This window comes from Triticum urartu, chromosome 5A (assembly GCF_056163025.1).
Source record: "Triticum urartu cultivar PI428250 chromosome 5A, HENAU_Tu73, whole genome shotgun sequence".
NCBI classification, from domain to species: domain Eukaryota; kingdom Viridiplantae; phylum Streptophyta; class Magnoliopsida; order Poales; family Poaceae; genus Triticum; species Triticum urartu.
In genome coordinates, this window is record NC_141877.1 from 612,425,114 (window position 1) to 612,497,202 (window position 72,089).

At 44.8% G+C, this 72,089-nt stretch overlaps 1 protein-coding gene, 1 long non-coding RNA gene, 4 other non-coding genes and 1 pseudogene across 7 annotated transcripts; all 7 read left to right on the forward strand.

Moving 5' to 3' along the window:
• The first annotated feature begins 1,004 nt into the window (after positions 1–1,004).
• Positions 1,005–4,662, forward strand: LOC125527168 (uncharacterized). Its single transcript, XR_015602907.1, has 6 exons — positions 1,005–1,184; positions 2,819–2,911; positions 3,082–3,133; positions 3,207–3,368; positions 3,435–3,485; positions 3,607–4,662. It is a non-coding gene; the product is annotated as an uncharacterized LOC125527168 (long non-coding RNA).
• On the forward strand, positions 1,576–1,797 carry LOC125511896 (small nucleolar RNA U3). The gene has a single exon (XR_007285167.2). It is a non-coding gene; the product is annotated as a small nucleolar RNA U3 (small nucleolar RNA).
• Positions 4,663–5,338: 676 nt separating the features above from the next.
• Positions 5,339–5,557, forward strand: LOC125511903 (small nucleolar RNA U3). The gene has a single exon (XR_007285173.2). It is a non-coding gene; the product is annotated as a small nucleolar RNA U3 (small nucleolar RNA).
• Positions 5,558–9,947: 4,390 nt separating this feature from the next.
• LOC125527189 (small nucleolar RNA U3) lies at positions 9,948–10,167 on the forward strand. The gene has a single exon (XR_007291838.2). It is a non-coding gene; the product is annotated as a small nucleolar RNA U3 (small nucleolar RNA).
• A 3,722-nt stretch (positions 10,168–13,889) lies between these two features.
• Positions 13,890–14,109, forward strand: LOC125527187 (small nucleolar RNA U3). The gene has a single exon (XR_007291993.1). It is a non-coding gene; the product is annotated as a small nucleolar RNA U3 (small nucleolar RNA).
• Positions 14,110–15,907: 1,798 nt separating this feature from the next.
• Positions 15,908–21,297, forward strand: LOC125526658 (D-cysteine desulfhydrase 1, mitochondrial pseudogene; annotated as a pseudogene). Its single transcript, XR_015603592.1, has 3 exons — positions 15,908–16,140; positions 16,325–20,641; positions 20,801–21,297. The product of XR_015603592.1 is annotated as a D-cysteine desulfhydrase 1, mitochondrial pseudogene (transcript).
• Positions 21,298–50,108: 28,811 nt separating this feature from the next.
• Positions 50,109–52,876, forward strand: LOC125511051 (Cytochrome bd ubiquinol oxidase, 14kDa subunit). The gene is made up of 4 exons (XM_048676332.2): positions 50,109–50,361; positions 50,467–50,624; positions 51,738–51,785; positions 52,612–52,876. The coding sequence occupies exons 1-4, from the start codon at positions 50,256–50,258 to the stop codon at positions 52,678–52,680; spliced, it is 381 nt and encodes a 126-aa protein (XP_048532289.1). The 5' UTR covers positions 50,109–50,255; the 3' UTR covers positions 52,681–52,876.
• Positions 52,877–72,089: the final 19,213 nt, after the last annotated feature.

Here is a 72,089-nt window from a genome sequence, read left to right on the forward strand (position 1 = left end):
TGTTCAAGTAAGAAATATAATGCCCCGGAATTGTTCCTTCAGTTTTCTTTTGATACTGAGTATTAGCACAAGATGTGATTGTTATAAGTCGTCTAATCATTGTTCCTGTAACCTCGTAACTTTGCAGATATGCCGAGCACTTGCTTATATACATAATTGTGTTGTCATCTGCCACCATGATATCAAACCACAGAACATTCTAGTGAGATTTTTAACCTCCTTTTCTATGCTTAATATGTTGTGCTGTTGTGTTTTACATATCTTCCATCAAATCCTGCAGAATTGTTTGGCTAGTTGGGCTTTCTTTACATCTGGAAGAACATTTACTAATCAAATTTGAATAACCACTACTCCAAGGAGTAATACATTTTTGCTAACCTAGTAAGCTTTCCACTGTAGGTTAACCCACATAACACGAGCTCAAAATCTAAATCTGCGATTTTGGCAGTGCAAAAGTCTTGGTAAGTTATCTTCTATAATAAGGTAGAAATTTAAATGTTCGAGTACTGCTGATTTCGAAAAGAACATGCTAAACTTTCTTGATAAGAACAAAAAAAAGGGTGTGCACTTATGCCAGTAACCTACCCAGAAATGATGATTTCTAATTTGTTTTCAAAGTAATGCTTTGCATATATCTCCTACATTTACTCAAGATATTACCGAGCACCAGAACTATATTTGGTGCAACTGAATGTACTACTGCCATTATTTTGTTGTGGTTTTGTTCACTGCAGACTGAATATCTGCTCTGTCATGGCAGAACTGCTTCCCCCATAGATTTTTTCATTCATGCATATAGTCTTTTACTCCCTGCGTCTCAAAATAAGTGTTGCTGATTTAGTAGAACATTAGTACAAAGTTGTACTAAATCAACGACATTTATTTTGGGATGGAAGGAGTATTTTACTCTCTAGCTTGTTCTCATAGTATTCATCCATCCATGCAGCCTCTTTTTCCTGGGGGAAAGTGGAGTTGATCAACCGGTTGTGATTACCAAGGTGAAATCTTGCAGTATGACATTTGGTAACTGTTTTCTCCTGCGACCTGCATTCTTTACAATGATATGTTCGGTCATAATGCGTCGCAGGTCTTGGGGTACTCCAACCAGGGAAGAGATCAAGTGCATGAATCCAACCCACACGGAGTTCAAGTTCCCACAGATTAAGGCTCGCCCGTGTCACAAGGTAATGTGTGCATATTTTACCTGTCATGCAAAATTGCCCGGTCTGCACAATTGCTGTTCTAGTTGGCGTGTACTTTCGGGACAGGGAGAGTTTTAACATTGGCACCAAAATAAGCATTCCTCAGATACTTAACAAAAAAGAAAATAAATTACAACGGACAAAAATGGAAAGCTGATGCAATGAGAAAAAGGGGCCAGGCGAGAAAGATGTTTCTCAGATGGGCCGGGCTCTGCCTGTGTTTCCAGCAGGCAGCAGCCCAACCTCACGGGCCAGCACCCAAAAAGCTCCCACCGAGGGGGAGCTGCGTGGCTGCACTCCTAACATTAGTCCCACCTCGCCAGTTTAAGGGGAGCGGAACCAGCTTATAAGCCGAGGCGCGGTAGGAGGTAGCACGACCTTACTTGAACAGGATCTGTTCTATAGGCTCGTACCGTTGCATCCTTTACCAATAAGGAGGCAAGCACTTCAGTCTGGCTGATGTATTCTGACCTCTGGGCCAGAGCGTGATTAACGGCCAGGATTACCCTGATGGGCCAATCTGATGGCTGTAGAGGATCGTTCCTGCCTGGCTCTCACGCCTGTGCAGGGTGGCCCAGAGGTTGTCTGACAGACTACAACATCTTTTTTTGTTCAGATTTCACTCTCCTTTTTTAGCCACATCACTTTTTTTTCCTTAATTCATTGTTCTCTCTTTGTTCATTACCTTAGTTATCATCAGTCAGTCTTTCCATCAGTATTCTTATTATTCTTCATTTTTGGTCTTCTTTATCTATAAAAGTGAACGGGGGGAGAATGTAGAATGAGTGATTGCAAATAGATAATTTGAGATGTGTGATTGCAAATAGAAATACATACTGAATGTAGAATGAGTGACTGAAAAAGAGACTTAAAAAACGAGCACATCTTTTTTTGCACATATGCTAACTCCATTTTATCAAGAATTTTCGTAAAGTATGACATGTTTTTTTTGGTGGTTGGTTCGCTTCTTTTGGACACAATGTGCTGTTTGTTAGTCCCTGTCCATTCATTTGGGGATTTATTGTAGCTACAATTTCGTCAGTTGCAAATATATTTGAAGCTTTATAAAAGCTTGCATTTGTAGTGAATGCAGACAGGGTATATGCCCTCCCTGAATAGTGAATATGGCTCTGCTTGATTTTGCGTGTGTGTGTAATGAATCATTATTTCGTTGCAAGCATATGTGCTTCGCAAAAAGAAAGTATGCGACTCACTCTGCCGCAGATTTGCAGTGTATTTTATGCTCTGGCTTCGCCCTGTTTGGACACAATGTGCTGTTTGTTAGTCCCTGTCCATTCATTTGGGGATTTATTGTAGCTACAATTTCGTCAGTTGCAAATATATTTGAAGCTTTATAAAAGCTTGCATTTGTAGTGAATGCAGACAGGGTATATGCCCTCCCTGAATAGTGAATATGGCTCTGCTTGATTTTGCGTGTGTGTGTAATGAATCATTATTTCGTTGCAAGCATATGTGCTTCGCAAAAAGAAAGTATGCGACTCACTCTGCCGCAGATTTGCAGTGTATTTTATGCTCTGGCTTCGCCCTGTTTGACATCATGACGTCTATAAGCACCCTGTTTTACTAGATGAAGTGACTCAATTCTTCATTTGCAGGAGACCGAGCCAGATGTGGTTGCAGATTCTGGTGCTGAATATGGTCACATATTTGCAAGCACAATCCGTGGCCAAAATGGTCTGCCTAAACAGGTAAAGGCAACTGGCAAAGACAGAGTTATTGTTTCTGCCGGTGCTGCTGGCCTTCTGTGGACTACTTGGAAAACAAGAAATAGATCTTGTTTCCAAGGTGTATTCCATGGAGATCCTACTTATGTTTTTTTGTGCTCTCTGCTGGATTTGTGGCCTGTCCTGTAAAAAAGAGGGGTGCAGGTGCCAAACATGCCGCGTCAGGTGTCTAGGAAGCTTAACCAAGTAACACGCGAAATCCTCAGTCGTGAGTGAGATTTCCAAATTGTTTTGAAAGTAATGTTTTGCATATATGCAGGTCAAGTGAGAGCTGAATATCTCCTACATTTTCTCAAGATATTACATAGCACCAGAACAAATTTGGTGCAACTGAATATACCGCTGCCATTTGATTTGTTGTGGTTTTCTTCACGGCAGACTGAATATCTGCTGTGTCATGGCAGAGCTGCTTCTCGGACAGGTTCTGTTCATGCATGTAGTCTTTTATTTTATTCTCTAGCTTCATAATATTCATTCATCAATGCAGCCTCTTTTTCCTGGAGAAAGTGGAGTTGATCAGCCGGTTGAGCTTATCAAGGTGAAATCTTGTATGACATTTGAAACTGTTTTCTCCCTCGACCTGCATCCTTTACAATGACATTTGTTCAGTCATAAGTTTAAAAAGAAGACATTTGTTCAGTCATAATAGTGGGTCGCAGGTCTTGGGTACTCCAACAAGGGAAGAGATCAAGTGCATGAATACAAACTACACGAAGTTCAAGTTCTCCCGAACTAAGACTCGTCCGTGGCACAAGGTAATGTGCATGTATTGTGTTTGTCATGCAAAATTGCCTGGTCTGCACAATTGCTGTTCTAGTTGGCGCATACTTTCGGAACAGGGAGAGCTTTACCGTTGACTAGGGTGCTGATAAACTGCGAGAAAATTCTCGAAACAGGCTTTCGCCCCACTTTATATATAAAACAACAACACGGTACAATACATGGCCGAACGATACAATGTGGTGAGAAGGCCCTCTTACAAAGCAGATAGAAAGATATAACAAGAAGCCTATAGCTAGCCTAACGCCTCACCTAGGACCGACCGACGACATCAAAACTCCATGGCAACACCCCCAGGAGGGTGACGGCGCAATGCGTTGGCGCTGCCGAGTCTGAGTACAAACAAGGGTTTTCACCCGGAGCCCTGGCACATGAACAAGACCCACGACTACGTCTTCAAGAAGATAACGACACCCGCGGGCGCCGCCGGTGCTGGCGCCAAGTGCGAAGCTTTCGTTCAGGAACTCGCCAATCTCACTAGGAGGTGCCCTGGTCACCACCACAACGAGAGTCAGGCCAACCCCACCAGATTTGGGCACCAACAGAGGAGGCTAGAGCCTTCTGCCACCCTTGCCGCCCACACGGCCAAGAGGTGAAGGCACCACTGCCACCATGGAGCCTGCCGGAAAGCCCACCGTGGATCCCGCCAACCGGGGCCGCTGCCCCGACATCCTCAGACAACTCAACACCGACGCCAAAACACGTGTCCGCCACCCCAACCAAGCCACGAGCCTCCACCTCGACATGGACAGAGAGGGCCCGGAGCACGCGCAGGAGAGCAACCAGCCCTAGCAGAAGGACCAAGTTCAACCGCTGCTCCGGCGGCCAACCGCGTCACTTGCCAATTGCCAACTACTCCCTCCGTTTCAAATTACTCGTCACAGAAATGAATGTATCTAAAACTAAAATACATCTAGATACATCCATTTCTGCGACAAGTAATTCGAAACGGAGGGAGTAGTACTACCGGGAGAGGAGGGCGTCTTCCCATTAGAAATGGACACTCTAGATCCAGACAGGGGGGGGGGGGGGCATGGCAACCGGCACCTCCGGCTGCCAAGCACCCAATTCCATCGGATCCCCGTGACTCGCTCCGCCCCCTTTGCACCACCGCTCCAATCTACAACAACCTGTCGCCACGCGCCTGCAGTCGAAGATTGTCACCGCTACCCGATGTCACCGGGCAGGCACCCCCACCCCCACCCCCACCCTGGAGGGAGCATGGAGGAGGCCGCCGACCTTGAGAAAATCAAGGCTCATCAATTTAGAGTTTCTCAGTTTTTTTAGTAGACGAGTTTCTCAGATAATCCGGCCAAAAAAAGCATTCCTCAAATACTTTTGACAAAAAGGAAAATAAGTTACAACGAATGATGCAACGAAAAGGAAACGAAAAAGCCACACGAGATAGATGTTTCTCAGATGGGCCAGACTCTGTGTATCCAGCAGGCAGGAGCCCAACCTCACGGGCCAGCAGCCCAGCACCCACGAGTCAGCCCTTCTAAGCTCCCATCGAGGGCGTTGCTGCGCAGCTGCACGCCTAACATTAGTCCCACCTCGCCAGTTTACAGGTAGCGGAACCAGGTTATAAGGCGAGGCGCTGCAGAAGGTAGCACGACCTTACTTGAACAGGATCTGTTCTATAGGCTCGTACCGCTGCATCCTTTACCAATAAGGAGGCAAGCACTTCAGTCTGGTTGATGCATTCTGCCCTCTGGGCCAGAGCGTGATTAACGGCCAGGATTCCCTGATGGGGCAATCCGACGGCTGTAGAGGATCGTTCCTGCCTGGCTCACACCTGTGCAGGGTGGCCCAGAGGTTGTCTGACAGACTACAAATCTTTTTTTTTTTTCACTTCTTTTTTTAGACTGCAGTTGTCTCTGTAATAATCTGCAGAACGAGCTGCACTTGACTTCCTGGAACACGACGTCTGCCGGGACGAGCTGCAGCTGCAGCTTGAGCGCGCATCTGACCTGGAACTTGCACCTCGAACAACCCCCATCGCGTTCTCCTTCCTGAACTCGGCCACACTGGCGTCGCCTATCAAAAAATGAACACGGATGGAACTGAAGAGTAACCAAATATATACAGAGGGAACGATAACTGAAGATTGAGGGATGAAACTCATGAAAGACAAACATAACTGGCAAGTTTTTTCCTTTTCGGTTTGTCATCTTCATAAACGATGTGTTTGAATTGTCTGGCAAGTTCCAGTGATATTCCAGTCTGTTTTTGTCATCTCTTCCCCTCCCCTGTGTTTGTGCCTTAAGTGAGATCGGTTCTAATGCTCCAAGTAGTTGAACTATGGCAATGCTCTAAGAAAGAATGCTGTCTGGTATTTGTTTATGGTAACAGTATTGTCTAATGATGGCTCTTCCCCTTTGTTCCATTATGATCAGTAACAAATATTATCACAATGTAACTTTGGTCCATGTGCGAAAGTGGAGGTTTTAAGGTCTGTTACATTGATGACAATCCTTTTGTGCTTACCTCTAGTTATCTGAATAGGCCCATCTTTTGCAGGAGACAGATGATCCATCTGAGGATCATGGAGTTCAAATGCTAAAACCTAAGTTAGTGCAAAGTTGAGTCATCTATTTTGGAACGGAGGGAACTGAAGATTACCGTATTGTGTGCAATTTGGTTGGTACCATTTTTATAGATCTCCGAAAATGATCATCTTGTGACTTCCTTTGTGTGGTTTCTTGGTGCTCTCCTGCAGTATTTTTCTTATTCTTTTAGTCATCTGCATTGTGTTACTAGCCAGTAAGGTGGGTGCAGCTCTACTTTTCCTTTTCTAATTAAGGAGGTTGCATTGACATCGCCACATCGGTGATGATGATCGATGGTATCAAGCAGCCTTTCCGCTTGCTGGACCACTTCAGCTGTAATGTTTGACATGTTAAATAGCATATTATCCTGAATCATACACAGTACATTCAAATCAGAGAGCCTGATTTCTCTCTCTCTCTCGCTGATAAGGACACCACTTTATATCTTCTTTTCCTGTTTGCATTTTGTAATTATCCTTATTGCATTTAATTCACTTGATGCTTCCATTCCAACAGAAAATTTTAGGTTCATCAATCGCTTGATACAGGATATTTTTTTGAAACTTCAGTCAAAATCATGGGCCTCTGAAACAGGCCGAGTACTATTAAACCAGACTAGACTAGACATGAATTAACTATACTGTAGGTTGGCATTTGCTTATCATTGATTTGTTGTATATGGATATTATAAAGAGAAAAAAACTCTTTGGGGTTTTCTGTGTTGCTCTCTACTCTGTGTGCAGTCAAGAACCTAGACAAACTTGAGTGGAGCATTGTGTGGGTTAACATAAATTGGGCTGCAAAACTGCCTTCTTTTTGGCTACCTTGCTTCATCTGTCTGAATCAAGCTTAAGCTTATCGATTTCAGTCTTTTAAATTAAAATAGAGCCTTCATTACCAGATCTACTTAACCTGCACTGGACCATTCCACATTGACAATTTTTGGTGGTCAAGTAACTTGCTGTTGGTTCGCTTCTTTTGGGCCCAACGTGCTGTTTGTCAGTCCCTGTCGATTCATTTGGGCATTTATTGTAGCTAAGATTTGGTTAGTTGCAAAAATATTTGAAGCTTTATAGAAGCTTTCATTTGTAGTGAATGCAGACAGTATATGCCTCCCTGGATATGGCCCTGCTTGAATTTTAATATTTGTAATGAATCATTATTTCGTTGCAAGCATATGTGATTCGCAAAAAAACAAAAACTAGGTTTGCAGCGAGTTTTACATCTTGGGAATGCATGGTTTTATGCTCTGGCTTCGCGCTGTTATGGCTCATATATATTCACAGAAAGCCTAGGGGAAATTGTTGATCAACTTTGCACCTCGTTTCTAGATGAAGTAACTCAATTCTTCATTTGCTGGACATTGAGGCAGATGTGGTTGCAGATTCTGGTGCCGAAGCTGCTACCACAATCTGTCGCCGAAATGGTCTGCCCAAACAAGTATAGGCTGTGAAGCAAAATTTGCTGATATCGTGGTAATGAAATAGTCAGTCAGTTACATCGCTGAACATGTGGTTGGAACTGGTTCTTCTGGGTTGTTTTTCAGGTAGACTTCTGAGTTCTGACATTTGCGTTGTCTGAACTGGTCTATGCTCAACTGATTGTCGAAGGCATATAACCTGTTATTGTCAACTCTTCAGGCCAAATGTCGAGAAACGGGTTCCCATAAAAAAAGGTTCTTCAAAACAAGCGATACAAAAACAGGGAATTGGAAATTAGGCATATGCTTGATCATCCTAATATTGTTGGTCTTAAGCATTACTTCCTTTTAACCACCGAAAGGGATGAGTTTTATCACATTCTTGTCCTTGAGTTTGTTCCAGAGACAGTAAACCGGATGCTAGACAGTACAACAGAAGGAATCACTCAAAGAGTGCCCCTCACTTATGTCAAACTATACACGTATTATGTCTGACATGACTTGGCAGTTATTTTTTTGAGCGATGTTATGCTTTGCACAATTGTCCTCCATCTTTAATGTTTTACAAAAACTTTTTAATAATCTTTGCACTAGGCATACTTGTTACCAAAATTATCTACATGCTGTCATGTGGAGATCGTGGTACATAATTTTCTTGGTTACTAAATACGGAGTACATTTGTATATGATATATTCCCTGCTTAGTTGCATCACATTTTTGTCCTCATTCCCGCTCTACTCTAAACTTATGTTCCAATAGTTGAATACTGTATTGGGACCTATCTACAAGTCTCAGATTAGTTATTCACATTGATGCTTTCACTAAAAATCTAAAATAAATTCTGAGAAATTCAAACATACAACTGATCCAGCCTGTACGTTCTACTTTGTTTGGATATATGTTCTATAGTACTCCCTCCGATCCAAGCGTCAATTAATTTGGATCGGAGGGAGTACAACTTTCTTCTTGTATGTTTAGTTAATCATAAGGTCCCATTTTCTTACTACCTCCGTCCCTAAATAGATGGCATATAAATTCAATCAAAAAGTCAATACTTTCTAAGTTAGACCAAGTATATATACAAAAATATGACGATAGACAATACCTAATCAATATGAACATATCCACCATTAGATATATCTTCATAATCTATTTATTCAGTATTGTAATAGTTGACATTTTCTTCTATATATTTGGTCAACTTAGAAAGAATTGACTTTTTGACTGAATTTATATGCCATCATTTGGGGACAGAGGGAGTAGTATATATTCACACAGGTAAATCATTTTTTTCCGAGATAAGTATTTGCACATTTTTGTGGTAGTGCGGACAACGATAGACCATCTGCTGTATGCTTCAGCTAATTCTTAATTCTGCTGATTTTGTTCTTACTACAGATAAAAATTTAGTTAATGAGTTGTGCCATACATCTGTAATCTGTTTGGTCTTTGTAGTTGTTTAAGTCAGAAATATAAGGCCTCGACCATGCAACAGAATTCTTCCTTCAGTTATTTTTTGATATGATTGTTATAAGTCGTCGTCTAATCCTTGTTCCTGTAATCTCGTAACTTTGCAGATATGCCAAGCATCTGCTTATATATACATAATTGTGCTGGCATTTGCTTATATTTTCTTCCTGGGGAAAGTGGAGTTGATCAGCTGGTTGAGATTATCAAGGTGAAATCTTGTACTCCGGTACTATGACATTCGGAACTGTTTTCTCCTGCGAACTGCATTCTTTAGAATGACATGTTCAGTCATAGTGCCTTGCAGGTCTTGGGGTACTCCAACAAGGGAAGAGATCAAGTGCATGAATCCAAACTACACGGAGTTCAAGTTCCCGTAAATTAAGGCTCGTGGTACAAGGTAATGTGTCATGCACAATTGCTGTTCTAATTTATTTTTATTTTTTGAAAGCAATTGCTTTCTAGTTGGCACATACTTTTGGAACAGCGAGAGCTTTAACACTGAGAAGTGTGCTGATAAACTGTGAGAAGTTAAGGCTCGTCAAACAATTTAGAATTTCTCAGATATCCCCACCAAGAAAATCATTCCTCAGATGGGCCGGGCTTGTGTACTCAGCAGGCATCGGCCCAACCTCACGGGCCAGCACAGCACACCCACCCACGAGACCTTCTAAAAGCTCCCAGGGGGTGCTGTTGCGCAGCTGCACGCCTAACATTAGTCCCACCTCGCCAGTTTACAGGTAGCTGAACCAGGTTATAAGGCGAGGCGCTGCAGAAGGTAGCACGACCTTACTTGAACAGGATCTGTTCTATAGGCTCGTACCGCTGCATCCTTTACCAATAAGGAGGCAAGCACTTCAGTCTGGTTGATGCATTCTGCCCTCTGGGCCAGAGCGTGATTAACGGCCAGGATTCCCTGATGGGGCAAATCCGACGGCTGTAGAGGATCGTTCCTGCCTGGCTCACACCTGTGCAGGGTGGCCCAGAGGTTGTCTGACAGACTACACAGTCTTTTTTTTTGCCTTGTGCTCGTTTTAGCCAGTATCTTTTTTCAGTATCTCATTCAATAACATTCAGTCTCCTATACATTGTCTACGTTTCCATTTTCGGACAGTTTTAACCACATATTCTATTTGCAATCACACATCTCAAAATATCTATGACATGAGTATATAGCTCATAATATAACGGTGGCAAGAAAAACTGAAGAACTAATGGCTGGATGACAAGAAAATCTGAAGAACTAATTTTGTGTGTGTGTGTCTGTGTGGTGTGTGTCTGTGTGTAATGATTCATTATTTCGTTGCAAGCATGTCTGATTTGCCAAAAGAAAAGAAAAACTATTGGTTCACTCTACCATAGATTTGCAGTGACTTTTACATCCTGGGAATGGATGGTTTTCTGATCTGGCTTCGCCCTGTTATGGCTCATTATTCACACAAAAGCCTAGGCAAAATTGTTGATCAAGTTTGTACCTTGTTTCTAGATGAAGTGACTCAATTCTTCATTTCCTGGACACTGAGCCAGATAAGGTTGCAGATTCTGGTGCTGAAGCTGGTCACATAATTGCAACCACAATCCTTGGCCGAAATGGTCTGCCTAAACACTAAACAGGTAAACGCAATGCTACATTAATCTCTAAAATCTACATTGTGGCTGTGAAGCAAAATTTGCTGATATGGCGGTTAATGAAATAGTCTGTCAGGGAAACTTCTGATGATAACTTCTGTCAGGGAAACTTCTTTTGGGGTTGTATTTCAGGGAACTGGTTCTTTTGGGGTTGCATTTCAGGGAAACTTCTGGCCTTTGTGTTTTCTAAACTGGCCTCTATGCTCAACTGATTGTCGAAGGCATATAACCTGTTATTGTCAACTCTTCAGGCCAAACGTCAGGAAACGGGAGAAGTTGTTGCCATAAAAAAGATTCTTCAAGATAACTGGTACAAAAACAGGGAATTGTAAATTATGTATATGCTTGACCATCCTGACATTGTCGGTCTTAAGCAGTACCTTTTTTAACCACTAAAGGGGATGGGCTTTATCTTAATCTTGTCCTTGAGTTAGTTCCAGAGCCAGTAAACCGGATGAAAAGACAGTACAACAGAATGAATCAAAGAGTGCCCCTCATTTATGTCAAACTATAGACTTATCAGGTCTGATATGACTTGGCAGTCCTTTTTCTGAACGAGATGTTATGCTTTACAGTTACACAATTGTCCTCCATCTCCACTTTTTTACAAAAAACTATTCTACTGTTAATCTTTGCACTAGGCATACATGTTACCAAAATTATCTACATGCTGTCATGTGGAGCTCATGCTACAGAATTTCCTTGGTTACTAAATACATCAGTATATGATATGTTCCCTATTTAGTTGCAGCACTTTTTTGTCCTCAGGCCTGCTCTAAACTTATGTTCCAATAGTTGAGTACTGTATTGGGACCTTTCTACAAGTTTCAGATTAGTGGCTTCACTAACAATCTAAAATGAATTCTGAGACATTCAAGCATACAGCTGAGCTAGTCTGTCAGTTCTACTGTCTTTGGATTTATTTTCTAGTACAACTTTCTTCTTGTATGTTTAGTTAATTGTAAGGTTCTCTTTTCTTAGTATATATCAGTATATCACGCAGGCGATGAGATGCTATCATTTTTTTCTGAGATAAGTATGTGCACATTTTTGTGGAAGTATGAAGGTTTATCTCTAGGGACTACGATAATATAACTGATGAATTGCACATTAGTGCATCCTTATTATTTGTATGCTTCAACTAATGCGTGATTCTGCTGATTTTTTTCTTGCTACAGATGAAATTTTAGTTAGGGAATTCTCCATACATTTGTAATCTGTCTGCTCTTTGTAGTTGTTCAAGTCAGAAATGTAATGTCCTGGCCATGCAGCAGAGTTGTTCGTTCAGTTTCCTTTTGATACCGAGTATTAGCACAATATGTGATTGTTATAAGTCGTCTAACCATTGTTCCTGTAATATAATAATTGTGTTGGCATCTGCCACCGTGATATTTTTGAGGGAAACAGCAGGACTCTGGACTCTGCTGCATATTTTTATTAATTTTCAAATAAATGGTACAAATAGGAATTCTTAAAAAGAAAATAAAGAGCTATACAGGGAAAAAATCGAAGGAAACTACAAGAAATAAACAAGAGATACAACAAAATACAGCAGGTACAAGGTGTGTAGATCATCTGAATGCTGCCACCCAGTGAGCCACGCCACTGTACTCCTTCCTCTGAGCTCTGTAAGTAGGCCATTTCATCTCCTCCTTGAAACACCGTCTGCAATTATACATATTTGGAGGAATTTGGTTGAAGATGAAATCATTTCTGGTAGTCCAGATTGCTCAGGAAATCAATAAAATAAAAACCCGCAAAAAATAAAAGGTAGGTTGATCAAATGCTTGAGTTGCTCAACTTCCTCCTGAACATCTGACTGGGCTGATGTCCAAGAAGGACAAATATATTGCCAGCACATTTTAGCAAATGGGCATAGGAAAAACAAGTGATCTCTTGTTTCCAGCATTTGCCTGTTACACATAACACAGGTATAATCCTGTAAAAAGAAGCTCTTTCTCTGTAGCATGGCCCTAGTATTCTGTCTGAGTGTCTGTTATTCACCAGAAGCCGCCACCGTGATATTAAACCATAGAACGTTGTCGTGAGATTTTTAACCTCCTTTTCTATGCTTAGTATGTTGTCCCAAACATATGTTTCCTCAAATTCCGCTTGGTTGTTTGGCTAATTGAGCTTTCTTTAGATCAGGAAAAACATTCTCAAATCAAATTTGAATAACCACTAGTACATTCTGTACTAACCTAGTAAGCTTTCCACTGTTGGTTAACCCACATATCAAAATCTGTGATTTTGGCAGTGCAAAAGCCTTGGTAAGTTATCTTCTATAATTAGGTAGAAATTTAAATGCACGAGTCCTGCTGATTGCGAAAATAACATGCGAAACATTCTTGGTAAGAACAAAAAGAAAAGGTGCGCACTAATGCTAGTGAGAATTCAGTTGATCAGCTGGTTGAGATTATCAAGGTGAAATCTTGTACAGTACGTACGACATTTGGAACTGTTTTCTCCTGCGACCTGCATTCTTTACAATGACATGTTCAGTCATAGTGCGATCGCAGGTCTTGGGGGTACTCCAACAAGGGAAGAGACCAAGTGCATGAATCCAAACCACACGGAGTTCAAGTTCCCACAGATTAAGGCTCGTCCGTGTCACAAGGTAATGTGTGCATATTATATTTACCTGTCATGCAAAATTGCCTGGTCTGCACAATTGTTGTTCTAGTTGGCGCGTACTTTCGGGACATGGAGAGTTTTAACATTGACTAGCGTGCTGATAATTTGTGAGAAATAATAAGTGACAAGTGGATACTGTAACATTTGAGAACAACTTCTGAACTGTTACTAGTAACAAAAATGGAAAGCTGATGCAACGAAAAAGGAAACAAAAAAGCCATACTTTTTTTTGAGGTAGGAAAGAAAAGCCATACGAGACTGATGTTTCTCAGATGGGCCGGGCTCTGTCTATCTAACAGGCAGCAGCCCACCAACCTCACGGGCCAGCACTTACCAGTCCTAAAAGCTCCCACCGAGGGGGCGTTGGCGCTGCTGTGCAGCAGCATGCCTAACATTAGTCCCACCTCGCCAGTTTACAGGGAGCAGAACCAGCTTATAAGCCGAGGCGCAGCAGCAGGTAGCACGACCTTACTTGAACAGGATCTGTTCTATAGGCTCGTACCGCTGCATCCTTTACCAATAAGGAGGCAAGCACTTCAGTCTGGTTGATGCATTCTGACCTCTGGGCCAGAGCGTGATTAACGGCCAGGATTTCCCTGATGGGGCAATCCGACGGCTGTAGAGGATCGTCCCTGCCTGGCTCACACCTGTGCAGGGTGGCCCAGAGGTTGTCTGACAGACTACAAATATTTTTTCCCTTCTGTTTTTTAAGCCAGACTCTTTTTTTCAAAATAACTGAAGAAGTGATAGTTAAGTACTCTAAGTTACTGAACAAAGAGAGAACAATGAATTAAGGAAAAAAGTGATGGCTAAAAAAGGAGAGTGAAATCTGAACAAAAGACCGGGGACTAAACAGTTACCAACTTTATGCACATACGCTAACTCGGTTTTATCAAGAATTCTTGTAAAGTATGACAAGCTTTTTAAACTAAAATTTCTAAAAACTGATCCTAAAACTGAGAAAAATGTCTGAAGATTAGCACATAGCTAAACTCTCATGACTGAACACTGACAAGACTAATGACTAGTAATTAAAACTCAGAAGCTCTGGCTACAGTTGGTGGGTGACTGACCTCGCCCGACAGCGCCACCTCCACTTCAAACTTCTATTTTTTCTCTTAGAAAAACAGTATGTAAGTTCTCCATGTAGGGTGCTGCCGTATTGATACTCGACCTAGCGCTTAGTATAGCTGAAGAAGAATACACTGAAATCTGATATGAGCCTTCATGTTCCTAGAAAATTATAACTGGCAGAAAAGCAAATGGATATTAGTAATGAAAAGCAAATGAAATTACAAGAGTCTGAAACCTGAGCTGAGACTTCATGTTTCTAAATAAGTTATAACTGGCAGAAGAAGAACAAGAAAATGCAATGTCTGGTGACCAAAAGGCCAAAGAGACCAAAAACCGCCTACTGACTACTGATTTTTTAACGGAAGATTACTCACTATTGGTGCAAAACAAAACTCCCCTTGTAATGAACTAGCAATAGGCAAATGAAGAAAGCTGCACAAAAACTACTAGTAGCACAGATGGTTGCACTAGGCCATCAAAAAGAAAAACAGGAAGCAAAAGCTAGCAGCAAGCACCAAGCACCACTTGAAAGATTGTGCATTAATCCATACAGATGTATAGTTCTTCACAGAAAAAGGACAGTAACGTGTTAAAAAACAAGTCTATATTCCGTTAACAGAGTTTAGTACTAGAAACTATGTAAGCAAAAAAAAATGATTTGCGAGTAAAATTGGTGAAATTATCCTAAAAATGATTAACACTAGTTAGTCGCTCCAGAAAACAAAATGAACCCCACGCAACTAGTTGGTAAGATGAAAGAAATAGCCTCACGAGCATTACACTTTCACATTGCTATAGCAGCATCAACAAGATAAAAATGATCTACGGTCCACGCGATGAACAAGATGAAATGGGCCGGCAAAAACCACCACTAGTCACAATATGTTACTGTAGCTTGCTTCTAGCTGGCTTTCTACCAATTTTTTTTACTTGATAATCAGGGGCTCTCCCACCGGCTCCATTTTATATAAAAATGATCCCAGTTCAGTTTTTTTTGTAGCAGCAGAAAGTAAAACAGGAAACTTTCACTCAACTCTGGTCTAAGAAGTAAGAACAGCACTGTCCAGATACTGCACTCGTACAGCCCATATTTTCAGCAGTTATGACTGTACTAAGCAGCAGGAATCAAACACACGGAGGGAACAGATTACAACACTCAGGCCTGATCACATCACATGAATGCTATCATCGAGCTCTGGATGCAGCTTTAGGAACTGTACCAAAAATTCATGTCTGCCTCAATTAAAATGGACCCATCTTAGGCAAAGGCAGGAGCAGGGTACATGGCGAACCTTGCAAGAATCTGGAACTGAGTCACAAAGCCGAACAGAGGAGCAAGGTTCTGAAACAAAGCTCCCTGAACCGAACGGAGGGCCAAGCACACGGCTGACTGGGGAAACCAAGCCATGGTGCCCGTCGACTGGGTGGCGCGCATCGGCGCCTCCAGCCGCGGCGACTACCGGCGGATGAGACGAGGCGCTGAGCGAATGGGGGCAAAGGCGGGGCTCGCCGTACCTGCCTCGCCGGCGACTCACCACTCGCTCTTGGCAGGGCCAATGGGGGAGCCCCCGCCGTGCTCCTCTCCATCCCCTCCATTTCCTGCCTCGTTCCCTCGCCGGCAGCTCGCCTCCCCGCCCTCGTCCCGCTGCGCTGTGACAATGATGAACTGACACGTGCCTCCGCATATAGGAAAAAAAAAGCGTGGGCGCCCTGGAAACTGGGCGGGCCGGGCTTCAAACCCGGTAAAAAACGTCGCCCAAAGCCCACATGAGCGACAGGCCCGACGGACAAACCCACGAGAACATCGCTCTTTGACTCAAAAGAAAAAAAAAACGAGAACATCGGTCTGAGATTTCAATCCGCCGCCGCCGGAGCAATGGCGCTCGGCACCTGCGTCCTCCCTTCGTTCTCTCCCCAGGCTGCCGTCCTCCGCCGTACGTCCACCGTAGCCAGCGCAGCTGCAGCCTCCCGGATCGGCGGCTTCCTCTCCAGCAAGCCCTACGCGCTGCCGCCCTGGGCGTCGGGCCTTTCCCACGCCCCGTCCCACACCTTCTCCCTCGGCCACTTCCCGACCCCGATCCACCGGTGGAACCTGCCCGACCTGCCCAAGGGCACGGAGGTGTAGATCAAGCGGGACGACCTCGCCGGCATGCAGCTGAGCGGCAACAAGGCGCGGAAGCCGCCGCGCGGGGCGCCGACTGCGTCGTCACCGCCGGCGGCATCCAGAGCAACCACTGCCGGGCCACCGCCGTGGCCGCCAAGTACGCCGGCCTCGACTCCTATCTGATACTCTGCACCCCCAAGCTCCTCGTGGACCGGGACCCCGGCCTGGTCGGCAACCTGCTCGTCGAGAGGCTGCTGGGCGCGCACATCGACCTGGTCTCGCAGAGAGAATTTTTGAAGTTTGGGAGCGTGGCTCTCACCGAACTGCTGAAGAAGAGGCTCCTGGAAGAGGGGCGGCGGCCGTACGTGATCCCTGCCGGCGGATCGAACGCACTGGGGAATTGGGGATACATCGAAGCAGTAAGGGAGATTGAGGAACAAATTCAGTCATCTGATGGTGGTCTTCAGTTTGATGACATTGTTGTCGCGTGCGGCAGCGGCGGAACCGTCGCCGGCCTCGCTTTGGGATCGCAGCTGAGTAGCCTGAAGGCCAAAGTCCACGCCTTCTCTGTCTGCTATGGCCCTAAATACTTCTATGACTGTGTTCAAGGTCTGATCGATGGGCTTCAGTCTGGTCTGGACTCACATGATATAGTCAGCATTGAAGATGCCAAGGGCTTGGGTTATGCCAAGAGCACGGGTGATGAACTTAGATTTGTGAAGGATGTCGCTGCGGCGACAGGCATCGTGCTCGATCCGGTCTACACCGGGAAGGCGGCTTACGATATGCTGAAGGACATGTCAGATAATCAAGCCAAGTGGGAAGGGCGAAAGGTCCTGTTTGTTCACACCGGTGGTCTCCTTGGGTTGTATGATAAGGTGGATCAGTTGTCGTCTTTGGCCGGTGGCTGGCGCAGAATGGACCTTGAAGAACCTGTGCTCCATGCAAATCTCAACTAGGACTGGCTGTTTATCTTTTTTGACTAGTGTTCCTGATTTTGTGCACCCACGACCACGAGGCCACGGCCATAGCATTTGAATACTACTCCCACCGTTCCAAATTACTCGTCGTGGTTTTAGTTCAAATTTGAACTAAAACCACGACGAGTAATTTGGAACGGAGGGGATACTTTACGGGAATTCATTTGTGTGTTTTTCTGCCAGGATGACTTGATCTGCAGTGCTAGCGGTTAACAAATCAATACTGAGGTTGAGTTTCGTGGTATTAAAAGTTTCTCTAATTCTTAGAGAATATGGAATAGTACCTTTAATAATAGACTTTCAAATAATTTGTTCTGTTCCTTTGTGTCATGCATTTGAAAATTTTGTCTTATCATTTATGGCAAAGCTTATCATCAATTGTAAAATTATGATTCTAAAACTTGTCTATTCTGGGGTTATCTTAAAGGAAATTGATTAAATCTATTCATATATCTTAAAGGAAATTGATTAAATGTATTCATATAACACTGGACGAGCACTTGGAACATGGGCAAGATGTTTGCTGGAGACCCTCCAAATCAGGTAACTGTACATCTCAAAGTGCCTACAGAATCTTCTTACATTAACCAAAAATAAATGATACTATCACTGAGATGAACTTTAATCAGATTAGCCTCGGCTTTGTTAAACAAGTTTGGAAAAATGAAAATGTTCTTGCTAGTGTTCAGACTTTTGTTTGGAGACCACTTACTAAATCTTTGGCTGTTGCATGGGAGAATTTTAAAAAGTTTCTCCCAACTGCGATAGATTTGGAGATCTTGAAACAGACGAACACTAATTCTTCAACTGCCCTTACTCCAGAGCTATTTGGTTTCACTCTATCCATCCTTTTGAACTGAGGCCCACTCTGATGATAATTTCACATGTGCTAGTTTTATTCATACTATCTTTTCTCAAGCACCTGAGTCTTCTGTAATTGATTATGACCTCTATCTTCTCTGGCACATTTGGAAAGCTAGAAATGATCCAAGTTTTAAGGGGGAAAACACCACTATCCATTCTGTTCTGCACACTGCTAATGCGCATGTCGCTCTCACGCTCTAGCCCTTTGTGCAGAGACCTCCCTCCCCTGCCAGTCTAATGTTTTGCTGGTACCATCTATATTTAATGGAGCAGATCGACTGACAGACGGTGAACATCATCCGGCAGCAACTTGCTTCTATTTCTCAATCTCATGCTGCAGGTCTTGAAATTTACATTTGTGCCAACACGCCATGCATCTCTGCATGTATCAAAGTGCAAGCTCTGCTTCTCTGTAGCTGATGCAGAAGCTCATGCTTTACTTGTAGCCACACATATGTTCGATCAGCTTCAAATCAATAACTGCACCCTGTTATCTGATAATATAGCTGTTGTTCAAGCAATCGATGCGACATATTCCTAATGCCATCGGTTGAATGGAAACTCAGGCCAACCATCTCTTCGATCAGACAAGTGGGTCATGCCATTAGTGCAGGATTCCTTCACATATCTAGAGATTGAAATAATCAAGGATGTAACATGTTTATCTAATCAATGAATACCCCTGAGGTGTCTTCCTTAAAAAAACATGTGTGCTTAGAAACATGCTAATTTTACACATATAATTTGCTGTCCCAAATAAAGATACTTTGTACTGAATGTTGGGTCGAGCTCGTGAGCGTAACACATCATTAAGAGGGATTTACTGCATTTTAGTATTGATTAAGCGAATTTTATATTAAATTCTCACATAAGGAGAGGCTTGCAGTAGCGAAAAGGTTTGGTGACTAGACATAATATATCTATCTAAAAATAAAATGTTAGTTTAAGCTTAGCACATAGTTAATTAATCTTAAGTGACTTCCATACTATGCTAAACAATACTATGTGTGAATCGTGATACTCCTAAAAGTAGGCAAGATAATGTTTCATACTTGTAATCTTGCGCCACCCAAAAGCAGCAACCATTTACTTGTACTGAAAGCTAAGAATATTGAACCACCATGATATACCAAGACCAGCCACCAGTTTTCTAGTGTATTCAGGTGAACTCTTGCACTACAAGTTTAACAGATTTAGTTCATGGGCTACTATTCTAGAAGAAAAATTAAAAAGTCCATGTGCAGTCCTCATCAGTATATAATATAGTACTACGATGGTGATGGCGCTGAAATGCAGTTATCGCCGCGGGGATTTCAGAATTGGCAGCACTCACTCACATTATTCTTTTTCATGTTTCATACTTGTAAAGTGTGTGTATGTGTGTGAACTGCAATTCTCCTAGAAGTAGGTGAAATCATGTTTCATACTTGTAAAATTGCACCGCCCAAAATCAGCAACCGTATATATACTTGTACTAAAAGCTATGAATATTGAACTGCCATGCTATTCCAAAACCAGCTACCATTATTCAAGTGCGCTCTTGCACTGCAAGTGTAGCTGCCGTTACTAAAAACTAAGAATAGTTGATTCAGCTACTATTCCAGGAGAAAAAGAAGGTTCATCTGCAGTCCTCCACCAGTATAGATTATGTAATGATAGCGATGATGCCGAAATGCAGATTTTTGTTTTGTTTTTTGCTGTGGAGATTTCAGAATTGGCAGCACTCACTCACATGATTCTTTTTCATGGTTAGGTTTGGGGCCGGCCACGGCCTTGTCGAAAGGGGGAGGAGGTAGGAAGAGTAAGAAGAGGAAAGGGACAAGATACCAGAACAAAATGGCTGAAAAGCACCATGATTGGGTTGCAAGGAAGGAAGCCCAAGACATGTGGCAGGGGTGGAGGGGAAGAAGGGTACAGTGCACTGAACTTCACCTCGTGCCAAAAAGCAGGGCCTGATTGATGGTTACTTCCTCTCTAACCTAGACCCCTTTTTGTTTCCTCTCCCCTGCATACATACATCCCTGCCTTGCAGCCTCTGCTCTGCTCCCTCATTTCACCCCACCCCACCCCATGAGGCCATAACCCTCGGGCTCTATCATCAAGGCTTCCTGCCTTCCTCATGGGGTGGCTCCGCTCCCTCTTCTCCCCCCTGAGGAAGATCATTGTCCGCGCACATTCGGCGCGCAAATACCGTAAGATCGACCGACTTCTCGTCTTGTTTGCTTTGTTGTGGAAATCTTGATTTCTTCTGTTGTAGCATTGTGGAGGGTTGGGGGGAATGGGGCTCTGTTTTTCTCTTCCTTGTGCCATTGTTGTTTGCTAGGCACTGACATTGTTGTGCTTGTTGGCAGGGAGGGGGATGAGGATCCTGTACAAGGACGTCAAGTCCTGCGAGGACGAAGATGTGCACGTCCTGTGGTCCATCCTGGTCGACTCGCACCGCCACCCGGCCATGGTGAAGCTGAAGCTCTAGGACGGCCATGGCGGCGGCACGCGGTTTTCGCCGTCGAGCCGGCGGCCATCATCTTTCGTGTGGAACTGCACAGTTTCAATGGCAATGCCGTCCGGGAAAAGACGAGCAGATACTTTCCTTGTGTGTGTGCGTGTGTGACACCGGTCTGATGTGTGCATCTTGTGACTTTGTGGGTGAGGTTGAGACGTCGCCTTTGCTTTGATGTGAGTGTGAGGTTGAGCTGATGTATCTGTATATAGAAAGCTCTGGGTGCCTTACCTAATGGTATTGAGTTTGGTTTCTTTTCCATTGTTTTTTGCTCAGTCATAATTTCTCGGTTGACTTGTGTGCTTGTTGTGTGTTTGCGCTTTCAATTGTTTGTGGATATTTGTATTATATTGCTGTGTATGGGTTTGTATAGCAGAGACATTGATGTCAAGATTGTAAAATAATGCGGTGGTTCTACCCATTTTTATAATTTATTTAATAGCTACCAAACTAATCGACCGACACATCTTGCATAATCTAAGAACAGAATAAAAGCGTTAAAGGATTTTAAAAGCTGGTTCATGGCAAAAAGAAAGTAATTTAAAAGACAAGTTTGAGAACTTCCATGGCACATCGGAATTTATCTCCTTTTAGAGCTAAAATCATATACATTGTTGTAAAGGACACCAATACGGCTCGATGCACACTAACGGCCTATCACGCGCTATGATCAGCTCACTCACGTTTGCACTTTACCTACGCCTCGTTATAAATTCATCAATCTATGATGAATACTAAGAGCATAAATCTTTTTTTTAAAGAGCATAATCCATCCTCTCTTCACCCGCAAAAAAAATCCATCATTTCTTAAAAAAGAGCATATTTTACATAAATGAACCTTCTATAATCCAAAGAGGCCTTAAAGAAAAACAACAACTTCTTTAGTCAAAAGAATTATTATTTTTAGAGCAACCATAATGTTCACAGGGACACAAGCTATGTTCTGTGGGAAGGCGAGCCACATATTTCGTTCACACTCTAAGCTACAAGCAACTTTGACTAAATTATAAGCCTCGAAATTACATGACCTAGGGGGCGGAGCCAATGACATTCATATCAACATTTGTAAAGTAATGCACTGAATCTTAACCATTTTTTAATTTAACACTGTAGCTAGCTAACAAATCGACCTACACATCCTGCATAATCTGAGAAGTAACATAATAAAAGTGTTAAAAGGAATTTAAAAGCCAGTTTGCAAAAACAAAAAATGCAATTTGAGCAGACATGAGAACCTCCACGTCACATCTGATTTTCCACCCCGTTAGAGCCCAAATCATGTACATTATTATAAATGACACCAACACGTCGCGACCCACACGCACATTAGCACACACACCATCTACATGGTGCACGCGCAGTTTTGCACGGCAGACCAACGACCCGTCACGCACTATGACCAGCTCACTCACTTGCGCTTTGCCTTTACCGTGTTGTAAATTCATTAACCTATGATAAAAACTAAGAGCATAAACCCGTTCTTCAAAAAATAGCATAAATCCATTCTTTTGAAGAAAAGAGCATATCTCACGCAAATGGGTTTTCTATAATCTAAAGAGGCATTAAAGGGAAAAACAACAACTCTTTTTAGCTGAAAAAACAATTATTATAGCAACCGAGAAGCTTTATTGCACAGAGGGATACAAGCGATGTTCGGAGGGGAGGCTAGCCAGATATTTCGCCCACACTCGGAAGCTACAAGCAGCTCTGCCTGAATCATGAGTTTCAAAGTTAAGCGATGTGGATGCCAACACTAGTAAAACAATGCAGTGGTTCTTACCCATTTTTTTTCAATTTAATAGCTGGCTAACTAATTGACCTACACGTCCCGCATAATATGAGGAGTATAACAGAACAAAAGTGTTAAAGGATTTTAAAAGCCAGTCCGCAAACAAGAAAAGAAGTGATTTAGAAAAATAAGATTGAGAACTTCCAAGACACGTTGGAATTTTGCGCCGAGATCATATATATTACTGTAAAGAACAACACCAACGCGGTGCGGCGCGATCTGTGTTGAGTAAATAGGCAATTTTTCGATTAAATTAATCCATGAGTAAATCACTAGCATGGCATTGACTAAGTTGATGACGTACTGACTCTGATCTAAACATGCACGTACTAAGCAAACAGTAGACAAATCTACACGTACTGCTAGTACTGCTAATATGAAAATAATCAGGAGCGGGATAAACGAGTTATACCCTCCAGTAGGCCACGCAGAGGCCGCGGCTTTGGTGGCAGCAGCGGCGTCCTTGGCGGCCTTCTTGTCGGCTTCAGCTTTCTCGGCGGCGGCACGGTCGGTGTCGGTGGACATGGTGATGATGAAGGCGACGCGGACGTAGAGGAAGTAGACGATCGGAAGCGAGCAGTCGCGTAATCGCTGCCCAAAAACCTATTCGCCCCTCACCCCGTACAGGAACCAGAAGGGCGTGGTTTCGGAGACCTGCTCTCCCGTCGACCGTGTACGCGGCGGACGGGATGGAGTCACCGGCGGCAGCAGCAGCGAAGGAACGACGGTGGGCGTGCGCGTGAGCAGATGTGATCTGTTCGTGGCGGCTAGGGTTAGGAGACACCGCATACTTATAGGCGCAGCCGCGTGGAGAGACGTGGGCTCGACCCACGTCCGAGTCCGTGACAGCCCACGATCCGACGTCTCAGATCGTGGCCCAGCTGTCAGAAAACTCTCCGTTAGTGACTGGCAAAAATAAGCGCGTAGGTGTGAGCTCGGCTCGGCTCAATCCCGCAACCCGCGGCGCGTCGTGACAAGGCGAGGCGAGGCGAGGCGAGGCGAGGCGAGGCGAGGCGAGGCGAGGCGTGGCGTGGCGTGGCGAGGCGGGCGGCGGAGGAGGAGTGCGCGAGGGCCTCTTCTCTTCTCAAGCTCCAATAGCATGTAGAAGAGAAACCCTTATAAACCACTCCAACTCTCCTTCCACTTCCGGGGTGGGACTAAACTTCCCACTACACCTAGTGCCATATAACCCACATGGGCCCTTAGAGATTTTTCAGAAATTGCAATATGGGCCTAGAGCCCATCTCAGATTTCAGCAATCCCCCACCAGATCTCGAGGGGCCATTGTGTCCTCTGTTCCAATTGCTGTTTCGATATACCAGTGTTTCAGTGAAGACCTGTTAAGGTTGAACTTCACCTAGAACAAGTGGCTACACTCCTTCACAACTGAACAATGGACTATGCCTTGAATTGTCAGTTTAGCATAAAGAAGTTTCACTACATGTCTTACTAGTACTAGGCTGCCGAAGGCTGACCCCTCGGGTGGAGCATATAAGTCACACTCCTGGCCTATTCATGAGCTTACTAGAGATCACCCCAATCTCATAGACTGTGACCAGCAGTCGGGCTCATATAGGTGTGTTCCTCCAAAGATCGCTCTGTAGGATAGCATCTTGCTTTTATAAGCTTTGGAACACATTAAGACCGTAGTCATCCTACCATACAGTATCGAGAGTATTGCATCTCCAACGGAGTGGGTTAGTATAGTTACTTTCCTCAGCTCACCACTGGCTTATTTTCCCAGGTCCTAGTTCACGGGATCTCCGATCACATAGGTTGGGTTACCACCATGGCAACTCATGTGGGTCTCATACCCATCTCCCTCGATGCATTATCTATCACAACACGTGATAGCCCTTTTGTAAAGGGATCTGTCAGATTCTTAGCCGTATGGACATAGTCCAACGCTATCACTCCGGAGTTTCTTAATTTTCTGACAGCTTTTAATCTCATTCTTATGTGTTTGGTGGACTTCATGTTGTCCTTTGAACTCTTCACCTTGGTGATGACAGTCTGATTGTCACAGTTCATAAGGATAGCCGGAACCGGTTTATCAACCAATGGCAAGTCCATCAAAAGATCTCGAAGCCATCTTGCTTCAACACTAGATGTGTCTAATGCCGTTAATTCTGCTTCCATTGTCGATCTCGTTAAGATCGTTTGCTTGCAAGACTTCCAGGAAACAGCGCCACCTCCAAGAGTAAACATATACCCAGTTGTGGCCTTCATCTCATCAGCATCAGAGATCCAATTCGCATCACTATACCCTTCAAGTACCGATGGGTATCCGGTATAGTGAAGTCCATAGTTCATAATACCTTTCAGATAGCGCATAACTCTCTCAACAGCATGCCAATGTACATCACCCGGTTTGGAAACAAACCAGCTCAGTTTGCTCACAGCAAACGCGATGTCAGGCCTCGTTGCGCTCGCTAGGTACATTAGTGAACCAATGATTTGAGAGTATCTCAATTGATCTTTAGCCATGCCTTTGGACTTTCGAATCAATACGCTAGGATCATATGGTGTTTGAGATGGTGTGCAGTCCGAATATCCAAAACGACTCAACACCTTCTCAACGTAATGGGATTGCAGAAGTGTGATCCCACCCTCATTATCTCTCAGTAGCTTGATGTTCAAGATAACATCAGCCACACCAAGGTCTTTCATCTCAAAGTTCTGAGATAGAAACGATTTGACCTCCTCAATGCCTTTGAGGTTTGTTCCGAATATCAGTATGTCATCAACATACAAGCACAGTATAACTCCTTCGCCCCCACCATGGCGATAGTATACACATTTGTCAGCCTCATTAACAACGAAACCAACAGATGTCAGAGTTGTATTAAACTTATCATGCCATTGCTTAGGTGCTTGTTTCAGGCCATATAAAGATTTTATCAACCTACACACCTTTCTTTCCTGACCATCTATCACAAAGCCATCAGGCTGTTGCATGTAGATTTCCTCCTTTAGCTCTCCATTTAGAAAAGCCGTCTTAACATCCATCTGATGGACGAGAAGACCATGTGAGGCCGCCAACGAGAGTAATACTCGAATGGTGGTCAGTCTAGCCACAGGTGAATAAGTATCAAAGAAATCTTCCTCTTCTTGCTGGTCATAGCCCTTGGCCACAAGCCTAGCCTTGTACTTTTCAATCGTACCATCGGGCCTAAGCTTCTTTTTGAACACCCACTTACATCCCAGTGGTTTGCAACCATAGGGACGGTCAGTGATCTCCCATGTCCCGTTAGCCATGATGGAATCCATCTCGCTACGGACCGCATCCTTCCAGTAGTCAGCTTCTGGAGAGGCATACGCTTCTGAAATAGAAGTGGGGGTATCATCCACGAGGTACACGAAGAAATCATCACCAAAGGTCTTTGCAGTCCTTTGTCTCTTGCCCCTACCAAGGGTTTCCTCGTCATCCTCCTCAGGATTTTCATCATGTGTTTGTTCATAATATTCCATAGGGATGGCAGGTTCAGGAGTCTCCTCAGATTCCTGTCTAGAAGTGCTTTGCATATCTCTCATAGGAAAAATATCCTCAAAGAATGTAGCATCCTTAGACTCCATAATTGTACCGACCTTCTGGTCAGGTACCTCAGATTTCACTACTAGAAATCTATAACCAACGCTGTTCTTAGCGTAGCCCAAATTAACGCAGTCCACAGTCTTGGGTCCAAGCTTACGCTTTTTGGGGATCGGCATGTTGACTTTCGCCAAACAGCCCCAAGTGCGCAAGTACGAGAGTGTCGTCCTTCTCTTTGCCCATTTCTCATAGGGAGTGATCTCATTATCCTTTGTCGGAACTTTATTCAGGACATGACATGCCGTCAATATAGCCTCCCCCCACCATGCCTTGGATAAACCCGATGTATCTAACATGGCGTTAACCAAATCAGTTAGAGTACGGTTTTTCCGCTCGGCAACCCCGTTTGACTGGGATGAATAGGGAGGCGTCCTCTCATGAATAATGCCGTGTTCCGCACAGAAGGAATCAAACTCACTCGAGAAGTACTCTCCACCACGATCTGACCGGACTCGTTTAATTTTCTTTTCAAGTTGATTTTCAACTTCTGCCTTATAGATTTTAAAGTAGTGTAGAGCCTCATCTTTAGTATTTAACAGATACACATAGCAATATCTAGTGGAATCATCTATCAATGTCATGAAGTATCTCTTTCCACTTTTAGTCAACACACCATTCATCTCGCAAAGATCAGAATGTATGAGTTCTAATGGTGCCAGGTGTCTCTCCTCCGCGGCCTTATGAGGCTTGCGAGGTTGCTTAGCTTGCACACATGAAAGGCACTTAGAACCTTTGGCTAAAGTGAAACTCGGGATTAAATCCAACTTGGCTAGCCGCGTCATAACACCAAAACTAATGTGACAAAGACGTGAATGCCAAACTTCAGATTCATTAACATTCGAATGAATATGGTTCACGACTTTATTACAAAAATCTGCGAGGGAAAGGCGGAACATCCCTCCGCTCTCATAACCTTTTCTAACAAAGAGTCCATATTTTGTAACAACTAATTTATTAGACTCGAAAACCAACTTAAACCCTTCTCTACATAGAAGGGAGCCACTAACAAGGTTCTTCTTGATGGCGGGGACATGCTGCACGTTCTTCAGCTGCACGATCCTTCCCGAAGTAAACTTCAGATCGACCGTGCCAACACCATGAACAGAAGCACTCGCGCCATTCCCCATCAATACGGACCCGTGACCTGTGACCTGGTAAGAAGTGAACAATGAAATGTCAGCACACACATGAACACCTACACCTGTGTCCACCCACCAATCATTGGGTTGAAACACTGAAAAAATAGTAAATAAATTACCGTACCCAGATGCACCATTCTCATTGTTGCCCACAATCATGTTGACAGACTTGGAGTCCTCTCCTGACTTCTTGTACTTGTTTGGGCACTTGTTGGCCCAATGTTCAACCGAACCACAAGTAAAGCAGCCCTCATCCTTCTTGTTCTTCTTGAAGGTCTTCTTACCCTTCTTCTTAAAGTCGGTATTGTGTTGGACACCGTTCTTTCCCTTGGACTTGTGGGAGTTGAAGTTCTTATGGTTCACCATGTTGGCAACAGAAGTCCCTTCGGCCCCTTTTCCGTGCGAGTCTTTTGCCCTCGAATTCTGCTCAACACTCAGATGGCCAATGACATCCTCCACAGAGAATTCACGCCTCTGATGTTTCAGAGTGGTGGCAAAGTTCCTCCAGGAATTAGGGAGCTTAGCGATTATGCAGCCCGCGACAAACTTGCCCGGTAACTCGCACTTGAGAAGCTCAAGTTCCTTAACAATGCATATTATCTCATGAGCCTGCTCCAATACAGGACGGTTTTCAACCATCTTGTAATCGTGGAACTGCTCTATAATATACATCTCGCTCCCTGCATCGGCGGCCCCGAATTTAGATTCGAGCGCCTCCCACAAGTCCTTGGCGACATGCACATGTAAATATGCGTCGACCAGTTTATCTCTGATCACGCTAAGAACCGCTTCGAGAAACACAACGGTAGCCTCCTTGAACGCCTTCTCCTGTTCAGGAGCAATCGTTCCCGTGGAGACACCGGTGACCCAGAACACGTTCATAGCCGTGATCCATAACGTGGTCTTAGTCTGCCAACGCTTGAAGTATGTACCGGTAAACTTATCCGGTTTTAGTGCAGCGGCAAAGCCACTTGCCGAGAAATTCCTACACATAATAGGTTTTTGGATTGTTGAGTAAATAGGCAATTTCTCGATTAAATTAATCCATGAGTAAATCACTAGCATGGCATTGACTACGTTGATGACGTACTGACTCTGATCTAAACATGCACGTACTAAGCAAACAGTAGACAAATCTACACATACTGCTAGTACTGCTAATATGAAAATAATCAGGAGCGGGATAAACGAGTTATACCCTCCAGTAGGCCACGCAGAGGCCGCGGCTTTGGTGGCAGCAGTGGCGTCCTCGGCGGCCTTCTTGTCGGCTTCAGCTTTCTCGGCGGCGGCACGGTCGGTGTCGGTGGACATGGTGATGATGAAGGCGACGCGGACGTAGAGGAAGTAGACGATCGGAAGCGAGCAGTCGCGTAATCGCTGCCCAAAAACCTATTCGCCCCTCACCCCGTACAGGAACCAGAAGGGCGTGGTTTTGGAGACCTGCTCTCCCGTCGACCGTGTACGCGGCGGACGGGATGGAGTCACCGGCGGCAGCAGCAGCGAAGGAACGACGGTGGGCGGCTAGGGTTAGGAGACACCGCATACTTATAGGCGCAGCCGCGTGGAGAGACGTGGGCTCGACCCACGTCCGAGTCCGTGACAGCCCACGATCCGACGTCTCAGATCGTGGCCCAGCTGTCAGAAAACTCTCCGTTAGTGACTGGCAAAAATAAGCGCGTAGGTGTGAGCTCGGCTCGGCTCAATCCCGCAACCCGCGGCGCGTCGTGACAAGGCGAGGCGTGGCGTGGTGAGGCGGGCGGCGGAGGAGGAGTGCGCGAGGGCCTCTTCTCTTCTCAAGCTCCAATAGCATGTAGAAGAGAAACCCTTATAAACCACTCCAACTCTCCTTCCACTTCCGGGGTGGGACTAAACTTCCCAATACACCTAGTGCCATATAACCCACATGGGCCCTTAGAGATTTTCCAGAAATTGCAATATGGGCCTAGAGCCCATCTCAGATTTCAGCAATCTGCACGCGCATTGTCACGTTGCCGTCACATCAGCACACACACACACGACATCTTCACGGCGCACACGCAGTTTTGTAAGTGCTACGTCTTGAGCTTGCGTTGGTTTTCCCCAAAGAGGAAGGGATGATGCAGCAAAGTAGCGTAAGTATTTCCCTCAGTTTTTGAGAACCAAGGTATCAATCCAGTAGGAGCCCACGCTCAAGTCCCTCGTATCTGCACAAAGCGATAGCTACTCGCAACCAACGCGATTAGGGGTTGTCAAGCCCTTCACGGTCACTTACGAGAGTGAGATCTGATAGATACAATATTTTTGGTATTTTTGATATAAGGATGCAAAGTAAAAAGTAAAAGCAAAGTAAATAGCAAAACAATATAAAAGTGATGGAGATTGATATGATGAGAATAGACCCGGGGGCCATAGGTTTCACTAGTGGCTTCTCTCAAGAGCATAAGTATTCTACGGTGGGTGAACAAATTACTGTTGAGCAATTGATAGAATTGTGCATAATTATGAGAATAACTAGGCATGATCATGTATATAGGCATCACGTCCGTGACAAGTAGATCGAAACGATTCTGCATCTACTACTATTACTCCACTCATCGACCGCTATCCAGCATGCATCTAGAGTATTAAGTTAAAAACAGAGTAACGCCTTAAGCAAGATGACATGATGTAGAGAGATAAATTCATGCAATATGAAATAAACCCCATCTTGTTATCCTTGATGGCAACGATACAATACGTGCCTTGCTGCCCCTTCTGTCACTGGGTAAGGACACCGCAAGATCAAACCCAAAGCTAAGCACTTCTCCCATGGCAAGAACTACCAATCTAGTTGGCCAAACCAAACGGATAATTCGAAGAGAGTTGCAAAGATAACCAATCATGCATAAAAGAATTCAGAGAAGATTCAAATATTATTCATAGATAGACTTGATATTAAACCCACAATTCATCGGTCTCAACAAACACACCGCAAAAAGAAGATTACATCGAATAGATCTCCACAAGAGAGGGGGAGAACTTTGTATTAAGATTCAAAGAGAGAGAGAAGAAGCCATCTAGCTACTAACTATGGACCCGAAGGTCTGAGGTAAACTACTCACACTTCATCGGAGGGGCTAGGATGATGTAGAAGCCCTCCGTGATGACGGCCCTCTTCCGGCGGAGCTCCGGAACAGGCTCCAAGATGGGATCTCGTGGATACAGAAAGTTGCGGCGGTGGAATTAGGGTTTTGGCTCCTGTTCTGATCGTTTGGGGGTACGTGTGTATATATAGGAGGAAGGAGTATGTCGGTGGAGCACCGAGGGGCCCACGAGGCAGGGGGCGCGCCCTAGGGGGGGCGCCCCCACCCTCGTGACCACCTCTTTGATCCCTCGCAGTAGGGTCCAAGTCTCCTGGATCACGTTCGGTGAGAAAATCACGTTTCCGAAGATTTTATTCCGTTTGGAGTCCGTTTGATATTATGTTTATCCGAAACACTGAAATAGGCAAAAAAATAGCAATTCTGGACTGGGCCTCCGGTTAATAGGTTAGTCCCAAAAATAATATAAAAGTGGAAAATAAAGCCCAATATAGTCCAAAACAGTAGATAATATAGCATGGAGCAATCAAAAATTATAGATACGTTGGAGACGTATTAGGCATCCCCAAGCTTAATTCCTGCTCGTCCTCGAGTAGGTAAATGATAAAAAGAGAATTTTTGATGCGGAGTGCTACTTGGCATAATTTCAATGCAAATCTTCTTAATTGTGGTATGAATATTCAGATTAGAAAGATTCAAGACAAAAGTTTATATTGACATAGAAAATAATAATACTTCAAGCATACTAACAAAGCAATTATTGTTGGAAATATGCCCTAGAGGCAATAATAAAATGATTATTATTATATTTCCTTGTTCATGATAATTGTCTATTATTCATGCTATAATTGTGTTATCCGGAAAGCATAATACATGTGTGAATACATAGACCATAACATGTCCCTAGTGAGCCTCTAATTAACTAGCTCGTTGATCAATAGATAGTCATGGTTTCCTGACTATGGACATTGGATGGCATTGATAACGGGATCACATCATTAGGAGAATGATGTGATGGACAAGACCCAATCCTAAGCATAGCACAAGATCGTGTAGTTCGTTTGCTAGAGCTTTTCCAATGTCAAGTATCATTTCCTTAGACCATGAGATCGTGTGACTCCCGGATGCCATAGGAGTGCTTTGGGTGTACTAAACATCACAACGTAACTGGGTGACTATATAGGTATACTACAGGTATCCCCGAAAGTATCTGTTGGGTTGACACGGATCGAGACTGGGATTTGTCACTCCGTATGATGGAGAGGTATCTCTGGGCCCACTTGGTAATGCATCATCATAATGAGCTCAATGTGACCAAGTGTTTGGTCACGGGATCATGCATTACGGTACGAGTAAAGTGACTTGCCGGTAACGAGATTGAACGAGGTATTGGGATACCGACGATCGAATCTCGGGCAAGTAACGTACCGATTGACAAAGGGAATTGAATACGAGATTGATTGAATCCTCGACATCGTGGTTTATCAGATGAGATCATCGTGGAACATGTGGGAGCCAACATGGGTATCCAGATCCCGCTGTTGGTTATTGACCGGAGAGTCGTCTCGTTCATGTCTGCGTGTCTCCCGAACCCGTAGGGTCTACACACTTAAGGTTCGGTGACACTAGGGTTTTTGAGATATTAGTATGCGGTAACCCGAAAGTTGTTCGGAGTCCCGGATGAGATCCCGGACGTCACGAGGAGTTCCGAAATGGTCCGGAGGTAAAGATTTATATATAGGAAGTCCAGTTTCGGCCATCGGGAAAGTTTCGGGGGTAATCAGTATTATACCGGGACCACCGGAAGGGTCCCGGGGGTCCATCGGGTGGGGCCACCTATCCCGGAGGGCCCCATGGGCTGAAGTGGGAGGGGAACCAGCCCCTGGTGGGCTGGTGCGCCCCCCATGGGCCTCCCCCTGCGCCTAGGGTTGGAAACCCTAGGGGTGGGGGGCGCCCCACCTGACTTGGGGGGCAAGTCCCCCCCCCTTGGCCACCGCCCCCCCTTGGAGATGGGATCTCCTAGGGCCGGCGCCCCCCTAAGGGGCCCTATATATAGTGGGGCGAGGGAGGGCAGCCACACCAAAGCCCTTGGCGCCTCCCTCCCCCCTCGTAACACCTCTCTCTCTCGTTGGAGCTTGGCGAAGCCCTGCCGAGATCACCGCTGCTTCCACCACCACGCCGTCGTGCTGCTGGATGTCCATCAACCTCTCCTTCCCTTGCTGGATCAAGAAGGAGGAGACGTCTTCCCCAACCATACGTGTGTTGAACGCGGAGGTGTCGTCCGTTCGGCACTTGGTCATCGGTGATTTGGATCACGACGAGTACGACTCCATCAACCCCGTTCCCTTGAACGCTTCCGCTCGCGATCTACAAGGGTATGTAGATGCACTTCCCTTTTGCCTCGTTGCTAGATGACTCCATAGATTGATCTTGGTGATGCGTAGAAAATTTAAAAATTCTGCTACGTTCCCCAACAGTGGCATCATGAGCTAGGTCTATGCGTAGTTTCTATGCACGAGTAGAACACAAGTTGTTGTGGGTGTCGATTTTGTCAATTTGCTTGCCGTTACTAGTCTTATCTTGATTCGGCGGCATCGTGGGATGAAGCGGCCTGGACCGACCTTACACGTACGCTTACGTGAGACTGGTTCCACCGACTGACATGCACTAGTTGCATAAGGTGGCTAGCGGGTGTCTGTCTCTCTCACTTTAGTCGGATCGGATTCGATGAAAAGGGTCCTTATGAAGGGTAAATAGAAATTGGCATATCACATTGTGGTTTTGGCATAGGTAAGAAACGTTCTTGCTAGAAACCTATAGCAGCCACGTAAAAAACTTGCAACAACAATTAGAGGACGTCTAACTTGTTTTTGCAGCATATGTCGTGTGATGTGATATGGCCAAAAGGATGTGATGAATGATATATGTGATGTATGAGATTGATCATGTTCTTGTAATAGGAATCACGACTTGCATGTCGATGAGTATGACAACCGGCAGGAGCCATAGGAGTTGTCTTAATTTATTTATGACCTGCATGTCAACTTATACGTCATGTAATTACTTTACTTTATTGCTAAACTGTTAGCCATAGTAGTAGAAGTAATAGATGACGAGACAACTTCATGAAGACACGATGATGGAGATCATGGTGTCATGCCGGTGACGATGATGATCATGGCGCCCCGAAGATGGAGATCAAAAGGAGCAAAATGATATTGGCCATATCATGTCACTATTTGATTGCATGTGATGTTTATCATGTTTTACATCTTATTTGCTTAGAACGACGGTAGCTTAAATAAGATGATCCCTCACAATAATTTCAAGAAAGTGTTCTCCCTAACTGTGCACCGTTGCGAAGGTTCGTTGTTTCGAAGCACCACGTGATGATCGGGTGTGATAGATTCTGACGTTCGAATACAACGGGTGTAAGCCAGATTTACACACGCAATACACTTAGGTTGACTTGACGAGCCTAACATGTACAGACATGGCCTCGGAACACGGAAGACCGAAAGGTCGAACGTGAGTCGTATAGAAGATACGATCAACATGAAGATGTTCACCGATGATGACTAGTCCGTCTCACGTGATGATCGGACACGGCCTAGTTGACTCGGATCATGTATCACTTAGATGACTAGAGGGATGTCTGTCTGAGTGGGAGTTCATTAAATAATTTGATTAGATGAACTTAATTATCATGAACTTAGTCTAAAAACCTTTGCAAAATGTCTTGTAGATCAAATGGCCAACGCTCATGTCAACCTCAACTTCAACGCGTTCCTAGAGAAAACCAAGCTGAAAGCTGATGGCAGCAACTATACGGACTGGGTCCGGAACCTGAGAATCATCCTCATAGCTGCCAGGAAAGCATATGTCCTAGAAGCACCGCTAGGTGAAGCACCCATCCCAGAGAACCAAGACGTTATGAACGCTTGGCAGTCGCGTGCTGATGATTACTCCCTCGTTCATTGCGGCATGCTTTACAGCTTAGAACCGGGGCTCCAAAAGCGTTTTGAGCAACACGGAGCATATGAGATGTTCGAAGAGCTGAAAATGGTTTTCCAAGCTCATGCCCGGGTCGAAAGATATGAAGTCTCCGACAAGTTCTACAGTTGTAAGATGGAGGAAAATAGTTCTGTCAGTGAGCACATACTCAAAATGTCTGGGTTGCACAACCGCTTGTCCCAGCTGGACATTAACCTCCCGGACGAAGCGGTCATTGACAGAATCCTTCAGTCGCTCCCACCTAGCTACAAGAGCTTTGTGATGAACTACAATATGCAGGGGATGGTGAAAACTATTCCTGAAGTATTTTCAATGCTGAAATCAGCGGAGGTGGAAATCAAAAAGGAACATCAAGTGTTGATGGTCAATAAAACCACTAGTTTCAAGAAAGGCAAGGGTAAGAAGAACTTCAAGAAGGACGGCAAGGGAGTTGCCGCGGCCGGTAAATCAGTTGCCGGGAAGAAGTCAAAGAATGGACCCAAACCTGAGACTAAGTGCTTTTATTGCAAGGGAAAGGGACACTGGAAGCGGAACTGCCCCAAATACTAAGCGGACAAGAAGGCCGGCAACACTAAAGGTATATGTGATATACATGTAATTGATGTGTACCTTACCAGTACTCGTAGTAGCTCCTGGGTATTTGATACTGGTGCAATTGCTCATATTTGTAACTCAAAACAGGAGCTGCGGAATAAGCGGAGACTGGCGAAGGACGAGGTGACGATGCGCGTTCGGAATGGTTCCAAGGTCGATGTGATCACCGTCGGCACGCTACCTCTACATTTACCTACGGGATTAGTTTTAAACCTCAATAATTGTTATTTAGTGCCAGCTTTGAGCATGAACATTGTATCTGGATCTCGTTTAATACAAGATGGCTACTCATTTAAATCCGAGAATAATGGTTGTTCTATTTATATGAGAGATATGTTTTATGGTCATGCCCCGCTGGTCAACGGTTTATTCTTAATGAATCTCGAACGTGATGTTACACATATTCATAGTGTGAATACCAAAAGATGTAAAATTGATAATGATAGTCCCACATATCTGTGGCACTGCCGCCTTGGTCACATCGGTGTCAAACGCATGAAGAAGCTCCATACAGATGGACTTTTGGAGTCTCTTGATTTCGAATCATTTGACACGTGCGAACCATGCCTCATGGGTAAAATGACCAAAACTCCGTTCTCCGGAACAATGGAGCGAGCAACCAACTTATTGGAAATTATACATACTGATGTGTGTGGTCCAATGAGCATTGAGGCTCGCGGTGGCTATCGTTATGTTCTCACTCTCACTGATGACTTAAGTAGATATGGATATGTCTATTTGATGAAACACAAGTCTGAGACCTTTGAAAAGTTCAAGGAATTTCAGAATGAGGTAGAGAATCAACGTGACCGAAAGATAAAATTCTTACGATCAGATCGTGGGGGAGAATATTTAAGTCACGAATTTGGTATGCACTTAAGGAAATGTGGAATCGTTTCACAACTCACGCCGCCTGGAACACCTCAACGTAACGGTGTGTCCGAACGTCGTAATCGCACTCTATTGGATATGGTGTGATCTATGATGTGACTCACTGATTTACCGCTATCATTTTGGGGATACGCTCTAGAGACAGCTACATTCACTTTAAATAGGGCACTGTCTAAATCCGTTGAGACGACACCGTATGAATTATGGTTTGGGAAGAAACCTAAGCTGCCGTTTCTAAAAGTTTGGGGATGCGATGCTTTTGTCAAGAAACTTCAACCTGAAAAGCTCGAACCCAAGTCGGAAAAAATGTGTCTTCATAGGATACCCTAAGGAAACCATTGGGTATACCTTTTACCTCAGATCCGAAGGCAAGATCTTTGTTGCCAAGAACGGGTCCTTTCTGGAGGAAGAGTTTCTCTCGAGAGAAGTAAGTGGGAGGAAAGTAGAACTCGATGAAGTACTGCCTCTTGAACCGGAAAGTAGCGCAACTCAGGAAGATGTTCCTATGGTGCCTGCACCGACTAGAGAGGAAGTTAATGATAATGGTCAAGGTACTTCGGATCAAGTTTCTACTGAACTTCGAAGGTCCACAAGGACACGTACCACACCAGAATGGTATGGCAACCCTGTCCTGGAAATCATGTTGTTAGACAACGGTGAACCTTCGAACTATGAAGAAGCAATGGCGGGCCCAGATTCCAACAAATGGCTTGAAGCCATGCAATTCGAGATAGGATCCATGTATGAAAACAAAGTATGGACTTTGACAGACTTGCCCGATGATCGGTGAGCGATAGAGAATAAATGGATCTTTAAGAAGAAGACGGATGCGGATGGTAATATTACCATCTATAAGGCTCGACTTGTCGCTAAGGGTTATCGACAAGTTCAAGGGGTTGACTACGATGAGCCATTCTCACCCGTAGCGAAGCTGAAGTCCGTCCGAATCATGTTAGCAATTGCCACATACTATGATTATGAGATATGGCAAATGGACGTCAAAACGGTATTCCTTAACGGCTTCCTTAAGGAAGAATTGTATATGATGCAGCCGGAAGGTTTTGTCGATCCTAAGAATGCTAACAAGGTATGCAAGCTCCAGCGCTCCATCTATGGGCTGGTGCAAGCATCTCGGAGTTGGAACATTCGCTTTAATGAAATGATCAAAGCGTTTGGGTTTATGCAGACTTATGGAGAAGCTTGCGTTTACAAGAAAGTGAGTGGGAGCTCTGTAGCATTTCTCATATTATATGTGGATGGCATACTTTTGATGGGAAATGATATGGAACATTTGGACAGTATTAAGGCCTACTTGAATAAGTGTTTTTCAATGAAGGACCTTGGAGAAGCTGCTTACATATTAGGCATCAAGATCTATAGAGATAGATCGAGACGCCTCATAGGTCTTTCACAAAGCACATACCTTGATAAGATATTGAAGAAGTTCAATATGGATCAATTCAAGAAGGGGTTCTTGCATGTGTTGCAAGGTGTGAAATTGAGCTCAGCTCAATGTCCGACCACGGCAGAAGATAGAGAAAAGATGAGTGTCGTCCCCTATGCCTCAGCCATAGGGTCTATCATGTATGCCATGCTGTGTACCAGACCTGATGTAAACCTTGCCGTATGTTTGGTAGGAAGGTACCAAAGTAATCCCGGCATGGAAAACTGGACAGCGGTCAAGAACATCCTGAAGTACCCAAAAAGGACTAAGGATATGTTTCTCATATATGGAGGTGACGAGGAGCTCGTCGTAAAGGGTTACGTCGACGCTAGCTTCGACACAGATCTGGATGACTCTAAGTCACAAACCGGATACGTGTATATTTTGAATGGTGGGGTAGTAAGCTAGTGCAGTTGCAAGCAAAGCGTCGTGGCGGGATCTACATGTGAAGCGGAGTACATGGCAGCCTCGGAGGCAGCGCATGAAGCAATCTGGATGAAGGAGTTCATCACCGACCTAGGAGTCATACCCAATGCGTCGGGGCCGATCACTCTCTTCTGTGACAACACTAGAGCTATTGCCCTTGCCAAGGAGCCCAGGTTTCACAAGAAGACCAGGCACATCAAGCGTCGCTTCAACTCCATTCATGAAAATGTTCAGGATGGAGACATAGATATTTGCAAAGTACATACGGATCTGAATGTCATAGATCCGTTGACTAAACCTCTTCCGCGAGCAAAACATGATCAACACCAGATCTCTATGGGTGTTCGATTCATCACAATGTAACTAGATTATTGACTCTAGTGCAAGTGGGAGACTGTTGGAAATATGCCCTAGAGGCAATAATAAAATGATTATTATTATTATATTTCCTTATTCATGATAATTTTCTATTATTCATGCTATAATTGTGTTATCCGGAAATCATAATACATGTGTGAATACATAGACCATAACATGTCCCTAGTGAGACTCTAATTAACTAGCTTGTTGATCAATAGATAGTCATGGTTTCCTGACTATGGACATTGGATGTCATTGATAACGGGATCACATCATTAGGAGAATGATGTGATGGACAAGACCCAATCCTAAGCATAGCACAAGATCGTGTAGTTCGTTTGCTAGAGCTTTTCCAATGTCAAGTATCATTTCCTTAGACCATGAGATCGTGTGACTCCCGGATGCCGTAGGAGTGCTTTGGGTGTACCAAACATCACAACGTAACTAGGTGACTATAAAGGTATACTACAGGTATCCCCGAAAGTATCTGTTGGGTTGACACGGATCGAGACTGGGATTTGTCACTCCATGTGACGGAGAGGTATCTCTGGGCCCACTCGGTAATGCATCATCATAATGAGCTCAATGTGACCAAGTGTTTGGTCACGGGATCATGCATTACGGTACGAGTAAAGTGACTTGCCGGTAACGAGATTGAACGAGGTATTGGGATACCGACGATCGAATCTCGGGCAAGTAACATACCGATTGACAAAGGGAATTGAATACGGGATTGATTGAATCCTCGACATCGTGGTTCATCCGATGAGATCATCATGGAACATGTGGGAGCCAACATGGGTATCCAGATCCCGCTGTTGGTTATTGACCGGAGAGTCGTCTCGGTCATGTCTGCGTGTCTCCCGAACCCGTAGGGTCTACACACTTAAGGTTTGGTGACGCTAGGGTTTTTGAGATATTAGTATGCAGTAACCCAAAAGTTGTTCGGAGTCCCGAATGAGATCCCGGACATCACGAGGAGTTCTGGAATGGTCCGGAGGTAAAGATTTATATATAGGAAGTCTAGTTTTGGCCATCGAGAAAGTTTCGGGGGTAATCGGTATTGTACTGGGACCACCGGAAGGGTCCCGGGGGTCCACCGGGTGGGGCCACCTATCCCATAGGGCCCCGTGGGCTGAAGTGGGAGGGGAACCAGCCCCTGGTGGGCTGGTGCGCCCTCCATGGGCCTCCCCCTGCGCCTAGGGTTGGAAACCCTAGGGGTGGGGGGCGCCCCACCTGACTTGGGGGGCAAGTCCCCCCCTTGGCCGCCGCCCCTCCTTGGAGATGGGATCTCCTAGGGCTGGCGCCTCCCTAGGGGCCCTATAAATAGTGGGGGGAGGGAGGGCAGCCACACCAAAGCCCTTGGCGCCTCCCTCTCCCCTCGTAACACCTCTCTCTCTCTCTCGTTGGAGCTTGGCGAAGCCCTGCCAAGATCACCGCTGCTTCCACCACCACGCCGTCGTGCTGCTGGATCTCCATCAACCTCTCCTTTCCTTGCTGGATCAAGAAGGAGGAGACGTCTTCCCCAACCGTACGTGTGTTGAACGCGGAGGTGCCGTCCATTCGACACTTGGTCATCGGTGATTTGGATCACGACGAGTACGACTCCATCAACCCCGTTCCCTTGAACGCTTCCGCTCGCGATCTACAAGGGTATGTAGATGCACTTCCCTTTTGCCTCGTTGCTAGATGACTCCATAGATTGATCTTGGTGATGCGTAGAAAATTTAAAATTTCTGCTACGTTCCCCAACAATTATGTCTTCTCAAAATAACATGGCCAAAGAAAGTTATCCCTACAAAATCATATAGTCTGGCTATGCTCCATCTTCCCCACACAAAGTATTTAAATCATGCACAACCCCGTTGACAAGCCAAGCAATTGTTTCATACTCTAACTTTTTCAAAACTTTTTCAATCTTCACGTAATACATGAGCGTGAGCCATGGATATAGCACTATAGGTGGAATAGAATGGTGGTTGTGGAGAAGACAAAAAAGGAGAAGATAGTCTCACATCAACTAGGCGTATCAACGGGCTATGGAGATGCCCATCAATAGATATCAATGTGAGTGAGTAGGGATTGCCATGCAACAGATGCACTAGAGCTATAAATGTATGAAAGCTCAACAAAAGAAACTAGTGGGTGTGCATCCAACTTGCTTGCTCACGAATACCTAGGGCAATTTGAGGAAGCCCATCATTGGAATATACAAGCCAAGTTCTATAACGTAAAATTCCCACTAGTATATGAAAGTGACAACATATGAGACTCTCTATATGAAGAACATGGTGCTACTTTGAAGCACAATATATGAGACTTGCTATATCATGGTGCTACTTTGAAGCACAAGTGTGGAAAAAAAGGATAGTAGCATTGCCCCTTTTTTTTGGGGCCTTCTTTTTTTTTCTTTGGCCTTTCTCTTTTTTTGGGGGACAATGCTCTATTGAATGATGATCATCACACTTCTATTTATTTACAACTCAATGATTACAACTCAATACTAAAACAAAGTATGACTCTATATGAATGCCTCCGGCGGTGTACCGGGATATGCAATGAATCACGAGTGACAAGTATGAAAGAATTATGAACGATGGCTTTGCCACAAATACTATGTCAACTACATGATCATGCTAAGCAATATGACAATGATGGATGTGTCATGATGAACTAGATGGTGGAAAGTTGCATGGCAATATATCTCGGAATGGCTATGGAAATGCCATAATAGGTAGGTATGGTGGCTGTTTTGAGGAAGGTATATGGTAGGTGTATGATACCGGTGAAAGGTGCGCGATATTAGAGAGGCTATCAAGGGTGGAAGGGTGAGAGTGCGTATAATCCATGGACTCAACATTAGTCATAAAGAACTCATATACTTATTGCAAAAATTTAGAAGTTATCAAAGCAAAGTATTACGCGCATGCTCCTAGGGGGATAGATTGGTAGGAAAATACCATCGCTCGTCCCCGACCGCCACTCATAAGGAAGACAATCAATAAATAAATCATGCTCCGACTTCATCACATAACGGTTCACCATACGTGCATGCTACGGGAATCACAAACTTCAACACAAGTATTCTTTAAATTCACAACTACTCAACTAGCATGACTTTAATATTATCACCTCCATATCTCAAAACAATTATCATGCTTCAATCTTTTCTTAGTATTCAACACACTCAAAAGAAAGTTTCACAAATCTTGAATACCAAGCATATTATTATCAGGCAAATTACCATGCTATTAAGAGACTCTCAAATTAATTTAAGTGAAGCATGAGAGATCAATAGTTTCTTTAAAACGAATGCACCACCGTGCTCTAAAAGATCTAAGTGAAGCACATAGAGCAAAATTATAACGCTCAAATGATATAAGTGAAGCACATAGAGATAAGTGAAGCACATAGAGAAAAATTATCTAGCTCAAAAGATATAAGTGAAGCACATAGAGTATTCTATCAAATTTTAATTCATGTATGTCTCTCTCAAAAGGTGTGTACAGAAAGGATGATTGTGGCATACTAAAAAACAAAGACACAAATAATACAAGACGCTCCAAACAAAACACATATCATGTTGGTGAATAAAAATATAGCTCCAAGTAAATTACCGATGGAAGTGGACGAAAAGAGGGGATGCCTTCCGGGGCATCCCCAAGCTTTGACTTTTTGGTGTCCTTGGATTATCTTGGGGGTGCCATGGGCATCCCCAAGCTTAGGCTCTTGTGAAGGAAATATGCCCTAGAGGCAATAATAAAGTTATTATTTATTTCCTTATTTCATGATAAATGTTTATTATTCATGCTAGAATTGTATTAACCGGAAACATAATACATGTGTGAATACATAGACAAACAGAGTGTCACTAGTATGCCTCTACTTGACTAGCTCATTAACCAAAGATGGTTATGTTTCCTAACCATGGACAAAGAGTTGTTATTTGATTAACGGGATCACATCATTAGGTGAATGATCTGATTGACATGACCCATTCCATTAGCTTAGCACCCGATCGTTTAGTATGTTGCTATTGCTTTCTTCATGACTTATACATGTTCCTATGACTATGAGATTATGCAACTCCTGTTTGCCGGAGGAACACTTTGTGTGCTACCAAATGTCACAACGTAACTGGGTGATTATAAAGGTGCTCTACAGGTGTCTCCAAAGGTACATGTTGGGTTGGCGTATTTCGAGATTAGGATTTGTCACTCCGATTGTCGGAGAGGTATCTTTGGGCCCTCTCGGTAATGCACATCACTTAAGCCTTGCAAGCATTGCAACTAATGAGTTAGTTGCGGGATGATGTATTACAGAACGAGTAAAGAGACTTGCCGGTAACGAGATTGAACTAGGTATTGGATACCGACGATCGAATCTCGGGCAAGTAACATACCGATGACAAAGGGAACAACGTATGTTGTTATGCGGTCTGACCGATAAAGATCTTCGTAGAATATGTAGGAGCCAATATGGGCATCCAGGTCCCGCTGTTGGTTATTGACCAGAGATGTGTCTCGGTCATGTCTACATTGATTCTTGAACCGTAGGGTCCGCACGCTTAAGGTTTCGATGACAGTTATATTATGAGTTTATGAGTTTTGATGTACCGAAGGAGTTCAGAGTCCCGGATGAGATCGGGGACATGACGAGGAGTCTCGAAATGGTCGATACGTAAATATCGATATATTGGACGACTATATTCGGACTTCGGAAAGGTTCCGAGTGATTCGGGTATTTTTCGGAGTACCGGAGAGTTACGGGAATTCGCCGGGAGAAGTATTGGGCCTTATTGGGCCATACGGGAAAGAGAGAGGGGCTGCCTAGGGCAGGCCGCGCGCCCCCCCAAGGCCTAGTCCGAATTGGACTAGGGGGAGGGGCTGCACCCCTTCCTTGTTTCCTACTCCTACTACATGGAAGGACTCCTAGTTGGACTAGGAAAGGGGGAATCCTACTCCCGGTGGGAGTAGGACTCCCCTAGGGCGCGCCATAGAGAGGGCCGGCCCTCCCCTCCTCCACTCCTTTATATACGGGGGCAGGGGGCACCCCATAGACACACAAGTTGATCTTCGTGATCGTTCCTTAGCCGTGTGCGGTGCCCCCCTCCACCATATTCCACCTCGGTCATATTGTAGCAGTGCTTAGGCGAAGCCCTGCGACGGTAGAACATCAAGATCGTCACCACGCCGTCGTGCTGACGGAACTCCTCCCCGACGCTTTGCTGGATCGGAGCCCGGGGATCGTCATCGAGCTGAACGTGTTCCAAGAACTCGGAGGTGCCGGAGTAACGGTGCTTGGATCGGTCGAACCGTGAAGACGTACGACTACATCAACCACGTTGTGCTAACGCTTCCGTTGTCGATCTACAAGGGTACGTAGATCACACTCTCCCATCTTGTTGCTATACATCACCATGATCTTGCGTGTGCGTAGGAAATTTTTGAAATTACTATGTTACCCAACATCTTGCCACTCCTTGTTCCATAATCTATCAAAAGAATTCACCCAAAACTTTAAAACTTCACAACACAAAACTCAAGATAGAAAACTCGTGAGCTCCGTTAGCGAAAGAAAACAAAAGACCACTTCAAGGTACTGTAATGAACTCATTATTTATTTATATTGGTGTTAAAACTACTGTATTCCAACTTCTCTATGGATTATAAACTATTTTACTAGCCATAGATTCATCAAAATAAGCAAACAACACACGAAAAATAGAATCTGTCAAAAACAGAACAGTCTGTAGTAATCTGTAGCTAGCGCAAGATCTGGAACCCCAAAAATTCTAAAATAAATTGCTGGACGTGAGGAATTTATCTATTAATCATATTCAAAAATAATTAACTAAATATCACTTTTCAAATAAAAATGACAGCAGTTCTCGTGAGCGCTAAAGTTTCTGTTTTTTACAGCAAGTTCAACAAGACTTTCCCCAAGTCTTCCCAACGGTTCTACTTGGCACAAACACTAATTAAACACAAAAAATACAACCAAAACAGAGGCTAAATAATTTATTTATTACTAAACAGGAGAAAAAAGTAAGGGATAAAAATAAAATTGGGTTGCCTCCCAACAAGCGTTTTTCTTTAAAGCCTTCTTAGCTAGGCATTGATAATTTTAATGATGCTCACATGAAAGACAAGAATTGAAGCACAAAGAGGGCATCATAAAACATGTGACAAACACATCTAAGTCTAACATACTTCCTATGCATAGGCATCTTTAGGCAAACAAATTTTCAAGCCAAGCAAAAACTAGCATATGCAAGGAAGCAGAAAGAAACAATAGCAATCTCAACATAACGAGAGGTAATTTAGTAACATGAAGATTTCTACAACCATATTTTCCTCTCTCATAGTAATTACATGTAGGATCATAAGCAAATTCAACAAAATAGCTATCACATACAATATTTTCAACATGATCCACATGGATGCAAAGTTGACACTCTTCCAAAATAGTGGGATTAACATTAACTAAAGTCATGACTTCTCCAAACCCACTTTTATCAAGATTTTCATAAGATTGAACATTCTCCAAATATGTGGGATCTAAAGTTGACACTCTTCCAAACCCACTTTCAATAATATTGCAAACACTATTATCAATCTCATATTCATCATGGGGTTTAAATAAATTTTCAAGATCATAAGAAGAATCACCCCAATCATAATCATTGCAACAAGTAGTAGACATAGCAAAACTAGCATCCCCAAGCTTAGGGTTTTGCATCTTATTAGCACAATTGACATCAAGAGAATTTATAATAAAAGCATTGCAATCATGCTTTTTATTCAAAGATCTATCATGAGTCACTTCATAAAGCACTTCATCACGATTTTCAAATTTACGGATTTTAGGCAAAAGCTTATAAAGATAATCTAGTGCATCCAAATCACTAGGAATTGGTTCATCATAATTGGATCCCTTAAAAAGATTGGCAAGCGGATGAGGATCCATAGATCTTAAGTTTTCTATTTAGTAATAAATAAACAACTATTCCAACCATACGAGCAAACAAGAAACGGGCAAAAAAGAGGCAAACAGAGAGGGAGGATAGAGAGAGAGGGCGAATAAAACGGCAAGGGTGAATTGGGGGGAGAGGAAAACGAGAGGCAAATGGCAAATAATGTAATGCGACAGATAGGGATTGTGATGGGTACTTGGTATATTGACTTTTTGCGTAGACTCCCCGGCAACAGTGCCAGAAATCCTTCTTGCTACGTCTTGAGCTTGCGTTGGTTTTCCCCGAAGAGGAAGGGATGATGTAGCAGAGTAGCGTAAGTATTTCCCTCAGTTTTTGAGAACCAAGGTATCAGCCCACGCTCAAGTCCCTCGTACCTGCACAAAGCGATAGCTACTCGCAACCAACACGATTAGGGGTTGTCAAGCCCTTCACGATCACTTACGAGAGTGAGATCTGATAGATACAATATTTTTGGTATTTTTTATATAAGGATGCAAAGTAAAAAGTAAAAGCAAAGTAAATAGCAAAACAATATAAAAGTGATGGAGATTGATATGATGAGAATAGACCCGGGGGCCATAGGTTTCACTACTGGCTTCTCTCAAGAGCATAAGTATTCTACGGTGGGTGAACAAATTACTGTTGAGCAATTGATAGAATTGTGCATAATTATGAGAATATCTAGGCATGATCATGTATATAGGCATCACGTCCGTGACAATAGATCGAAACGATTCTGCATCTACTACTATTACTCCACTCATCGACCGCTATCCAGCATGCATCTAGAGCATTAAGTTAAAAACAGAGTAACGCCTTAAGCAAGATGACATGATGTAGAGAGATAAATTCATGCAATATGAAATAAACCCCATCTTGTTATCCTCAATGGCAACAATACAATACGTGCCTTGCTGCCCCTTCTGTCACTGGGTAAGGACACCGCAAGATCGAACCCAAAGCTAAGCACTTCTCCCATGGAAAGAACTACCAATCTAGTTGGCCAAACCAAACGGATAATTCGAAGAGAGTTGCAAAGATAACCAATCATGCATAAAAGAATTCAGAGAAGATTCAAATATTATTCATAGATAGACTAGATCATAAACCCACAATTCATTGGTCTTAACAAACACACCTCAAAAAGAAGATTACATCGAATAGATCTCCACAAGAGAGGGGGAGAACTTTGTATTGAGATTCAAAGAGAGAGAAGAAGCCGTCTAGCTACTAACTGTGGACCCGAAGGTCTGAGGTAAACTACTCACACTTCATCGGAGGGGCTAGGATGATGTAGAAGCCCTCCGTGATGACGGCCCTCTTCCGGCGGAGCTCCGGAACAGGCCCCAAGATGGGATCTCGTGGATACAGAAAGTTGCGGCGGTGGGATTAGGGTTTTGGCTCCTGTTCTGATCGTTTGGGGGTATGTGTGTGTATATAGGAGGAAGGAGTACATTGGTGGAGCACCGAGGGGCCCACGAGGCAGGGGCGCGCCCCCTAGGGGGGCGCCCCCCACCCTCGTGACCACCCCTTTGATCCCTTGCAGTAGGGTCCAAGTCTCCTCGATCACGTTCGGTGAGAAAATCACGTTTCCTAAGATTTTATTCCGTTTGGAGTCCGTTTGATATTATGTTTATCCGAAACACTGAAATAGGCAAAAAATAGCAATTCTGGGCTGGGCCTCCGGTTAATAGGTTAGTCCCAAAAATAATATAAAAGTGGGAAATAAAGCCCAATATAGTCCAAAACAGTAGACAATATAGCATGGAGCAATCAAAAATTATTGATACGTTGGAGACGTATCAGTAAGCCCAACGTGTTAGAATACAAGTTGTATAGGGATAGGAAAGTGGTTTAACTTGTATCCCTGTCTATCTCTTCTTCTCTCCCGTATCTTCTGTAAACCTCCCGAGAGGATCATGATCGATCTTTCAACTTGTACATCAAGGCATTGGCCATATATATACTGTTGGAAATATGCCCTAGAGGCAATAATAAAATGGTTATTATTATATTTCTTTGTTCATGATAATTGTCTATTGTTCATGCTATAATTGTATTATCCGAAAATCGTAATACATGTGTGAATACATAGACCACAACACGTCCCTAGTGAGCCTCTAGTTGACTAGCTCATTGATCAAAAGATAGTCATGGTTTCCTGACTATGGACATTGGATGTCATTGATAACGGGATCACATCATTAGGAGAATGATGTGATGGACAAGACCCAATCCTAAGCATAGCTCAAAGATCGTGTAGTTCGTTTGCTGTAGCTTTTCTGAATGTCAAGTATCATTTCCTTAGACCATGAGATTGTGCAACTCCCGGATACCGTAGGAGTGCCTTGGGTGTGCCAAACGTCACAACGTAACTGGGTGACTATAAAGGTACATTACAGGTATCTCCGAAAGTGTCTGTTGGGTTGGCACGAATCGAGACTGGGATTTGTCACTCCGTATGATGGAGAGGTATCTCTGGGCCCACTCGGTAATGCATCATCATAATGAGATCAATGTGATCAAGTGGTTGATCACGGGATCATGCATTACGGTACGAGTAAAGTGACTTGTCGGTAATGAGACTGAACAAGGTATTGGGATACCGACGATCGAGTCTCGGGCAAGTAACGCACCGATTGACAAAGGGAATTGTATACAGATTGATTGAATCCTCGGCATCGTGGTTTATCCGATGAGATCACCAAGGAGCATGTGGGAGCCAACATGGGTATCCAGATCCCGCTGTTGGTTATTGACCGGAGAGTCATCTCGGTCATGTCTGTATGTCTCCCGAACCCATAGGGTCTACACACTTAAGGTTCGGTGACGCTAGGGTTGTTAGGAAGACTTGTATGTGATTACCGAATGTTGTTCGGAGTCCCGGATGAGATCCCGGACGTCACGAGGAGTTCCGGAATGGTCCGGAGGTGAAGATTTATATGTAGGAAGTTGTCATACGGTCACCGGAAAGGTTCGGGGGCATATCGGTATTGTACCGGGGCCACTGAAAGGGTTCCGGGGGTCCACCGGGAGGGGCCACCTCTCTCGGAGGGCCTAATGGGCTGTAGAGGAAAGGGAACCAGCCCTACATGGGCTGGCCGCATCCCCCCCTTGGGCCCATGCGCCTAGGGTTGGGGGGGAAACCCTAAAGGGGGCGCCCCCCTTGCTTGGGGGGAAAGCCCCCTCCCCTTGGCCGCCGCCCCCCTCTAGGTCTCATCTAGAGGGGGCCGGCCCCCTTCCTCCTTCCCCTATAAATAGAGGGGCAAGGGGAGGGCTGCACACAACATCTAAGGCGCAGCCCCTCCTCTTCCCAACACCTCTCCTCCTCCGTAAGAGCTTGGCGAAGCCCTGCCGGAGTACTGCAGCTTCACCACCACCACGCCGTCGTGCTGCTGTTGGAGCCCTCTTCCTCAACCTCTCCCTCCTCCTTGCTGAATCAAGGCGCGGGAGACGTCCTCGCTCCGTACGTGTGTTGAACGCGGAGGTGCCGTCCGTTCGGCGCTAAGATCTTCGGTGATTTGGATCACGACGAGTACGACTCCATCAACCCCGTTCTCTTGAACGCTTCCGCTCATGATTTACAAGGGTATGTAGATGCACTCCTCTCTCCCTCATTGCTAGATGACTCCATAGATTGATCTTGGTGATGCGTAGAAAATTTTAAAATTCTGCTACGTTCCCCAACAGTGGCATCATGAGCTAGGTCTATGCGTAGTTACTATGCACGAGTAGAACACAAAGCACTTGGGTCAGATGATGCAACAAATTATAGAAGCATTGTAGGTGCATTACAGTACTTGACTCTTACACGTCCTGATATTTCATATTCTGTTAACAAAGTATGTCAATACTTGCATGCTCCTACTACTTCTCATTGGACAACAGTCAAAAGGATTTTGAGGTATCTCAAGTTTACAGAGGGACTTGGTCTTCAGATTGTCAAGTCTTCATCTATGCTTGTGTCAGCCTACTCTGATGCAGATTGGGCAGGGTGTGCTGATGATAGAAGGTCAACAAGTGGTTTTGCTGTATTTCTAGGAACAAATCTTGTGTCATGGAGTGCAAGAAAACATGCAACAGTCTCAAGGTCAAGCACTAAGGCTGAGTATAAAGTTTTGGCTAATGCAACGGCTGAAGTAATGTGGATTCAGACATTGTTACATGAACTTGGAATTAAAGTTCCACAGGTTGCAAGATTATGGTGTGATAATATTGATGCAACCTATCTTTCAGCTAATCCTGTTTTTCATGCACGGACAAAACATATTGAAGTTGATTTTCACTTTGTCAAAGAAAGAGTGACACGCAAACTGCTTGATATAAGGTTTATTCCAACAGGTGATCAACTTGTTGATGGATTCACAAAGCCTCTGACAATGAGGAGGTTATATGATTTCAAGTACAATCTCAACCTTGGCAAACAGGGTTTAGATTGAGGGGGAGTGTTAGAATACAAATTGTATAGGGATAGGAAAGTGGTTTAACTTGTATCCATGTCTATCTCTTCTTCTCTCCTGTATCTTCTGTAAACCTCCTGAGAGGATCATGATCGATCTCTCAACTTGTACATCAAGGCATTGGCCATATATATACATCGCGGCCCGAGACAAAGGGTTCTACGCTTCCTCATACAACGGCCCGTCACGCGCTATGACCAGCTCGCGCACGTTTGCGCCTTACCTTTGCCGTGTTGTAAATTCATTATTTGATAAAATCTAAGAGCATAAATCAACTCTTATAAAAAGCATAAATCCATTCTTTTGAAGAAGAGAGCATATCTCACATGAATGTTTTTTTTTTCTTCTGTAATCCAAAGAGGCTCTGAAGGAAACCACAACCCTTATTCCGGCCCATTTCACTCTCTCTCTCTCTCTCAGTCTCTCTCCTACGACCCCGGCCCAAGAGGGAAACCACAACCACCCCACCTCCCCTCCTCCTCCTCCTCCCCAAATCACAAACACCGAAGAAGAGAGGAGACGAGAAAGGGGATCGCCGCCGCCGCCGCCGCCGTCGCCCAGGATGACGTCGATGCTGTCCGCGTTCTCGTCGTGGTTCGTGAACCCGCGCCGCAACCCGCTGGCCCGCATCCACATGCTCACCATCTCCAACCGCCTCAAGAACTACGGTAACCTCCGATCCGATCCGATACTTCGTCGTCTCAATCGTACTGTAGATCTGATCTCCGCGCGAGACCTGGTGATCTGAATGCGTGCGTGCGTGATTGCTCCAGGCCTGAGGTACGACGACCTGTATGACCCCTACTTCGATCTGGACATCAAGGAGGCGCTCTGCAGGCTGCCCCGGGAGGTGGTCGACGCCCGCCACCAGCGTCTCAAGCGCGCCATGGACCTCTCCATGAAGCACCAGTACCTCCCCGACGACGTCCGGGTCCGTCCCTCTCCCTGCCCCCTCCCGCCCCGCCCTCTAATCTGCGCGGATCTTTCTCGATTCGCGTGCCCACGTGCCTCCGGTTTGTGGGATGTGGATATGGCGTACGATTTACCTGATCGATCCTGGCCTTCTCGAGGGCCTGTGCGGTAGCTGCGATTTCTCTTTGTGTTATGGCTGATGAGAAATTGGATCTTTTGCCCCACTTTACTTCTTCATTTGCCCCCCCCCCCCCCCCCCCCTGAGAGGCTACCGGGTGGGGCCCGGGGCCACTGTCATTGAGACAATCACAGGGCAAATCATCCAACCCCTTGTAAAGTGGGGCAAATCATCCAATCCCCCGGCTGATGGTTGCGCGTCTAGCGAAATGAATGGGGAAAGTGAGGTGCATAGTGCATTTCGGTTGCGTATGTGGTCTAGATGAATCTACTGGGATGGTGTCTCGGATGCTCCATTCGGTTCATCCACGCTGCATTGCAATTCGCACTATTGTTTGTTGCCTAAGAAACCGGTGAATTAGATGCTGGAGATTTCAATAGTTTGGAGGAGAGAAGTTGTACCCAGCAATTATGGAATTCATATCTGAGTGAGAAATGGTCATGGTTTAGGTTTGAATAGAATTTGAAATGTCACATGAGAATAAAGGATTAGGTTTGATAATAAAGCATAAAATTGTTGAAATCTATTATATTATACTAGCGAGTCAGATTATTGTTCACAATTTTTGCACGGTTTAATTAGTCCTGTGGTCTTATGGTGTCATTTTTCAGTATGTAGTTTGAATCGCTATTTATGATGCATCGATTGTTTCGAGGTTTATATGTATTTTGGTGTACAAAGTTCTTTCTCTGGATGCATTTTGCTTAGATGGGTTTGAATGAATACCCAGCCTGTTGATTTATTCTTCAGTGCTGAAGATGTTATAGATTATTTCCCCCCTGAAGATCCATTAACTCATATGACCTGTGAAGTGCTGATGTGTGAGAAACAGGTCATTATGAACTAACCATTCTTTCAGGTTCAGTAATCAGCTGTTGATTACCATTACACTAGCTATTATCAAACATATGTAATAAACACAGGTCTTCTGAAACCTTTATTTTTTCTGTACAGGCACTACAGACACCATTCAAAAGCTATTTGAGCGACATGCTGGCTCTGGTAAGTGCATTTGCTGATGCTTGCCTTTTGTATTTTCATGTATTAATAACTTACGATATTCTGTATGCTGCTTTGAAATATTTACCCACTTCAAGTACAAGTGTGCTACATTTCGGTCATGCTGTAGACTTCAGCCTTGCACTTTTCTGCATCACCGTGTTTATGCAACATGTATAGATTAGCTTCAACTGCCAATCCGTTAATAGTGTTTGGTACTATGAGCCGGACGGAGAATGGACCTTCTGATACAAACTCATTTGTCTGATTTGACGAATGGAGTGGGTTGATCCATCATCCCAAAACCATTGGATGGCCCCATGATTGGGCAATCCATCATAGGATGAGGTGTGATGCCTCAAATTAAACACCCTATGTGTTTTATGTAAAGCAGTTTCATCAAGTTCCTCCCTAAACCATGCTATCTTGTAGTTTTCTTATCCTTTACATCTTTGACCCTGAATATTAATCTCGCTCCTTACTTTTCTTGGCCATTTTGCATTTAGAGCATGTTTTGTGAGATGAGTAGTTGAGTACAAGATGGTACAAGCATACAGCCATAAAATTTGTGAATTCATGATCTATGTATGTAAGGTGGGACTGATGTATATAGCATCCCAACACCTCTGCCAACTTAGTTTGGCAGTTCCTAGAACTAATTATTATTTCTACATACAAGTATTTCTCCAAACAAGACTGGTGTTAACCTAAATAATTCCTGGGCTTCAAGCCGGTGTTTTGATATTATCCTGTGAAGCTATTTACCATTTCAATACCATTAAGACCTGTTCCAAGTTGGCTAATGTTTTGATCTCACATTCTGTTGCAGGTGAAAAAGGAGGCAGCAGAGCGTAAAGCACTGGGAGCCCTTCCTCTCTACGAGAGAACCCTTCCTTGAAGACATTTTCCTTGATATGCGCCACAGCTTTTGCTCCTTGTAGCATCACAATGCATGAAATAAAATGCAGATTATGACACTGTTCCTCCTTCGGGTTTCATGTCCATTGCCTGTAGCAGTTTCTTGTGCCCCTTCCCAAATTAATTGCGACAGCATTTCTGTTGCTGTTGCTGATATAAAAGTTTATTTTGGTTGATGGAATTGTTGCTATAGAAGTCTGAACAACTCTGCTCTTGGTCTTTTTTCCATTGAGCAACGTTTTTGTTGCTTGCTTCTGGGTTTACGCTGCCCATTTCGACAGATCTGTGGTGCTAGTGATCTGCTATGTTCCGTGAATTGTTCTTCCGAGCTTGCCTACAGATGTTTCTTTCTCAAAGTTCTACAGTGCCGTAAACCAACTACAAATTGTCCTAGTAAGAACTTGAAAGAAAATCCAAATATGCATGCACAAGAGGGTGCATAAGGTATCATTGTTCATACTCCAACTAGCCCGTTACCTGTCCCCTGTCTTCTCACCCCCCATGTTGGGGTAAATCACCCTGTTGCAGTACGTTTTGTTTTGTTTTGTTTTTCAAGTTCTTCCTTCTCCGTTTCATCTCCATTGGGTCAAGCTTGCTCGTGAAGGATGCCGGTGCTCTTGTGCATGGCCCCCGCATGTGCTTTACGTCTTATACGCTGATGTCCTTTCCCTATTCAGGATCATGCTCTCATCAACACATGTAGCATGCACGTCAGGCCATGGTGCCCTAGCGAGGCTCCATTAACGTGGATCGCTGATCACCGGTGAGAGAGGGATCTGGGCCGTGGTTGCGGGAGATGGGCGTGGAGTCAACTGGCTGGAGGTTCGGGGGGAAGGAAGGCGACGGCCCATTGTGCCTTTCTCTTTTGGATCTCTTTTTCACTTGTTCTGAAATTTTAGAGATTCCTCCGTTCCTAAATATAAATATTTTTAGAGATTCTAGTATAGACTACATACAAAGCAAAATGAGTGAATTTACACTCTAAAATATATCTATATGTATATATCCGTATGTAGTGCTTTGAAATCCCTAAAAAGACTTATATTTAGGAACAGAGTAAGTACTTTTCACGATGATAACTTAGTTTGTTTTGGTAAAAAAAAGTTTTTTTATAGATTAAAGGAAATATTTTAGTCAAGTCGTTCCTCGGTGACGTCCTTCCTGGTGGGAAGCATTACATGACTGTTGCCAATCCAACAAGCAGAGCGTTGGCTAGTTCTACCATAGCAAGCAACGAAAGATGTGTCACGAGAATTTGTTTTATTGAGACTCTTCTGGTTTTCTCTCAAGGATGATGCGGAAGTATGGTTTAATTGATTACCATACGGTAGTATAATCAGCTGGAAAATGTGTGCAGAGAGGTTTGTGGCTAAATTCCTTCCTGGCTCTAAAATCACCAAACTACGAAGAAATCTTAATTCCTTTGTTCAAGGAGTAGAAGAGAGTTTATATGAAGCTTGGGAGAGATGCTCTAAAATTTTAAATCTTTTCCCTAACCATGGTTATGCTGACTGTTATACACCATATGTTCTATCATGGAATTAATGATGAATCCAAGTCTACTCTTGATTTGAGTGCAAGTGGGCGTTTTATGGCTTTAAATCTTGAAGAAGGAAAATCACTCATCGAAATAATTATGACTACTAAGGAGCAATGGAATATTGAATAACCAGTGAAGCCAACATGAAAAATCTATCATGTTGAAGAAATGGAAGAATTTGAAAATGTTGCTCAAGAAAAAGGTAAACCTATTGAATAAGTTATTAATGAAAAAGTGGATATATTTAGTATTTATCAACAGGAAGACGAGCTTAGAGAGACGATGAATAAATTTAAGCTTCACCAAGAGAATTTCAACAAGGATCTTCGAAGGTGTATTTACCATAATGAAAAGGTTATATCTTATCTCTCTGAAGAAGTAGATGGCTTGAGTCATGCCATGAAAAATCTTGATAAACATTCCTGCATGATAGAAACTCAATGCTCGCAAATTTCTGAAACTCAATCTTTGATTCTTGCCCAACTTGATAAAGATAATCTTGTTTCTTATAACTGGATTGACACTCGTAGTGGTAAAAAAAGGCATGACCCTAAAGGACCTGCATGGTACGAGAAGGAACAAGCAGCAAACAGGAGAGAAAGTCAGAGCCAGACCCAAGAAGATAAAGAAGTCCTCTACGACAATCCAGAACAGGAAGAACCCGTCCGACAAGATGCACAAGATAATGAAGTAGAAGGGGAGAATGACAAACAAGTTGATCCCAACACAGAAACCGTCGATGGTGAATGAAGAAGAAGAAGCTGCCGCAGAAGCTGATAGAACTGTAGAACCTAGGTGGAAAAAGAGACTAGACCAACCTATCCAACAAGGGGTGGAAACAATCAAGCTTCGAGGAATCAAGATAAAGGTAAAGAGAAGGAGAAAGAAAAAGATAAATGTAAAACAAAGAAAAACCTCCCTTACCCTATAACTGTTAGACCACCTTCAAATGATGAACTCTTGAAAATCTTAGAGTTTCATTGCATGTGACTGAAATATTAAACATTCCCACTTTTGCTAAGTTCATGTGTGATATTGTTAACAATAAAAGAAGTTTGAATCTGAAAGAATAGGTGACTATGATAACAAAGTACCCATTTGAGGACAAGGTACCTAGGAGACCCAGGTATACGTACAATCTCTTGTTCAATTAGTAATCTCGATATAAATAACGCTCTTTGTGATATTGGAGCTGGAGTCAGTGTGATGCCCCTAGCTCTCTATCACAAATTGAATTTGGAGAATGCGTTCCCACAGGTATAACCTTGCAGGCACCATACATCGGCGGCTTGCCAGGCCACGAGGCAGAGCAGCGGGTCCGCGCCGAAGACAAGGCCCAACCACCATACCAAATTGCCGACACCTCCTCATCCTGCCGCCATCACCATGGATCTGGTAGCTTAGCTAGCTTGCTAGTACTTGATTGATCGGTCGATCTTGGTCGGGAATCAAAGGAGATGAGGATGGATGGAGGTTTATATATGTAAAAACAAATCAAAGCTTAAAAATGTACTTTTTATGATGATAGCCTAGTTTGTTTTGGTATAGAAGGGATTCTTATGTATCAAAGGAAATAGTTTATGTCAAGTCCTTGCTCATGGGAAGCATCTACATGACTATTGCCAATCCAAGAAGCAGTGCGTTGGCTAGTTCTACCATATAGCAAGCAAAGTTGTGTGGCTACAAGGATTTTGTTCTCTCTGCTAATCTTCACAAACCTCATGTAGCTAGTAACCAAATTACTGACCTGATGTATGTTATGGACCAAACGACACAGAACTGACTATAAATTACAACGTAAAATGGTAGGTGAGAAAAAGAAGCATGCTCCCTGTCAATAACTTTATTTTTCGAGGGACTGTCATGAATATTTTGGACTGCACCAACTAAACACCCCAAGGCCAAGCCAGCTAGCACTTGGCATGCTACACATACACTATCACGGGAAAGGTAACATCAGCTTTGTACAAAATATCAGTAGAGTTTCCTCTGTTTTAAGGACATCCAGAACATGCAATTAATATATTCTACAAGCTCCATAATAGGTCACATGCATAATCATATCTAACAGTTAACCAAATATGAATCTCAACAAAATATTTCTAGCAAATGAATAGTTAACCGACATATGGTGAAATAAAAGCTTCAAATACTCCATAACAGTTCAACACGACATAATGACCTCTAAAGTGTTATCAACAACATAGCCCTAATGTAAGGTATAAATGCGTGGGTTGTGCAGTGAAGAATAAACTGAAGGTGCTACTCCCATAGCACCTCGATGCATGCATGTTGCGGCAAGGTTTACCTGGAAACATTAAAAGAACAAGAGGGTGAGTACAAAGACTCAACAAGTACATAAAGGATTAATAAACAATGCACATGTCAAAACACTAAGTCTCTATTCAGCATCATGCACTCATCAACACATGTGTTGGTGTAATACATGCTTACATGGTCATCTCATCTCATTTAATTGGGTATACAGGTATCACTTGAGTGGACCCTCGTCGGCATCTACTCACTCCAACATGTGGAGATTGCCTCCAAAGTGGGCGGCAACCCTACCTTGTAGTTCTCAATGTGCCTACAGAAGTAGGCTACACTTTTTCCATTGCCATCATGAGTGCAAAGTCAAAATTAAGACCAACCAAACACCCCCTTAGTAGCCTCATTGTGCCCTTAGAAACGAGTTCTTTTTTCATCCCGGTGACATTCAAGAAATAAACACTTTCTTCCATTGCTATCATGAGTGCAAAGTCAAATTTAAGGTGACCATTGAAGAGTGACACTACAAGCAGTGTGTGAGGCTACCTAATTGATGCCTGAACCAAACATATGCAAACTAGCTAGAAACACGAAACTAACCCATCTTGGGCAGAAAACTAAAGGTGATATCCCCACAAGTAAAAGAAAAAAACACACAAAAGGTGGTATGCAACAATAGCTGCAAAACAGATCATACCTAGTTTCAACATCTACATGTGAAAAGATCGCCATTCAAGTCAAAATCGCGGAGATGCTTGGTGCCTGAAACAGCATGTTGACAGCTAGCAGTTGTAGAACGAAACCGAGCATCTCTTGCAGCCCTGTTATCTATCTGAAGCCTCCTATGTTGTTCTGCCAAGAACTCATCGCTGTAAACACCGGCCTCGATATGAAATGTCATCAGCTCCAGCACTCTCGCGTTCAATACAAAGAATTCGGCAAAGTTAACATGCGGCCACGTGCCCAGATATGTTTCCAGCACCACAATCTTCAGACGGATGTCATGGCATCTTATAAAATCCTTGTGTTTACGACGCCACCAATTTGTTTCGGATGATACACTGGACTGAAAATAAAGATAAATAAAAACATTAACTATGCTTGCATGTATGAATAGCTAGAATACCAAAGTTACGAAATCACCACCTTGACGTGTAGCTCCTCCAAGTTTGGAAATAATCTCATCAAGCGGACAATGTTGTCCAAAATAAGTCGGTCCATATTGACGGCTATACTCCTGACATTATTGCGCACCACCTTAGTCGTCGGGCTATCATCAAACAATCCCTTAATGCAGCATGTGTTACAAAATTAGGCCAAGGGCGGATGAAACACAATTTCTCCTCAAAGAAGAAACTAATACAAGTATAATGCAAGTTAACTGGAAGCCTCTCCCTGAAGACAAGACATATAAATTAAGGCCATGATTAATTAGTAACCTGACGAAATCCCTGCAAATCAGCAAGGAAGTCCAAGGCGTCCACTTTAAGCGCGGTGTATACACTACCAGAATTTGATACGTTGCCGACGGCCCATCACCGTCGGCATAGGGCCAAAAGCCGTCGGCAAAGGGTTACGCCGACGTCCCCCGTCGGCAACTCATACGTCGGCGTACCTCAGGTCGGCCGTCGGCATACAAAAACCGTCGGCATAGTGAGCTAAGCCGACTGGGGCCGTACCACCGTCGGCATACATACATCGTCGGCGACATTTTCCACCTGACGGACGTTGATGGCGCCACTTGACACGTGGCAGCTCCTGAGCGACCCTGTCCTGGCAGTACGCCGACGGTTGGGCCGTCGGCATAGCCCCACAAGCTATGCCGACGGCCCAACCGTCGGCGTAGCTCACGCCAGGCTTCCCAGAAGCTGCCACGTGTCGACCGCTGGTAACACGCCGGAAGCTATGCCGACGGTTTAACCGTCGGCGTAGCTATGCACTATTTTCTTTTTTTCCTGTTTTTGTTACATTTCAATTCAAATAACAACATATATATATATCATCATCACAACAGAAAAGAGAAGATAATTATCACAAGTTCATCATCATCGCAAGTCAAACATGATAAACATCATCACAAGTCCAACATAAAAGTATCATCATCGCAAGTCCCACATGATAAACATAATAGCAAGTCCAACATAAAAGCATCATAAGTCCAACATAGAAGCATCATCATCGCAAGTCCAACATGATCACAATAAAAGGCTTAAGCGGCATCACTTCCACTGCCAAAACCGAGGCCGCCAAAGCCGAGGTCGTCACCGCTACCGCTAGCACTAGCGCCACCGCCACCGCCGCCGCCAAGCCAGACCGGAGTGACTGGGCTCCGTGACTCAGGAGTGGAACCATCAGTAGCACCACCATCGGTTCCCTGCATGTTTGGAAAGAGATGGTAAGGCAATATATGATTGTATTGAATAAACGAGAAGTTGTGGTTGAATAGGTTGGTGATGTACTAACCGGAGTGACATTGTAGTGGTCTGCCAGAAATTGTTCAAACGTAGGCACCACTGGTTGTGGTCCAGGAGGTGGTGGTTCCATTGTAGGAATCTGCCCGGTTGCCATAGACGCAAACATAAGCTGCGTCATGCGACTATTGTGCTCCATGACTGCTGCAACTCTCTGGTTCCAGTCGTAGAGCTGCTGACGTTGGAACTCCATGTAGGCCTACAATACGACATGATGCAACTCATAATACATAACAAAGCGGAAAATAAAAGTAGAAAGAAAGAAGATAAGAGGGAAAATACTTACAGAGTTGCGCTGGGCTAGGATGGCCTGTGCAGTGGACATGCTCGGGCGCGGGCGCGGGCTCGGCCTCGGGTTGGTAGCTCGGATCCGTCTGTAGGAGATAGAAGGGGTGATCACCGAATCTAGAACCGCCGACCGACCATGACTCCTCGACCCTATGCTCACCACCGCCCTCTCGTCGGAATCCGCAGACATGGGGTCTCCTTTGTCAGGATTCCACTTCTTAAACTCCTTCTTGTAGGACTCCAGGTTCTCCCCGGCCTTTCCATAGTACTCACTCTCGTCATCCTTGCGATTAGGCCGCACACGGGCGAGCCTCCAGGACTCGATGTCTGAGAGCGGCCGCTTCAATTTCTCCTCCTGCACCGCCAAACAAAGGTTAGTCATACATAAGAACATACGGCAAATAGAAGATCAAGAATGTTTCATGTACATAGATATACCTGAATTTTCTTGGTGTGCCAGTGGTTTCGGTTTCCCTGACCGTGTGTTCTGTCATGTCCTCGATTAGCCTTGTTTATGCTGCTCTTGGCAGCAAACTCTGTGTCTGCGCCGACCCACATATCCACCAATCCCGCCCATCCCTCAGGGTGGCGAAGCACCAATCAGGAGCCACCTACATAATGAAGCATAATGGCATGTGAACATGAAACAATGAAATTTACCACAAACGTCAGAATGAAAAGTCCGTTATGCTTACCAACATGTACTGCTCCCGTTCCAAGGTAAGGTCCTGTGCCTTAGCTTCTTCCTTGGTCACCTTCACGCCATGTTTGTCGTGATAATACCGTGAGATGGCCACCCAGCGCATCTCGTACTGTATCTAACGGGTCTGCTTCCTCGCAGCCCGTAGCACATACTCATCAGCCATGGCCTTGTGCTCCTCAAGAACTCTATAGAATTTCTAGAGGCAATCATAAAACCAGAATGGAACAAGCGATGAGTTAAACAATTCGATGATAAACTATGAAAGAAACTCAAGACTAGTGCTTCTGAAGAGGACTTACCCAAAAGTTTGATATCACGACCTTAGCAGCCGTCTCATAGGCCGGGTGGAAGGCTACTTCATAGTGATCCCAGCACGTGGCCAAAATCTTGCGCTCCGGGTGGTTGACTGGGTCCGGAGTGAACATCCCCGGCCAATATTTCTTCAACAGGATAGTGATGATGCCGTTTGGAAGACGGGCACCATTAGGATATTTCCAGGAGCTGCAAAAGAATGAAAAATATTAGTATGTGCACAATAAAAATGATAGTATGTGTTTAAAATATTATTAAGGAGCACTTACTTTTTCCCCGTGGGCTCAATGAGCCACTTCATCTCCTCGGTAGCAGGAGGATCTGGGAGTCGTGCACCAATACCTTCATCGCTTTATTTACTAGATGAGCAATACAAAATAAATTCACCCACTTCAAGTTTCACATTCAAAGTATTAGAAATGTTAAATCCTGATGAACAACTTACCAATTTTGCACAAATTACTATTTTTTAGCAAGACCATGAAGTGTCAAAAAATATTTCATCATTATTTTGCAAGACCATCATGAAGAAAAAACCACTTTATCATGGAGATACGACACAACAAAGAATGCTAATTCCACCGTGCAAAAATTATATATATCATCATATCACATACAACTTTGACACTTAAGAGTTGGAAAAACAATCATAGTGCTAATGCCATCCATTGATCAGTATTTTGCAAACTATCCACCTGCAAACAATATTTTGCAAACTATCCACCTCCATGTGGGAGAAAATTCAAATGCTAATTTCTCTGTTTGCAAGCTCTACTAAAACACATAATATACCAGACACAATCACATTTGCATCATTTTCTCTTATTAGGACAATCAATAATATTGCGTTTGCAGCTTGCCACTAACTTCTTTCAACACAAGAGGTCGTCACTAACTCGATCACAAATTGAACAGGAACATAGCAACAATCATAAGGAGGTACAAAACTAAGAAAAAGGAAAAAGATCCTCACTTTCAGAGAGGGCCGGCTGGTCGGGGTGGGGACGGCGTGCGCTGGTGCTCAAGTTGGGGAGGGGGCGCCGGACCAGCAGCAGAGGAGGGCCGGGGAGGGGGCACCGGACCGCCGGAGCAGCGGCCGCGGCCGCGGTCGCGAGGGAGCCCAGCTCACCAGCAGCAGGAGGGGATGAGGACGACGGGGCCGATGCGGGGACGGGGGCGGGGGCGGGCGGGGACGGACGGAGGCGATGCGGGGTGGGCGGGGACGGCCGGAGGCGGTGCGGGGCGGGGACGACCGGCGGCGGAGTAGAGCGGGGACGCACGGTGTGGGGCAGGGACAGACGGGGGCCGAGCGGGTGCGGGGCGGGGACGGTGTGATGTTGCCAGGGCGGGGGCGGCGCCGGCGCAGGAGAGGGCGGCAGAGGTGCGGGGCGGGGATGGCTGGCGGCGGCGGGATCGAGGGGCGGAGGGCGGTGATCGAGCGGCGGCGGGGCGGGATCGAGCGGCGGCGGGGTGGCTGTGGATCGAGGCTGAACTGGATAAGGTTTTTTTTGTTTTTTTACTGTGAGATGCCGGTTGGATAAGATGGGAGGTATGCCGAAGGTATAACCGTCGGCATAGGTGGTGCCGACCTATGCCGACGGTTATACCATCGGCATACCTGTTTTACATTAAATTTAATTTATTTTAGTAATGTCCTTACTAAATTAATTATTATTTATACATAAACTAGCTATCCATGTGACAAGTACGTCACCAATCTAAAGTAAAGTAGACAAAATTAAAAATATATTCAGTCGTACCTGCACGCCACCCGACCAGACTATATCCTAGCCCCATTGACGCGATGATCTAGCCCCCGCGGAGGGGGGCCAAACCCCGGAGCCCCAAGACGGGCGTCTACGCATGCAACATCACTTTCACACATGCATCAGGACCCGGTACGGTGTTTCGGTGGCATTGCTACACCCGGAAGGACACCACGAAGCTAGTTGACCGATGATCTAAGTGACGGCGGTACTGCCGTCCGTGGAGGGAGGCAACACCCCGGTGACCCAAGACGGGCATCTAAGCATGCAACATCACTTTGACACACGCATCAGGACCCGTTACGGTGTTTCAGTGGCATAGCTACACCCGGAAGGCCACCACGAAGCCCAGTTGACTCGATGATCTAGCCCTTTGACTTTCACCGGATGGGCTTTGACGAGTGTACTCTTCCACCTGGTTGCGATTGGTCAGCCCATAGGAACATCTGTTGGGGAACGTAGTAATTTCAAAGTTTTCCTACGCGCACGCAAGATCATGGTGATGCATAGCAACGAGAGGGGAGAGTGTAATCTACGTACCCTCGTAGACCGACAGCGGAAGCGTTATGATAACGCGGTTGATGTAGTCGTACGTCTTCACGGCCCGATCGATCAAGCACCGAAACTACGACACCTCCGAGTTCTAGCACACGTTCAGCTCGATGACGATCCCCGGACTCCGATCCAGCAAAGTGTCGGGGAAGAGTTCCGTCAGCACGACAGCGTGGTGACGATCTTGATGTTCTACTGTCGCAGGGCTTCGCCTAAGCACCACTACAATATTATCAAGGACTATGGTGGAAGGGGGCACCACACACAGCTAAGAGAACGATCTTGGAGATCAACTTGTGTGTCTAGGGGTGCCCCCTGCCCCCGTATATAAAGGAGCAAAAGGGGGGGGTGCGGCCGGCCCTAGGAGGAGGCGCCCCGGAGGAGTCCTACTCCTACCGGGAGTAGGACTCCCTCCCCTTTCCCTAGTTGGATTAGGACTTGGGGGGAAGGAGGAGAGGGAATAAAGGAAAGGGGGGCGCCGCCCCCCTCATTGTCCAATTCGGACCTGGGGGGGGGGCGCTGCAGCCCCTAGGCCTCCTCTCCTCTTCCTCCACTAGGCCCATTAAGGCCCATTAGGTTACCGGGGGGTTCCGGTAACCTCTCGGTACTCCGGTAAAATGCCGATTTCACCCGGAACACTTCCGATGTCCAAACATAGGCTTCGAATATATCAATCCTTATGTCTCGAGCATTTTGAGACTCCTCGTCATGTCCGTGATCACATCTGGGACTCCGAACAAACTTAGGTACATCAAAATATATAAACTCATAATGAAACTGTCATCGTAACGTTAAGCATGCGGACCCTACGGGTTCGAGAACAATGTAGACATGACCGAGACATGTCTCCAGTCAATAACCAATAGCGGAACCTGGATGCTCATATTGGCTCCCACATATTCTACGAAGATCTTTTATCGGTCAGACCGCATAACAACATACTTTGTTCCCTTTGTCATCGGTATGTTACTTGCCCGAGATTCGATCGTCGGTATCTCAATACCTAGTTCAATCTCGTTACTGGCAAGTCTCTTTACTCGTTTCGTAATACATCATCTCGCAAATAACTCATTAGTTGCAATGCTTGCAAGGCTTATGTGATGTACATTACCGAGAGGGCCCAGAGATACCTCTCCGACGATCGGAGTGACAAATCCTAATCTCGAAATACGCCAACCCAACATGTACCTTTGGAGACACCTGTAGAGCTCCTTTATAATCACCCAGTTACATTGTGACGTTTGGTAGCACACAAAGTGTTCCTCCGGCAAACGGGAGTTGCATAATCTCATAGTCATAGGAACATGTATAAGTCATGAAGAAAGCAATAGCAACATACTAAACGATCGGGTGCTAAGCTAATGGAATGGGTCATGTCAATCACATCATTCTCCTAATGATGTGATCCCATTAATCAAATGACAACACATGTCTATGGTTAGGAAACATAACCATCTTTGATTAACGAGCTAGTCAAGTAGAGGCACACTAGTGACATTTTAGTTTGTCTATGTATTCACACAAGTATTATGTTTCCGGATAATACAATTCTAGCATGAATAATAAACATTTATCATGATATAAGGAAATAAATAATAACTTTATTATTGCCTCTAGCGCATATTTCCTTCAACATCCCTGAGTAGAGCTGGACCCAACCCACCAATAGATTCCCTCCGGTTCTACCCGACGCGCACGATTCCCCCCTCCAAGTGACGGCGGCTCTGCCGTTCATAGAGGGGGGCACACCTTGAAGCCCAAGAAGGGCGTCTACGCATGCAACATCACTTTCACACATGCTTCAGGACCCGGTACGGTGTTTCGGTGGCATTGCTACACCCGGAAGGCCACCACGAAGCCCAGTTGACCCGATGATCTAGCCCTTTGACTTTCACCAGACGGGCATTGACCAGTGTACTCTTCCACCTGGTTGCGATTGGTCAGCCCATAGGAACAAGCCCGAACACGGTATGGACCCAACCAACCAATATATTCCCTCCGGTTCTACCCGACGCGCACGATTCCCCCCTCCAAGTGACGGCGGCTCTGCCGTTCGTAGAGGGGGGCACACCTCGGAGCCCAAGAAGGGTGTCTACGCATGCAACATCGCATTCACACACGCATCAGGACCCGTGCGCTATTTCGGTGGCATTGCTACACCCGGAAGGCCACCACGAAGCCCAGTTGACCCGATGATCTAGCCCTTTGACTTTCACCGGACGGGCTTTGACCAGTGTACTCTTCCACCTGGTTGCGATTGGTCAGCCCATAGGAACAACCCCGAACATGGTCTGGACCCAACCAACCAATATATTCCCTCCGGTTCTACCCAACGCGCACGATTCCCCCTCCAAGTGAAGGCGGCTCTGCCGTTCGTAGAGGGGGGCACACCTCGGAGCCCAAGAAGGGTGTCTACGCATGCAATATCGCATTCACACATGCATCAGGACCCATGCGCTATTTCGGTGGCATTGCTACAGCCGGAAGGCCACCATGAAGCCCAGTTGACCCGATGATCTAGTCCTTTGACTTTCATCGGACGAGCTTTGACCAGTGTACTCTTCCACCTGGTTGCGATTGGTCAGCCCATAGGAACATCCCCGAGTAGAGATGGACCCAACCCACCAATAGATTCCCTCCGGTTCTACCCGACGCGCACGATTCCCCCCTCCAAGTGACGGCGGCTCTGCCATTCGTAGAGGGGGGCACACCTCGAAGCCCAAGAAGGGCATCTACGCATGCAACATCACTTTCACACACGCTTCAGGGCCCGGTACGGTGTTTTGGTGGCATTGCTACACCCGGAAGGCCACCATGAAGCCCAGTTGACCCGATGATCTAGCCCTTTGACTTTCACCGGATGGGCTTTGACCAGTGTACTCTTCCACCTGGTTGCAATTGGTCAGCCCATAGGAACAACCCTGAACACGGTCTGGACCAACCAACCAATATATTCCCTCCGGTTCTACCCGACGCGCACGATTCCCCCCTCCAAGTGACGGCGGCTCTGCCGTTCGTAGAGGGGGGCACACCTCGGAGCCCAAGAAGGGTGTCTACGCATGCAACATCGCATTCACACACGCATCAGGACCCGTGCGCTATTTCGGTGGCATTGCTACACCCGCAAGGCCACCACGAAGCCCAGTTGACCCGATGATCTAGTCCTTTGACTTTCACCGGACGGGCTTTGACCAGTGTACTCTTCCACCTGGTTGCGATTGGTCAGCCCATAGGAACATACCCGAGTAGAGCTGGACCCAACCCACCAATAGATTCCCTACAGTTCTACCCGACGCGCACGATTCCCCCTCCAAGTGACGGCGGCTCTGCCGTTCATAGAGGGGGGCACACCTCGAAGCCCAAGAAGGGCATCTACGCATGCAACATCACTTCCACACACGCTTCAGGACCCGGTACGGTGTTTCGGTGGCATTGCTACACCTGGAAGGCCACCACGAAGCCCAGTTGACCCGGTGATCTAGCCCTTTGACTTTCACCGGACGGGCTTTGACCAGTGTACTCTTCCACCTGGTTGCAATTGGTCAGCCCATAGGAACAACCCCGAACACGGTCTGGACCCAACCAACCAATATATTCCCTCCGGTTCTACCCGACGCGCACGATTCCCCCCTCCAAGTGACGGCGGCTCTGCCGTTCGTAGAGGGGGGCACACCTCGAAGCCCAAGAAGGGCGTCTACGCATGCAACATCACTTTCACACATGCTTCAGGACCCGATACGGTGTTTCAGTGGCATTGCTACACCTGGAAGGCCACCACGAAGCCCAGTTGACCCGATGATCTAGCCCTTTGACTTTGCCGGACGGGCTTTGACCAGTGTACTCTTCCACCTGGTTGTGATTGGTCAGCCCATAGGAACATCCCCAAATAGGGCTGGAACGAACCCACCAATAGATTCCCTTTGTTCTACCCGACACGCACGATTCCCCTCTCCAAGTGACGGTGGCACTACCATCCGTGGAGTGGGGGCAACACCGCGAAGACCCAAGACGGGCATCTACGCATGCAACAACACTTTCACACACGCATCAGGGCAAATATGCCCTAGAGGCAATAATAAAGTTATTATTTATTTCCTTATAATCATGATAAATGTTTATTATTCATGCTAGAATTGTATTAACCGGAAACATAATACATGTGTGAATACATAGACAAATAAAGTGTCACTAGTATGCCTCTACTTGACTAGCTCGTTAATCAAAGATGGTTATGTTTCCTGACCATGAACAATGAGTTGTTATTTGATTAACAAGGTCACATCATTAGTTGAATGATCTGATTGACATGACCCATTCCATTAGCTTAGCACCCGATCGTTTAGTATGTTGCTATTGCTTTCTTCATGACTTATACATGTTCCTATGACTATGAGATTATGCAACTCCCGTTTGCCGGAGGAACACTTTGGGTGCTACCAAACGTCACAACGTAACTGGGTGATTATAAAGGAGCATTACAGGTGTCTCCAAAGGTAGATGTTGGGTTGGCGTATTTCGAGATTAGGATTTGTCACTCCGATTGTCGGAGAGGTATCTCTGGGCCCTCTCGGTAATACACATCACATAAGCCTTGCAAGCATTACAACTAATATGTTAGTTGTGAGATGATGTATTACCGAACGAGTAAAGAGACTTGCCGGTAACGAGATTGAACTAGGTATTGGATACCGACGATCGAATCTCGGGCAAGTAACATACCGATGACAAAGGGAACAACGTATGTTGTTATGCGGTCTGACCGATAAAGATCTTCGTAGAATATGTAGGAGCCAATATGGGCATCCAGGTCCCGCTATTGGTTATTGACCGGAAACGTGTCTTGGTCATGTCTACATTGTTCTCGAACCCGTAGGGTCCGCATGCTTAAGGTTACGATGACAGTTATATTATGAGTTTATACATTTTGATGTACCGAAGGTTGTTCAGAGTCCCGGATGTGATCACGGACATGACGAGGAGTCTCGAAATGGTCGAGACGTAAATATTGATATATTGGAAGCCTATGTTTGGATATCGGAAGTGTTCCGGGTGAAATTGGGATTTTACCGGGTTACCGGGAGGTTACCGGAACCCCCCGGGAGCCATATGGGCCTTATTGGGCCTTAGTGGAAAGGTGAAAGGGCTGCCCATAAGGGCTGCACCCCTCCCCCTCCCCTAGTCCTATTAGGACTAGGAGAGGTGGCCGGCCACCCCTCTCCCTCTTTCCCCCTTGGGAATCCTAGTTGGAATAGGATTGGGGGGGGGGAGTCCTACTCCCGGTAGGAGTAGGACTCCTCCTGCGCCCTCCTCCTGGCCGGCGCACCTCTCCCCCTTGGCTCCTTTATATACGGATGTAGGGGGCACCTCTATACACACAAGTTGATCCACGTGATCTATTCCTTAGCCGTGTGCGGTGCCCCCTGCCACCATATTCCCCGATAATACTGTAGCAGAGTTTAGGCGAAGCCCTGCTGCTGTAGTTCATCAAGATCGTCACCACGCCGTCGTGCTGACGAAACTCTTCCCCGACACTTTGCTGGATCGGAGTCCGGGGATCGTCATCGAGCTGAATGTGTGCTCGAATTCGGAGGTGCCGTAGTTTCGGTGCTTGATCGGTTGGATCGCGAAGACGTACGACTACTTCCTCTACATCGTGTCAGCGCTTCCGCAGTCGGTCTGCGTTGGGTACGTAGACAACACTCTCCCCTCTCGTTGTTATGCAACACATGATCTTGCGTGTGCGTAGGAAATTTTTTGAAATTACTACGTTCCCCAACAGTGGCATCCGAGCCAGGTTATTTATGTTGATGTTATATGCACGAGTAGAACACAAGTGAGTTGTGGGCGATATAAGTCATACTGCCTACCAGCATGTCATACTTTGGTTCGGCGGCATTGTTGGACGAGACGACCCGGACCAACCTTACGCGTACGCTTACGCGAGACCGGTTCCCCCGACGTGCTTTGCACACAGGTGGCTTGCGGGCGACTGTCTCTCCAACTTTAGTTGAACCAAGTATGGCTACGCCCGGTCCTTGCGAAGGTTAAAACGGAGTCTATTTGACAAACTATCGTTGTGGTTTTGATGCGTAGGTGAGATTGGTTCTTACTTAAGCCCGTAGCAGCCACGTAAAACTTGCAACAACAAAGTAGAGGACGTCTAACTTGTTTTTGCAGGGCATGTTGTGATGTGATATGGTCAAGGCATGATGCTGAATTTTATTGTATGAGATGATCATGTTTTGTAACCGAGTTATCGGCAACTGGCAGGAGCCATATGGTTGTCGCTTTATTGTATGCAATGCAATCGCGATGTATTGCTTTACTTTATTACTAAACGGTAGTGATAGTCGTGGAAGCATAAGATTGGCGAGACGACAACGATGCTACGATGGAGATCAAGGTGTCGCGCCGGTGACGATGGTGATCATGACGGTGCTTCGGAGATGGAGATCACAAGCACAAGATGATGATGGCCATATCATATCACTTAAATTGATTGCATGTGATGTTTATCTTTTTATGCATCTTATCTTGCTTTGATTGACGGTAGCATTATAAGATGATCTCTCACTAAATTATCAAGAAGTGTTCTCCCTGAGTATGCACCGTTGCCAAAGTTCGACGTGCCCAGACACCACGTGATGATCGGGTGTGATAAGCTCTACGTCCATCTACAACGGGTGCAAGCCAGTTTTTGCACAAGCAGAATACTCAGGTTAAACTTGACGAGCCTAGCATATGCAGATATGGCCTCGGAACACGGAGACCGAAAGGTCGAGCGTGAATCATATAGTAGATATGATCAACATAAACGATGTTCACCATTGAAAACTACTCCATCTCACGTGATGATCGGTTATGGTTTAGTTGATTTGGATCACGTAATCACTTAGAAGATTAGAGGGATGTCTATCTAAGTGGGAGTTCTTTAGTAATATGATTAATTGAACTTAAATTTATCATGAACTTAGTCCCTGATAGTATCTTGCTTGTTTATGTTGTTTGTAGATAGATGGCTCGTGCTGTTGTTCCGTTGAATTTTAATGCGTTCCTTGAGAAAGCAAAGTTGAAAGATGATGGTAGCAATTACACGGACTGGGTCCGTAACTTGAGGATTATCCTCATTGCTGCTCAGAAGAATTACGTCCTGGAAGCACCGCTGGGTGCCAGGCCTGATGCTGGAGCAACACCAGATGTTATGAACGTCTGGCAGAGCAAAGCTGATGACTACTCGATAGTTCAGTGTGCCATGCTTTACGGCTTAGAATCAGGACTTCAACGATGTTTTGAACGTCATGGAGCATATGAGATGTTCCAGGAGTTGAAGTTAATATTTCAAGCAAATGCCCGGATTGAGAGATATGAAGTCTCCAATAAGTTCTATAGCTGCAAGATGGAGGAGAACAGTTCTGTCAGTGAGCATATACTCAAAATGTCTGGGTATAATAATCACTTGATTCAATTGGGAGTTAATCTTCCGGATGATTGCGTCATTGACAGAATTCTCCAATCACTGCCACCAAGCTACAAGAGCTTCATGATGAACTATAATATGCAAGGGATGAACAAGACTATTCCCGAGCTCTTCGCAATGCTGAAAGCTGCGGAGGTAGAAATCAAAAAGGAGCATCAAGTGTTGATGGTTAACAAGACCACTAGTTTCAAGAAAAAGGGCAAAGGGAAGAAGAAGGGGAACTTCAAGAAGAACGACAAGCAAATTGCTGCTCAGGAGAAGAAACCCAAGTCTGGACCTAAGCCTGAAACTGAGTGCTTCTACTGCAAGCAGACTGGTCATTGGAAGCGGAACTGCCCCAAGTATTTGGCGGATAAGAAGGATGGCAAGGTGAACAAAGGTATATGTGATATACATGTTGTTGATGTGTACCTTACTAGAGCTCGCAGTAGCACCTGGGTATTTGATACTGGTTCTGTTGCTAATATTTGCAACTCGAAATAGGGACTACGGAATAAGCGGGCACTGGCAAAGGACGAGGTGACGATGCGCGTGGGAAACGGTTCCAAAGTCGATGTGATCGCGGTCGGCACGCTACCTCTACATCTACCTTCGGGATTAATATTAGACCTAAATAATTGTTATTTGGTGCCAACGTTGAGCATGAACATTATATCTGGATCTTGTTTAATGCGAGACGGTTATTCATTTAAATCAGAGAATAATGGTTGTTCTATTTATATGAGTAATATCTTTTATGGTCATGCACCCTTGAAGAGTGGTCTATTTTTATTGAATCTCGATAGTAGTAATACACATATTCATAATGTTGAAGCCAAAAGATGCAGAGTTGATAATGAAAGTGCAACTTATTTGTGGCACTGTCGTTTAGGTCATATCGGTGTAAAGCGCATGAAGAAACTCCATACTGATGGACTTTTGGAACCACTTGATTATGAATCACTTGGTACTTGCGAACCATGCCTCATGGGCAAGATGACTAAAACACCGTTCTCCGGTACTATGGAGAGAGCAACAGATTTTTTGGAAATCATACATACCGATGTATGTGGTCCGATGAATATTGAGGCTCGTGGCGGATATCGTTATTTTCTCACCTTCACAGATGATTTAAGCAGATATGGATATATCTACTTAATGAAACATAAGTCTGAAACATTTGAAAAGTTCAAAGAATTTCAGAGTGAAGTTGAAAATCATCGTAACAAGAAAATAAAGTTTCTACGATCTGATCGTGGAGGAGAATATTTGAGTTACGAGTTTGGTGTACATTTGAAAAACTGTGGAATAGTTTCGCAACTCACGCCACCCGGAACACCACAGCGAAATGGTGTGTCCGAACGTCGTAATCGTACTTTACTAGATATGGTGCGATCTATGATGTCTCTTACTGATTTACCGCTATCATTTTAGGGTTATGCTCTAGAGACGGCTGCATTCACGTTAAATAGGGCACCATCAAAATCCGTTGAGACGACGCCTTATGAACTGTGGTTTGGCAAGAAACCAAAGTTGTCATTTCTTAAAGTTTGGGGCTGCGATGCTTATGTGAAAAAGCTTCAACCTGATAAGCTCGAACCCAAATCGGAGAAATGTGTCTTCATAGGATACCCAAAGGAAACTGTTGGGTACACCTTCTATGACAGATCCGAAGGCAAGACATTCGTTGCTAAGAATGGATCCTTTCTAGAGAAGGAGTTTCTCTCGAAAGAAGTGAGTGGGAGGAAAGTAGAACTTGACGAGGTAACTATACCTGCTCCCTTACTGGAAAGTAGTTCATCACAGAAAACTGTTTCAGTGACACCTACACCAGTTAGTGAGGAAGCCAATGATAATGATCATGAAACTTCAGATCAAGATACTACTGAACCTCGTAGATCAACCAGAGTAAGATCCGCACCAGAGTGGTACGGTAATCCTGTTCTGGAAGTCATGCTACTAGATCATGATGAACCTACGAACTATGAAGAAGCGATGGTAAGCCCAGATTCCGCAAAGTGGCTTGAAGCCAT

Bases quoted from the DNA above. Each gene is read 5' to 3' on its own strand.
- LOC125511051 (XM_048676332.2), top strand. From the start codon at position 50,256: ATGACGTCGATGCTGTCCGCGTTCTCGTCGTGGTTCGTGAACCCGCGC. The intron at 50,362-50,466 runs GTAACCTCCGAT...TGATTGCTCCAG, and splicing joins CAACCGCCTCAAGAACTACG to GCCTGAGGTACGACGACCTG. The intron at 51,786-52,611 runs GTAAGTGCATTT...ATTCTGTTGCAG, and splicing joins TGAGCGACATGCTGGCTCTG to GTGAAAAAGGAGGCAGCAGA.